General features: G+C 35.4%; 2 protein-coding genes across 5 annotated transcripts in view; both read right to left on the bottom strand.

Annotated features, from left to right (window-relative positions):
* The window catches only part of LOC136029461 (uncharacterized), a 93,240-nt gene extending 60,887 nt beyond the window's left edge, over positions 1-32,353 (bottom strand). Inside the window, exons 1-4 of one of the 3 annotated variants that reach the window (XM_065707877.1) lie at positions 32,268-32,353; positions 27,194-27,301; positions 16,143-16,350; positions 2,948-3,254 (exon numbers count right to left, since the gene is read on the bottom strand). In XM_065707877.1, the coding sequence (XP_065563949.1) occupies positions 2,948-3,254; positions 16,143-16,350; positions 27,194-27,298 (620 nt within the window). In that variant the 5' untranslated portion in view covers positions 27,299-27,301; positions 32,268-32,353. Of the gene's footprint in view, positions 1-2,947; positions 3,255-16,142; positions 16,351-27,193; positions 27,302-32,099 lie in introns of all 3 variants that reach the window. The other 2 variants (XM_065707876.1, XM_065707875.1) reach the window with 2 other exon arrangements.
* Positions 32,354-37,631: 5,278 nt separating this feature from the next.
* On the bottom strand, positions 37,632-65,675 carry LOC136029460 (F-box only protein 28-like). Of its 2 annotated transcripts, none has more exons than XM_065707873.1 (6): positions 65,530-65,675; positions 60,125-60,235; positions 51,384-51,632; positions 46,118-46,301; positions 44,535-44,665; positions 37,632-43,218 (listed from the first exon to the last, which is right to left on the bottom strand). In XM_065707873.1, the coding sequence occupies exons 2-6, from the start codon at positions 60,221-60,223 to the stop codon at positions 42,706-42,708; spliced, it is 1,176 nt and encodes a 391-aa protein (XP_065563945.1). In that variant the 5' UTR covers positions 60,224-60,235; positions 65,530-65,675; the 3' UTR covers positions 37,632-42,705. The 2 variants fall into 2 exon arrangements, with proteins under 2 accessions (XP_065563945.1, XP_065563946.1); XM_065707874.1 differs by having other exon boundaries at positions 60,125-60,276; positions 65,530-65,617.
* Between the last annotated feature and the right edge of the window lie 6,414 nt (positions 65,676-72,089).

Here is a 72,089-nt window from a genome sequence, read left to right as displayed (position 1 = left end):
TCGAATCCCACTCCATCGCACCAAAGTTTTTCATGTATTCTTTTTAATGAATTTAATAGAAAAAATAATACATGTAAAGTTACAAGTAAAATTCGCCCTCTCGCGGGCAAATTTCGAAGTCTTTCCGAATCATATTTTGAAGACAATTTTTCCAGACAAAAAAAAGAAAGAATTTCATATATTTATTCAGAAAAGACATAGAAAATGAAAAACTGTCAATTTTGAAACTTTCCTCATATGTGGACGCTGCCCGTTACGGACGCGGGTGAAAACATTCAGGGCAAACAGGAGTTTGGCACTTTTTATACTCAAAACGCGTTTTAAGTTTACAGGTCTGATCGTGGCACCTCGATGTGTTTTTCTTTTCGGATTTCGAGGCCCATGTCCTGATATTTCATCCAGTCTGACTTCTTTTGAGACTGACTGGGTCACAATCCACTTTGAAAGTGGCAGAACACCTGGACACAAAGGACTTATGCGCATCGTAACCATGCCCTTGTTCCGAAGCAACACTGCAAAACACGCTTTGAATTTTAGATGGGCAGATTTGGTTCCAGGTACAAGTTTACGATGAATAATCTGGGAATTGACAACAGTAACGTCAATAAAATGATGAAATGGTCAATATACCACCTCTTGTTCCTAAAATCAATCTTATAATGTGGTGTGAGAGAGTCCAAGAGGTCAACACTTCCTATGCATTTATTGTATTTCTTGACAGAGAATGGTCTTTCAACGCCTACTTCCTTCTTCTCCGAGCTACTCAATCTCTCTACAATATGAAGTAGATGGTACCCAGTGTACGAGGAGCATAGGTGAACAAGTTTTTCCATCGCAACACAGTGATGCCTTCCACTGACGTTGCATATGAAGTGGACCGTCGGTCTTTCTTTTTCATTTCTTTCTCTTCAACCAATTTGTTCGCAGCGTCGCTAAGTTTGTTCGCACGCGTACCGGCGTTGTAAATATTTTATTTTGCTAACGTTTTTACAAGAGGGATTAAAGCGAAGAAGTTGTTGCAATACACCTTCGCATTCTTCTTTTCAAGACCACAAGAAAGGGAAATAGTAACATCACCACCGAAGCCATGTTTGGAGATCTAAGTTTGACCGCTGCTTCCCTGGTAAGATTCTAAGTGTTAAACGTATCCTGACACACCAGAACGCATCCAAATCTAGAAGCCCCATTTCATTAGTTTTGACACCAAATATTGTTGTAGGTTGCTCCTGCCTTTGAAAGGTAGCATCGTTTCATTAACCGAATTTACCGAAATGCACCACCCTCTTTACTTTAGTTTTCCGGGTAACACTGCTTACTGATGGTGTAGAATTGTCGCTACTAACTGTTACACGGCTATCTGTTGGCTTGGTTGATATACTAGCAGCAGGTTGCTTACCTGAATAATCTCTTATCCTTTTTGAGGAGGGTGTGGGCTCTTCGTCATTTGAATCACTTTTATACACAACCTCAGCAATAGGTTGAATACTTACGCTGTGATCGAAGAAAGTGTACACAACTACAGATGAAACCCAGTCTGGGTCTCGACCATCCTCTTCATCACTTGTAAGATGAAGCTTCGCTTTCTTGTATTCTTCATAATTGATGTCACTTTCCTTGTCAAATATAATTTTAATGACTTCTTCGTCAGTCATGTTACTCCGCAACTGCAAAAGAAAATATAGTTTATCACTATCATTTTTTAATTTTTTACGGAAAACAACAATCTGGCACGATGCTCAAAGGTGTAAATGATAAGCATAATCACCATCTACCAAAATCAGAGTGGTAATGTCAACTGTCACGGTAAGGTACCTCTCTAGATGTATTACTGTTAGCAGGGTACTGTCCTCAGACGTAGACAATGGTGATTCTGCATCAGGAACGAATTTGGGCAATGTCCCCATGAATAGACAAAAAGAAAATGGCCACAAATTCTAACCTAATTGCTTGTAAAACATAAAAGAGTGACGGGCGTATAGGCAATAGGCTAGGTAATTCTGGCGAGAAAATCATTCATCTCAAAAACTTCTATGTTAGATACAAAAAAATTAAGAATTTGAACTCACCGTTTGTGTGTAAGCACAATATATAGTCCTGATACTTTCCGCCACCTTTCAAAGGTTTTGGAACTGCTCGATAGATGACTAGTACAGTACGATAGAAACACCTATTGAGAAGAGATACAACTGAAGCTTTGGTCAAAAAACAGTGAATTTTAAACTGGTGGAGGTTTCAGGCGAAGTGTCCTCAAAAAGCACCAGCGCCCATGAGAGGGTTAAGAGAGTTTATGTATAATTTATTATATCCTAGGATGTCTACAAAAATTTAAGCCGGCAAAACACCAGGAAGTTTCTTGTCAGCTTTTGATGTGCGAGGATATCCTGTCTACTCCTATTTAGAGTTGCCCTTAATATGAATAGGAAAAAGCTGGAAATAAAGAAGATCAAATTGTTCTGAAAAACAGGTAATAATTTATAGTTTTTTTTTTTAACTTTACTCTTTTGAATTATATTTTTTTTCTTTGAAAAAAGTTATTTTAATTATTTCTTTTGGTTGTGTCTCATTCTTCTCAATTGATTCTATGTTTTAACGAGTTTCTTTTTCATCAATAGTTGAATTAACTACCCTCCAATCCTTTTTTCACCTGACATATTTTGTTAACATTGAGTCTTTACTCGTAAGTCAATTTTTTACTAGTTCATTGACCTACTATCCCTTTTAGATTTGCAAGGTTTGATTTCAAGCGTTGAATCAGGTTTGTTCTTATTTTCAAAATGCCATTATATAACACGGAAATATTTAGTTATAAAACTTTTTTTGCTATAGTAGAGTGAATACTGTTCCTATCCTATCAACAACAAATCGTCCGTAATGTTCATATCCATATCTCCTACATGTTCATATCACGTATATTATGTTATACCATATTAGAGATTATTGCACTCACTTAGCTTGAGTTAAAGCTGCAACCAAGTTTCTGTGCGTCAACATAACACCTTTGGGTAATCCAGTTGTTCCACTAGAAAAAGGCATTGTTGCAATATCATCTAGATTAATTTTTGGGGGTAAAAAATCAAGATTAACATTGGCATGCAAAAGCTCATCATAAGTCACGTATTTTTCCCTTGTCTCTTTATTTGTGTCGAAAACAAATATTTTTCTCAATCCATGGGTAACAGAAATACGTGGAATAACAGCTGATGTACAAAACCAATGAGTTGGCTCAGCAACCTCCACAAAATGCTCCAGTTCTCCTGAAACGACAAAGGAAATTTAAAAATACAAACTTTTTTTCTATTGCTTGCTTACTCCATAATAGCAGTACTTCATCACGATTACGCGTTATAATGCTAGGAAAAGCACACTCTTGAAATGGTTCTACATAACAAAATACCCACCTGCACTCCAAGTGACTATACTGAAATAGTTAAACTTAAACAAAAATAATTTTCAGCGTTTTAAGTTGCCGACAGGAATTTTAGTTGGAGTAAAATAATGTTTCTCTCACCCTGCCCATAAAAACATTTCACATTATCATAATATATAATTAATATTCCTTTATTTAATCATACGAAGCGAATTTTGTTCGTAACTAGGCAGTGCCAAGTAAATATGAGCTCTACTTATTTTGTGTATCAATCTGACACCATAGGGGTAGTTTTGGACTATTGTTTCGCTACTATGGGCGTGATTGTCTCTTAATAAGCTGCAGCTACCGCTACAACCACAATTATATTGAACTATAACCATCCTATATGTATTACTTTTCCTTATGGAACTATTGTTGACTTTAACCTTGACAGCTTTCCTTTTGAGTTGCTCGACGAGAAAGTATAACAGTTCAAAATAGGGATGAAACCTTTTAATCGACAGTGAACAGATACAAAATTTTTAACTGGATATTTTGAACACATATACAGTGTTCATCATCAGCAGTAAAACTAAAAGACATCAATAAAAAAAAATTATACCCAATAAACTAATTACATAGAGTTTATTGCTCTTATTTTTTTCAATGCAACAGTGGAAGCAAATCTCCTTGACCTTTTCGGTTCCGGTTCATTAAATTTATCTGGCATATCAGGCGGACAGAGGTCATAGCTCATAGCTCAGGTGAAATGAGATTTACTTTATTTGACCTCAGTAAAGTATAACAAATTGAATTCAATCCTAATTCTCCTGTATCTCTGTTTATGGAATTATTCTTGATTTTTTTTCGATTGTTTCCCTGAAAATTTGCTTTAAGCCTTGGTCCCTAGAAACGAAAGAAAAACATTTTCAAACAAAATAAAATGATTTGGACAAATATAAATATGTTCCGATAGAGCCGACGTGAAATCTTAAGGTTTGGAATTTTGCTTTAAGGACGATGAAATAGAATTATGGTGTTGTAGCAATCTCATTTTTAAATTCTGGTTAGTACGTCCCACATAAGAGCTTCAACAAGTATATGGGATTTTATAACCCCACTTTGTTGCTCTACGAAAGTTCGATCCTTTCCAGAATTAAATATAAAAAAACAAGTTTTTCTAACTAAAAGTAAGGAGCGAAATTGAAGCTTAAAACGAACAGAAATTACACCCTCGTATGAAAGGGGCTGTTCCCTCCTCAACGCCCTACTCTTTATGCTAAAGTTTGACGCTTTCTCTCAACTCTACTTTTTAAAACAGTAAAAACTTTAGCGTAAAGAGCGGGGCACATGAATAATTAAAACGAAATTTGCATGTTAATTTATTTTTTTGGCTAAATGGCTTTCTCATAGTTTTGATCGGACGATTTTAAGAAAAAAAGGAGTATGGGAGTAGGCCTAGTTACCCTCCAATTTTTTGGTTACTTAAAAAGGCAACTAGAAATTTTAATTTTACGAACGTTTTTATTAGTAAAAATATACGTAACTTAAGTAACGAACTTCTAAGTTCTTATGTTTTTATTACGTATATGAAGGGGTTCGCCCCCTCGTCAATACCTCGCTCTTTACACTAAAGCTTAAATGTTGTCCTGATTTCCTAAGGATGACCCCTGAATCACAAAGGCCCGAGAATAAATAGTTGAAATTAATAAAATTCCTTTAGCGTAAAGAGCGTGGTATTAGGAGGAGGTGAACCCCTCATATGCGTAATAATTTCTGTTCGTTTTAAGTTTCAATGCTGCTCCTTACTTTCAGATGAAGAAACTTTTGCATATTTATTTTTTAATTGCTCTTTTAAAAAATGCTAAGAAATCCTGCGCCCCCTTCATGGAAATTCCCTAGACCCTTCCCCCCAACCACAAAAAATCCCCTGAAAGTGTATGTACACTTCCCAATAACCATTACTATGTGTAAACACTGGTCAAAGTTTGTTACTTGCGGCCCCTCCCACAGGAACTGTGGGGGATTAGGTCGTCCCCAAAGACATGGATTTTAGTTTTTTTGACTATGCTGGATTAGGTCGTCCCCAAAGACATGGATTTTAGTTTTTTTTTACTATGCTGAATAAAATGGCTATCTCACAATTTTGATACGGTGACTTTGGGAAAAATGAGCATGGGAGAGGGCCTAGGTGCCCTCCGATTTTTTGTTCATTTGAGAAGGGCACTAGAACTTTTAATTTCCGCTAGAATGAGCCCTCTCACGACTTTCTAGGACCAGTGGGTCGATACGACCACCCCTGGGAAAAAAAAGCCCAAAAAAACAAACAAATAAACACGCACCCGTGATCTGTCTTGTGGCAAAAAATACAAAATTCCACATTTTTATAAATAGGAGCTTGAAACTTCTACTATATACTTCTCTGATACGCTGAATCTGATGGTGTGCTTTCGTTAAGATTCTATGACTTTTAAAGGGGGTTTCCCCCTATTTTCTAAAATAAGGCCAATTTTCTCAGGCTCGTAACTTTTTATGGGTAAGACTAAACTTGATGAGCCTTATATATTTAAAATCAGTATTAAAATGTGATTCTTTTGATGTAACTATTGGTATCAAAGTTTCTTTTTTTAGAGTTTCGGTTACTATTGAGCCGGGTCGCTCCTTACAACAGTTCGTTACCACGAACTGTCCACGAACTGTTTGATTTATAAAACAAGCCAAAGTATTACTACCTCTTAAAGCTACCTTTAAACCGTTATTTTGTAAAATTCTTTTCAGTTTTTCACTCAGTCCTGGAGCATATGGTAAAGAACAAAAAAACGTCTTTCTTTTCTGTTGTTTCCAGAATATCGCTAGAAAATTCTAGAAATTTTTCCTTCTTTTCGAAAAAGTCTGGTCAATTAACCAACCTGGTTAATGGTTACTTATTAAAAATTTCTGTTAACAACAATAATCCCTCCTCAAAATATTTCTCAAAGATAATAACACCCAGGAAAAGCTTATTGCTTTCTGTTTGTTGGGATATTAAAAGACAAACAACAGGGAATTGGTCAGCGAAGTCAGTCAAATATGGCACCATATCCCAGGGAAGCAGTTTATCCAAATATATTTGCATTGCATTATTTTGTCAAAAGACGACTGCTATGACGTCCTTTACCACCTTGTATACGAAAATGAAGCTTTTCTTTAGAATTTGATTATTTAAAAAAAAAATGATGATTATATAAAGCACTATATGCAGCAAATCTCCTTTTAAATGGGTCGTCAAGCATTTCTCAGATTTTTTCAGGTTTTTTAACTTTTAGTTACTATGGGTTGCAGGTCGTATTTTACTAGGTTGCAGCTACAACTGCGACCATGTTTTTCCTTGTTCTGGAAGTCAAGGGACTGCAATTTCTGTTCATAGGATTTGTCAGACAAGGTCAGACCTAGGTTGTGATTTGTCTTTCAATCTGACTTCACTTTTAGGAGATATGGGCTGTTGTTTTTGTTACTATTGGATGTGTTAGTCTCTTAATAAATTGTAGCTACCCCTGCCACCACGATACTGTTTACTAATAAGATGCATGTGTTACATGATAGTTTATATGAAAATTCCTTTTAATATTTCAGTTATTATGGGCTAGAGTTTGTTTTTTACTATAAACTTAAAAAAATATATTTCTCGTGAAATAACAGATTTTGCGAATAAATCACGAGTTTTACTTTTTTCATACGGGATAAAATTGCTTTCACTCTGAAATAACAAAAACAATTTTTGGGCGGTCTAAAATGAATTCAGATGGCTCACAGATGGCATCACCAGCACACTGAAGAAGCACCGAAAATTCAAAATTTTTCTAATGTGATTTTTTCTACCATGCCTAAAAAAGCAAGGAATTTGTTTCTTCTCTTGCCCCCACACAGGTAAATTGGAAACCTTCAATACTGGAACGTGATACTGTTTCACTGTTTTCTTCTGGGTTCTTTGAAGAAGCGTAACTGAGACAGTGAAAGACAGCTTCAGAGATTAAGAAAAAGCTTTCAGCAAGAGTTGCCCATACGCTTCACAAATCTGTCACCTTTAATTGTATAATAGTTCCTTCATTTAAGTACAACTTGTGAACAATTTGTGAAGTTGCTGATGGTGTCCTAGGGAAGAGTGCTAAGACAGCAACTAGGAATATTAGTGAAAAAGCTTTAGGTTTAATAGAGAGTAGAAGGGGTTTGTATAAGAATTATCTGAGCGATAGGTCGTATGAAAACAAAAGGAATGTAAAGAAAGTGGAGAAAGCATTAAAATATGAACTAAGGAGATGTGAAATGGAGACGATGGATAAAATTGCTGAGGATCTGGAAGATTTGTTTAGTGAGGAAGAATTAGCGACAGTACTAGAAGGATTAAAAAATAATAAGACCCCAGGTGCTGATAGTATGATTAATGAGTTCCTTAAATATGGTGGCTCTGAGGTTAGGAATAAGCTACTGAAGATTATGAACGTGATTTTTGAAAAAGGGGAAGTACCCAATGATTTTAGGAAAACCTTAATTAAACCAATGTATAAGAAAGGTGACAAGAGTGAGTGTCGTAATTATCGAGGCATTAGTCTGGTCTCTGTAGGTAGCAAATTACTGAGTAATATGATACTTTTTAGACTGAGACATGCTGTAGACAAAGTTTTAAGGGAAGAACAATGCGGTTTTAGAAAAGGTAGAGGATGTGTCGACCATGTTTTCACTCTTAGGTTAATAATTGAGAAGTCCCTTCGATGTCAAACACCTTTGGTCCTCAGTTTTATCGATTATGAGCAAGCTTTCGATTCTGTTGATAGAACAGCGTTAACAAAGGTCTTATCGTTTTATGGTATACCAGAAAAATACATTAAAGTGATTTGCGCTATGTACGAGAATAATACTGCTGCGGTTAAAGGTAGGAAATGAGGTTAGCAACTGGTTTTGTATTAAATGAGGAGTTAAGCAGGGTTGTGTTCTATCCCCCTTTATATGGATCATTTTGATGGACTTCGTCTTAAGGAGCACAGGAAAGGCAATTGGAGACCATGGAATCAAATGGGGAGGAAGAACGCTCCTGGACTTAGATTATGCTGATGATTTAAGCATATTAGATGAAAGTGTGAGCAAAATGAATGAATTTTTAGAGGTTTTACGAGTTCAGGGTGCTAAAATAGGCTTGAAAATTAATGTTAAGAAGACTAAGTCACTAAGGCTAGGAATAAGTGAAGATGAACAGGTGACCTTAGGTAACGAAAAGATTGATCAGGTTGGGAGCTTCAGTTACCTTGGTAGCATTATTGGTAAAGATGGTGGGAGCAGTGAAGATGTTAAAAGTAGAATAGCTAAAGCTCAGGGTGTTTTTTCACAGTTAAAAAAAGTTTGGAAGAATAGAAAGATAAGCCTACAAACCAAGATTAGAATATTGGAAGCTACAGTGATGACAGTGGTCAAATATGGCTCTGAAGCATGGACACTCCGAAAAGCAGATGAAAATTTACTAGATGTTTTCCAGAGAAATTGCCTACGGATTGTTCTGGGTACCCGGCTGACTGACCGTATTTCAAACAGTAGGTTGTACGAAAAGTGTGGTTCAATCCCGCTTTCTGGGGCTATAATGAAAGAAAGGTTGAGATGGCTAGGCCACGTTCTACGGATGAAGGATGACAGATTACCGAAGATTGTCCTTCTTGGCCAACCGTCTGGGGCTACACGGAAAACAGGTCGTCCTTGTCTGGGTTGGGAGGATGTCATAAATAAGGATTTAAAGGAAACGGGAACTTCCTGGGAGGGTGTAAAGAGGGAGGCTTTAAATAGATTAGGTTGGAGGAGGAGCGTGCGTAGCTGTGTTGGCCTCAGGTGGCATGGTGCTGCAGTGAGTTATTAGTAGTAGTAGTAGTAGTTTAAGTACAACCACCAGCTCCATAAAACCTTATATACCAAGGGGCAAAATTTACAACTCTTACTCCTGGGCTCTGGGAGGTTGTGTCCACCCTGAATACATTATCATATGCTCTTTACAATTTTGTAAACAAAATAGCTATCTCACAATTTAGATCGGATGCGTTTGAGACGAAGAGGGTGTCAGCGAGGGGGGCTAGTTGCCCTCCATCACTTTTGACTCTAAAAAGGGAACTGGAAATTTAACTTTTCAATCAAATGAGCCTCTTCGAAAGCTCATACAACCACTCCTTCCATCCTAACCTTATATGCCCCCGGGGCATAACGTATAACCCCTGCTTCAGACTCGAAAGGTTGTGTCTAACCCAAAAGCCTTGTTATGTGATCTTTGACCTGTTTTTGAACACATGGCTATCTGTCGGACGCATTTAGGAAAAATTGGACGCGAGGGAGTTGCCCTCTGATCACTCTAGCTCTTAAAAGGGCCACTAGAATTTGTGATTTTAATTCCAGCGAGTCCCCTCCGAAGTTAATACGGCCATCCTTTTAATAGAAACCTGATATGCCCCCGGAGCAGAATTCACAAGCCTTGTCAAGAGATTTTTTCGGGCCGGGGGGGAGGGGTCGGGTTGTCATCCTCAGACATAATTAACAAGCCTTTCAACTACTTCGAACAAATTGGCCATCTTCATGTTTATATTGGACGTATCAGGGGAAATGAGGGGGCAGGTGGCTTGTTGCCAACCAATTACTTTCCATTATTAAAAAGAGCACTAGAACTTGAAATTACAAATCCCCTTTTGAAGTTTCTCTGACAACTCCTTTTACACGAAGTGCCCCGGTCTAAAAACATACAAATAAAAACAAAAAGTAAATAATACCTTATGCCCACATCGCTCTTTACTTAAGCAGTGCTACAGTGCCACCGAAGATTCTTAGACTTTTTTGAACAAAATTACCATTTCAAAATTTCTATCAGATGTATTTGGGGGAAAAAGACGTAAGGGGGACTAGTTGCCCTCCTATTACCTTTGAATCTAAAAAAGAATGTGATGACTCCTGATTTCCAATTAAATGAGGCACATCCGAAGTTTGTACGACCACCCATACTATGAAAACCTTAAATGTTAACTATGGCAACTAGTATAGCTTACAGACCTTGTCCTGAGGGTCACGGGGGGGGGGTGTTATTCCCAAAGACATAATTAGCTGACTCCCTGTACAAAAAAGGGATGTTCCTTGTTTTTCAAGCCAAGGACTGTAAGTATTCTGTATAGATTTTCGGCCAAGGCAATTCTAGTAATGTAATTTTTATTTCAATCCGACATCATTTTTAGGGGTTTCAGGCTATTTTGTTTGCTTAGTATAGGCCGATTTTGTTTACTACTAGCAACCACAATGCACCAGTGTTCAAGTTCTATTTCAATATATAAATGGAACAATGTTCAGATCTATGTGCAACTGTGCCAGGGTTCATTTCTTTATCATTTGGAGATACGTAAAAAGCTCTTTAATGATGTTTCAGTGCCTCGCTAGCTCCACAGAGAGAAAAAATGGAAAATCAAAGATGCTCCCCGCACAAAAAAGAGATTTTATTTTTCTTTCACTAAGGGCCCTAACATCCAATTCCAACGGGGGGCCCTAATATCAAATTTCACTTGGCCCATAACGTAACCACTGGGGCCCCCAAGCGAGCAATTTCACCCAGCAGACACTTACTATGTAATCGGTTTTGTTTACTTTTGGCTGTTATGTAATAGGACTTGAGAGATCACTAATCAAGTGGGGAACCCCCGGTCGTAACTGAGGGGGCACACATGTGGGTGTTACATAATGGCCATATAGACATAGGATATTGCATAATACTTTAAGATATTTTCTCCTTCAAGATTTCAATTTCTTTTAAGCCGGAAGTCATTTTTCTCAGCGAACATTTCTTGCCGAAAGATTTTTGTTCACAATAGAATTCGAAAAAGATCCCCCCTTAATGGAACGGAGCTCTAAACATCTGGACCATGAAACCCTTTCTAATACTATGATTCGAGAAATAGATTCTAAGCAGGGAAATAGATTCGATTGCACGCAGGGAGAATCCCCTGTTCGCGCATACTAGAAAGATTAAATGAATTGCATGTTCCTACATGATTATAATAACTGACATGTAGGGTGGAAAATCCATTGCTGAAAATTTTTTATAGTTGAAGTACAACTGATTGTTCAGTAATGCTTTAAAGGATGTTATCAGATAATATTTGGGGTTGCTCTTAAAGCATTTTTTTTTACTAATAAAGTCTTTACCACACATATGGCACTTTTGCGGGCATTTTCATGCAAAGATATTCGTTTACGCTAGAATTGATCAATTATACTTAATGAAAAAATTCCTCATTAGTGTTTCTTCTGATGACTCCTAGCAATTGAGACAACCAAGGCAATATGTGGTTGGCCCTTTAACTACAGAAAAAGCAATTCAAACTCAAAAAATAGAAAAAACAAAACATGAAGAAAGCTTAATATGGATAAAATATAAGCAAAAAACATGAATTAAAGAAAGGCCAATTCTAAGGAGGAGGATTGACAATAGAGGTAAATTTCAACCACATTATGATAATTTTGAGGGCTTTCAATGAAAATCACTCGTGTCTTTGAGCCAAGAATATACACTCCCCGTTGACACGCACCGTTGAATAATACTTTTTCTTAAAATTTCCCATAATCTCGTTAGATGTAAATTTAAGTCACATTAAGATGTTTTTCAGGGCTTTTAATGAAATTACTTCATTTCTTTGACGAGCGTTGGATTTAACTCCCCGTCAGTCGAAAACATTCTTTTAACACCTCCCAGCTTAACTTTAAGCTCTAGAAAATGTTAGTTCAACAATTGACACCACCATAGCAATATGTGGCTGGCCCGTAAAACACAGAAAAAGCAATTGTAACTCAAAAAATGAAAAAAAAACATGAACAAAAGCTTATAAAGGAGAAAATATCAAACAGTTCGTGGTAACGAACTATAAGTAAGGAGCGAGCCGACTCAATAGTAACCGAAACTCTAAAAAACTAAATTTTTATAGCAGCAGATGCATCAGAAGAATCTGATTTTAATGCTGGTTCTAAGTTTCATAAATTTAGCCTTACCCAACAAAAGTTACTTAAGTCCTGAGAAAATTTACCTTATTTCCGAAAAAAGAGGAAAACATCCGGTAAAATTCATAGACATTCTTTCTTTCATTTATGATTCCTTTTGCTTATTGAATGAAAAAATAAGTTTTTTTTAATTGAAAGTAAGGAGCGAAATTAAAATTTAAACGAACAGAAATTATTCCGTATATGAAAGGGACTGTCCCCTCCTCAATGCCCCACTCTTTACACTAAAGTGTTTTATTGTTTTAAAAAGTAGAGTTTTGAGAAAGAGTCAAAATCTAGTGTAAAGAGCAGGGCATTGAGGAGGGGACAGCCCCTTTCATATACGGAATAATTTCTGTTCGTTTTAAGTTTTAATGTCGCTCCTTACTCCAGTTAAAAAAATCATTTAATTTCAGAAATATTTTGAATCAATGCAGTTTTTGATTTTGGCTCAACGTACAAGAATAATTAAAACGAAATTTGCCTTATAATTTTACTTTTTTTTGGCGAAATGGCTTTCTCAAAGTTTCGATTGGGTGGTTTTGAGAAAAAGGGCAGGGGGCCTAGTTGCCCTCCAATATTTTTGGTCACTTAAAAAGGCCACTAGAACTTTTCATTTTATTTATGAACGTTTTATTAGTAATAAATATACGTAACTTACATAATAAACTTAGGTAACGAACTTCTATATTCGTATGTTTTTATTACGGACATGAGAGGGGTTTGCCCCCATGGCAATAACTCGCTTTCTACACCAAAGTTTTATTTTATTCTAATTCTTTAAGAATGATCCCTGAATCACAAAGGCCGTTTAATTAGAATAAATACCTCTTTTGAAATTATTAAAAATACTTTAGCATAAAGAGCGAGGTATTGAGGAGGGGACGAACCTCTTAATATACGAAACAATTTCAGTTCATTTAAAGTTTTAATGTTGCTCCTTACTTTCTGTTGAAAAAACTTGTTTTTTAATTTAATTTCTCATTGTTTTTTTTAAATAATACCGGAAAATCCAGCACCCCCTTCATTGAAATTATCTTCCCAATGATAAATTATTCCATGAAAATATCCTCCCACGCAGGCCCTGACCCTGACCCCCCACCCACCACAGAAATCTCCCCTAAAAACGACAGAGGGAAAAACACACACAATCACACACACAACCATACAAAGTCAGCAAATAATCAATATAAACATCTTTTTCTTTGGTGCCTTTATATTGTGTGAAATATGAAAAAAACTTCGTTTTCTTAAAGAGTTAAAGAGGCTGCGTCCCAAAGTCGAACCTTAAAACGTACAGGAATTAGAAGAGGCAGTTGGGGGGCTGCCGCCCCCCAAACCCCCAGCTTTTAAAGACTCTTTTGTACAGGTTTTTTGTTTTTTTTTGCTAACCCCCCGCTCTTGGCTTGGGAAAGGCCCTCTTTTAATTAACAAAACATTGAAATGAATGAATAATGGAATAACTTCGAAAAATGTTAAACACAAGAGGACAGGAGAACCATTGCGCCGAAACTAGTAATTAGTAACAATGAAGTCCTCCCACAAAAAAAAACCTGTACAAAAGAGTCTTTAAAAGCTGGGGGTTTGGGGGGCGGCAGCCCCCCAACTGCCTCTTCTAATTCCTGTACGTTTTAAGGTTCGACTTTGGGACGCAGCCTCTTTAACTCTTTAAGAAAACGAAGTTTTTTTCATATTATTTCTGTACGTTTTTCTACAATCCATGGTGGATGTAATTTAATAATTCCTGTACTCCTCGTACAGGAATTAGGAGAGGAAATCCCCCCCCGCTTTTAAATCTTGTATAAAATAGAAAAAAAAATAGATAGAATGACCGAAATGTTTCTTTTGCTCATAAGAAGCTAATATTCTGTTATCTCTCAAATGATAAGCTGTCCAGGTGTTATCAAAATTTTTTTGATGTTGTGAAAAAAAACCGCCCGTAAGGGACTTGAACCCTTGACCCGAGGATTAAAAGTCTCACGCTCTACCAACTGAGCTAATAACTTGCATGTGTGTAAATATAACTTCTCAATAGCTTTTAAAAATTTCAAATTAACATGGGCTCTTATGGAGAGAAATCCGTTAATTAAATAGCTAATGGGTGGTTTCTGGAAAACAGGGAAGGAGTTATCGGATCGAGCTGAAATTTCGCGGATAAGCTCCTGGGCCGTAGGTGACCTTAACTTGTGAATTTCAGCCCGATCGGACAACGTTAAAAGGGGTGGGGGGGGGGGGGTTTGGAGGGTCGAAACTTTCGGGGGGTTAAGATTTTCCTACGAAACTTTCATGGGCACTTACTCGGAGAATTCCGCATCGAATGAGTCTTCGTACACCCAGATCCGATGTCGGATGTGACCTGTAGGCGTCTAGGAAAAAAAAAGTAAATGAATTTTAAGTGGCTATGCGTGGTTTCTGGAAAACAGGGAAGGAGTTATCGGATCAAGCTGAAATTTCGCGGATAAGCTCCTGGGCCCTAGGGGACCTTAACTTGTGAATTTCAGGGATGAAATTTTGCAGGTTTCTTAGTTGGAGCTCGGGCTACGAAATGCATCCCTCCCCATCCGTCTGCGACCACTGGAACCGAAGATCGCTTAACATTGTCGTGTGTCGCCTCTTTATAGAGGCACGAGTGTGCCTCCTTGATATAATTGAAATTGTAGTCATTTAGAAGGCTGATGGTTTGCAAAGCAACAGAAAAAAGTATGACATGGTAAAAGACACGTAATTTTCATTGCTATTACCAAATTTTGGTGTGGCATTGTACGGATACACAGCGATACAGATACGCAGCTCAGTGGATGAATTGAGAGTTGGACTTGGACAAGAAGACTAGAAATGGGGGTGGGGGCTATTAGCAATTCAAATTCTGGGGAAGAATTGGGAAGAATAGGAAGAATTCTGGGATCTGGGGAAGGTAAACAGGAAGGGTGTGCGAAAGCACAGGATGGCTGGCCCCCAACCACCCATTGCACTTCCTGGCTGAAGGGCCAAGAAACGGAGATCAGCACCGCCGGTACGGACTGTAAAGTCTAATGCCGTATCCTTTAACTTTTACCTTTACCAATTCCAATTGGATTTCGGAATTTCCTTAAACTTGACATTTTCAAGAATAGTTACCAATTTGTAACTGTCTTGGAAATAATCAGCCTTCAAGAGTCCTCAAAATCTAAGCTGCTTTTGAAAAGCCCAACTTTTAGCAGCAACAATGGCGCCATAATTTGTGGAAGACTGAATTGCAAAATCTTCTGGAACACCTTCGATGAAGGCCGAAAATTTCTTCGATTTTTTTTTGTTGGATGTCCAAGCAAGAATTACCGGCACGCATGCTTAGAAATTCTTCGCCGGCATACTTATCAATATTAATTTACCATTTACCGCGAACTGGTCAAATACTGAAAACAGATTCATGAACACTAATATTAACAATGGTGCCTTTTCCTTTAAAGAAAAACAATAAATAAGATGGTACGTGAGAGACGACAACACGATAAAGTTTTCAACTTGATTGAATCTTAACTAAAAATGTCCTAGAAATTTAATGTCTCAATTTTACACGATGTTGCGTACTACTATATTTTGATTTAATTTTGTCTTTCAATTCTAAGCATTTTGGCTAGGCTGCATAGTTTCTAGAAACTGGTGTTTTTTAATTATCAAGTAATCCAGCGTAATCTATTAAATAGGATAAGAAATGAATACAAAGGATAGTTTACAGGAAATCATGAAAAAGAGCACTTTCTCCTCTTAAAATCATTTGTGGGGAATGTTTACTTACTATGAGTGTACAAAGGGTTAGCCAAGGTGATAGTTGCCCCGCAACGAGACACGGCGAGAAGAGAAATACAAGCTTCAATTGAATTTGGAACACAAAATGCCACACGGTCACCATTTGAAAGTCCTTCCATTTGCAATGAACTTGATACCTTTTCTATGGCGGAAGCAACCTCTTCAAACGTATGAGTCTCATTGGTCAAGGGATTCACCTATTAAGAAGTACTCATAAATTGTATTCTTGAATTAACAGTCAAACTGTAAGTAAATGAAATTGTTTTCGGACACATTTATGTCTTTGGTCAATGAATCATTAGTAATTCTAATACGAGCATTTTCTATGGGATCACTTGCGGCTCATTGATATGTACTGCAGTATTGGCAGGGCCGGGTTTAAAGCTTGGAAGCTTCTAGGCAGAAATGTTTTTGATGCTTCACATTCATACCAAAGGAGGGAGAGTCAGTTTTCCTTAAGAAGACAATCTTTATGATGGTAATTTTTATTTTATCCCAGATTAACATAACGTATGATAGTACTTTGAGAATCAAATATTTGTAGCTTGGAGGTCTTAAGTAAATAAAATAACTCAACGAGGTATTGGAAATAAGTTTAATCCATTAGTAAATAAAAACAGATAAATAAATGTAAGTAGGAGTATTTATCTTCAAAGCCAGTTGATAAAGCCTTCCCCCTTGCTTTGTTTGCGCAGATGTCAATGTCATTTTACGGTATCTCTTGAGTCAGCATTTCCTCAAATTTGAGCAGGAATATTGATATCAATCTATCCTTGCTGATTGAAAATTTTAATTAGTTCTTCGCCCAACGAAGGATTGAGAAGGATCTTTCTCCTCTGCAGTTTGTGGGAGAGACACTATGAACCATTTTTAATGCAATGTCAATGTTTGGATAGATGTCAACTGTACCAGAATGACGCAAAACATTGCTAACACCAGTTAAAGTCATGCTTGTTTTTCTTTCATCAGTACATTGCACCAAGAAGGGTTTCAAATGCAAACATTCATCTACAATCATAGGCTCAAGATCGTCGGGATAAAAACTGATTAGCTCACTTACACTGCATACTTCGTGATTTCTAATTCTTTACTTTTACGGTGCACTCCACGCAGCGGTGGAGTGCACCTGGCACTTCGACGATAAATCACATCAGTCCAGTTTTTGTTAAGAAAAAATCACAAAGTGATAATTTGATAATTTATTGTACCCCTGGCATTGTGCACCCCCTAGGTCAAGGCCTAGTGGGCGTTTTGGTACGTCCAATACCTATGCCAGGATCTGGTAATCCTGGCATAGGTATTGGGCACTGTATTGCGTATTATCTACCTATATGATTATATTTATGACTAAGGAGTACTTACTAAGGAATAACTACTAAGGAATAAAATAACATTAAAACTTAGAGCAGTCTAAACCTTGCATACTTCAACTAGTTTGGTAATACCATAGTATCAACGATCGAGTCCATTTTAAAACAACGCTATCCAAGGAGAGCAAATTTTAGCCCAAAAACTTAATGACCTGTTGTATTGTATAAAACTTAACTCTATTGCATATCTTATTAACATTATATATCATCAGGTGAAAACAATTTGATATCATGCATATTCATTTGAAATAATGTACATTTCTACTGCTTTAATAATATCATATTTTGATTGTTAGAGTCACTTTAAAAATGGCACTATCCAAGAAGGGCTAATTTTAGCCCAAAAACTTAATGGCAAATTGTATCGTACAAATCTTGATGGTGCTGCGTACACTAGTAATATTGCGTTCTTCTACTGAAAATAATTTGAAATCATGCTCATTTCTAGCACTTTAATAATGGTTTATCGGTAATTTGGGTTACTTTAAAATGGCAGGATCCATGGAGAGGAAATTTTAGCCCAAAAACTGAATTTGGTATTTTACTGTATCAAATATAATGGTATTGCATAGATCATTACTATTATATTATACGAACTGAAAATCATTCAAAATCAATGCATATTTTAAATACTTTGATATTGTCATATTATCAATGATAGGGGTCAATGAAATGGTACTGCCCCAGGAGATCAAATTTTAGCCCTAAACTGTAATCACTCATTTTAGCTCTTATTGTAAATGTGACTTTGAGCGGTAATGAACTGTTAATGTTAAGCTTTAATTGACATTTACATAAATGAATATACAATAAAATCCAAAGAAATTGAACTAGCTTGTATTAACTTTATAACTGGTTTTAACCCTTACGAGTGGTAATGTGAATGTGAATTTGAACAACAATAAACTGTTACTTTTGATGTGTAAAAGATTTAAGAGCTATATACATATGCCATATATCGAATAGCATCTCATTTTTGGAAAAGGATCTTAATTTACCCCAATGGATAGTCGGGGGTCAAGCTGAATAAACCCGATATATTTGACGAAAAACCTATTAACAGAAGCGAAAAGGATAGAAAATGAACTTGTATTATTTTCTTACAATATTTCTCTTATAAGAAATGTGAAAATTGTTGCCAACTCTTAAAGAGCTATTGGAAACTTAATCCTTCAACTCCAAATGGACTTCGTAAAGAGCAGCTCAAAGCTAGTATTCAAACTTCTATGCAATATGTTACAAACAAAACAGAGTCTGGGCAATTTTTTAAAATCTTAAAGAAAGAAAGACAAGCATTTTGTCTAAAACAAGAAAGGAATAAATTAGGGAAAGTAAAGCACACAAAAGGCACTTCTGCTAAGCATTAAACAAGATAAAGGGAGAAATGGACAAGGAAACAAAGGTGGGTTCGAGCTTAAAAAAGATAAAAGATGAAATACGAAAGATTAAAGGGGAAAAATTCCCATTTGTTGAAACTGAAAAATGGTTGAAGATGATGTTGTAGAACAAGTTAATCTAGTGATGAAATTAAGTTTAAAAAGTAAAGAGAGAATAAAAGAATTAGGAGATTATGAAATAAACCTGGAAAAATAGTTGAAGATAAAGGAGAGGTAAAACAATTAGTGGAAGATTTTTATAAGCTAATTTACATATTGCACAGACAAGCACTTGATTGCCATATGGATTTCTTGGCAGAGTTTTAACTGACTGGGAAACTATAGTCCGAAGAGAGTGTGTTGATCTTTGGGGAGATAAGCCAATTGGAAGCGGTTGCGGAAGTGGAATTCTTCTCGGAGATTGGTGACCTCTTTACTCTGGTAATAATAAACTACGTTGAACAAGGTTATCCAGAGGACGATGTGAGGATGATCTCTCCTTTTAATGTAGGTGATAGCATGGCTCTGAAAAACTGGAGGCCAATCTCAGTTCCAATTAATGATTACAGAGTAACGTCGAAGCTACTAACTAAGGAAATGGAAAAAGTGGGGCATGGAATCCTAGGAGGATATCAGTGCCAAAGAAAGAAGGCCAAGCATGTAATAAACTTCTTTAATAACTTGTTTGAGTGTAGAGATGAGGACTTTATAAATCAATCAATGAATTATCACTCTATGATAAATAATAAGGTATTGTTCATAATTTATTTTTTATAGTATATGAATGTGGTTAAAGTATATCATTCAGTTACAATAGTGATATTGTAGACTCTAATGAAGAAGATTGTTGGGTTTGACCAACAATCTGTGATATGGTACTAAAATTTATACAAGAATCCATCGGTGGTGGTACACATTAATGTTTACTGAAACTTGAAAAGGCAGTGCGGTAACATGATTCTTTCGCCCCGAATTAGCTTGAACTCTGAAATAGCCCCCTTTACAAATATGTGGAGCATTAAATCCGGGATATATCCTTAGCTCATACATTATATCGCTAAAATCATTGGCCGTTGTAAATCATGGATTGTTTCGACCTGGGAGTGTGTTTGGATGACAGCGTTTGGGTTGAGGGGGCCGAGTCAGTGAAAGTCTTGGGTTTACTTTTGAGAAAATGGTAGATGTGAAAAATTTGTGGAAACAGAATGTGCAAAAACTTGAATGTTTATTGATAGCTCATCAAAGAACACGTTTTGTTTCGATGTTTGAGCGGATAGAGTACTTAAACCCCCATGCTTTTCCACTACAGTTTATTTGCCGCTGGCTTTCAATGTCGACAAAAAAAATTGGAAAGAAGGCGGAAAGAAGCATATTGTGATTTCTTCGGAGGGAAAACCTGGAAAAGATTAGTATGAAAATGTTGTATGTGGTAAGAAAAGAAGGGGGCCTAGGTACGATAAATTTTTGAGAGGTGTGCAAGTCATTATCAGTTAGAAACTTTTGAGAAATGATCCGCAGCGAACGTATCGACCGTGACATAATAAAAGGATTGGCCCTACCGGTGATAAACAGCGAATATGATGAACTTACGAAACGTAAAATGATCAAAGAGGTGCCGGAGAAGTTTCACGAGGTGATATGGTGTATGAAGAACTTAAGGGTGGTGATGGAAAAAATCTGAAAGGAAAAAGGGAGTGGATGGATATTGACAGAAAAAGAAAGAGGAAGTTGACTTTATTGGAAAAAAAGTCCTTTGTATATTTTGTCGTATGATAAAAGGCTTAGTGTACCAGCTAGACATTTTGTGAAAAAAATTCATATTTATGTTTATCCGTGATGCACTGCCGTACCAAGACCAAGTGTGCCGTTTTGCACAAGAAGATGGCTCGAAGTGTAAGCTGTGTGACGAGATAGAGACGACTGGCCTGGAGCATGAATTTTTTCGAATTAATGTATAACGATAAAGCGATTTCTTAAGGTATTTAGCGACCTTGGAGTGGTTTTGAATTCTAAGAAAGATAAAAAACGGTTTATTAAAGCGAATGTAATAATTACAGAAGATGAGACGGAGAGCTATTGCGTCAATATTGATGAAGATGTTCGAGTTTGTTTGGAAAAGAAGAAAATAGAGAGAGAAAATTGAGTTAAGAAGGTTTGGTCTTGACTGTAGGAAAATATAAGTTTCTAGGGGAAACGAAAAGTGAAAGGGGCAAAAGGATGGAAAGTGTTGTAGAAGGTCCGATTGGAATGTGACTCTATAGGAAAGAGTGAATTATGTTTGAGAGAATTGCCAGTTGTTTTTTTCTTCATAAATTTGAAAAAGGTTCTTTTCATTGTTTAAATAGTAGCCAAAGGAGAGTTTATATAGGAAAGTTGATTGGTAAATCTAGACTGTGCTATCGTTATAACTCTATTATTTATTCTTTTTTTGTAAGTGTGTAAATCATTTACTTAAAAAGAAAATTGTAATGATCGAGATGTTTTTTTTATTTTTATTAATCAAGTTGATGACTGTTTCATTATTTTCTTTTTTTTGAGAATAATAGGTTTTTCTTCTTTTTTTGCGTGGGAGGCATGACAGACCACTGTTTGAAAAAAGTCTGAAATTTTAAGAAAAGCCACCGTAAGCCGTATTCTTCTTGTTGATGGGAGGACGTCTTTCTTTAACGTCTTTCTTTAATTTCTTTTTAAATATATGTGTGTTTCCAATTTGACTGCTATCTAATAAAAACAAGAGCTAAGAGTTCATATGGCACTTGTGACGAAAGATCGGATCCGGTCCGCCTATGTCAATCACACATCTAGAGCTTGTGCTTAATCTCGAACTCGCCAAAGCATTAGAAATCCTACCTACTCCCCTAAAGAGATTGGATCTGACCCAATTATGTTAATCACTTATCTAGAACTTGTGCTTATTCTTCCCATCAAGTTTCATCCCAATCTCTCCACTTTGAGCGTTTTCCAAGATTTCCGGTTTCCAAGATCCGGTCCCCCCCCCCGAACCCCCAATGTCCTCGGATCCAATTCAAATTGAAAATGGACCATCTGAGACATGATATATTTCTATATATCAAGTTTCATTAAGATTCTATCACCGATTCGTGAGATAAACATACCTCAATTTTCAAAGTTTCCCCTCCCCCCAGCCCCCGCCACCCCCGAGATGGTTGAATTTGGGGAAAAACTATTTTCAAGCGAATTTTTGCAGGCCCCTGACACGCCTACCGATTTTCATCGTCCGCCAAAGAGAGTGGATCCGGTCCGGTAATGTCAATCACGTATCTAAGACTTGTGCTTACTCTTCCCACCAGGTTTCATTACGATCTCCCCACTTTAAGCGTTTCCAAGATTTCTAGTTTCCCCCTCCAACTCTCTCAATTTCACCAGATCCGGTCGGGATTTGAAATAAGAGCTTTGAGACACAAGGTCCTTCTAAATATCAAATTTCGTCAAGATCCGATAATGCGTTCGTAAGTTGAAAATACCTCATTTTTTCAAATTTTTCCGAATTAACCGTCTTTCCACCAGCAAGCTACTCTTAAGAACAACAATCATTTTTTTCATCAGTAAATAAAATTCTTCTCAACTATCTCGTCTGATCACCCCTCCCCCAGATGGTCGAATCGGAGAAGCGACTATTTCTAATTTAATCTGGTCTGGTCCCTGATACACCTGCCAACTGTCATCGTCCTAGCTTATCTGGAAGTGCCAGAAGTAGCAAAACGGATTCCGTTTGGTATCCGAACAGCATCTTCCAATTACAAGACTATCTGCACAGCTCCATATTCGACATACGCAAACAGTGAGGTCGGATTTTTCGCCTGACATCGTCTGTGCTAAGGCTTACAATACCCTACCGTTTGAACTGAGAGGTAGGAGCTCCCATGGTTCTTTCAAAAAGAGAATAAGAAATTATCTTGTTTTGAATTAGTTTAATTTAAACAAAGATTCTAACGATTTTAGCCATTATTGAGTTTTTTTGCGTGGGGGTTGGAGTGGTTTGCTCCTGGATGAAGAGGTGGGGACTTGTAAGGATGGTTTTGTTGGTAGGGGCCATGATTGTATCGAGGAGTGGAGGGAGAGCCATAGTGTATATTTATTTTTGAGGTAATAAGGGACTCAGCATGCATTTTTTGCATAGAGATGAGAGATTATGTATGTTATGAAGGTTATAATTTTTCTTAATAAACCCGAATGAACTAAAAACTGAACTGACAGACAGACAGACAGACCGACAGACAGAAATTGCAATCGCTATTTGTCAATTGGTAAATACCAAGTGCCATAAAAACAGATGACGTCTTAGGTTTAAAGTGTTATTTTTTAAACCGAGAAGAGTGGAGGTGAGATTTATAAAAAAAAAAATAAATAATAAACATCAAATAGCTTCCGTAACCAAAACCCAATATTCTGTGAGCCTTTAAGCCCCAATGTTAACAGATGTGACCATGATCATAAGAATTTTGCACATTACGAAACTTACACACAGATTGAGTGTACACTGCACACGGTGGGTGAATCTACACTACTGTGTGGATACCCCACTAATGTATGGCCTCTTTCATAGCAATGATAAACCCTTGTACATCTATACATAAGCAAACTTTTGTGAAATCGTACACTTATATAACTACTAGACTTAATTTTATTCTTTCTTTTCAGACGCCTTGCTCTATGTGTTTCCCCTCAATGTAACACAATAGCCTTTTGTTTAGCTTAATGCAAGCAAGCTATTGGATTTTTTGAGCAGAAACGCATTTTTTTTTTTTTTTTGAGCAGAATTTTATTCTTTCTTTTGCAGACGCCTTGATCTATGTGTTTCCCCTCAATGTAATTTTGAGCAGATTTTTCAATGATTTTTTGAGCAGAATTTTATTCTTTCTTTTCAGACGCCTTGATCTATGTGTTTCCCCTCAATGTAACACAATAGCCTTTTGTTTAGCTTAATGCAAGCAAGCTATTGGATTTTTTGAGCAGAAACATGAGTTAAACGTTAGAAAAGGAATTGGGCTTAGCCACAGCTGGGTTCACCCTAATCTAATCGAATCTTCAACTAGGAAGGGGAAGTGAAAGAGTCTGACCTCACTTCAAAGGTTCTCAGAAAGAATCAGTTCACCAAAGGGAAGAGCCATTTTGACCCCCAAAAACATCCAACCGAAGATTTTTCATTGAGAACTATAGAATCTAGGGTTTTCGATTTCTAAATAAAGCTCAGAAAATTAAGATCAACAAGTGCAACTCTATATTATGAGCAAACATGGTGTGTGTAATGACATCACACCACAACTGCTATTCTGAAATATTTTGAATCTCTTAAGAATTCTTAAGTAATCGTAAATTCTAGCTAAAATAATTAACAGTGCAAAAGCAGTTTGCTGCTGGATTTGATGTTTTAAATAAACAACAAACTTAAAGTTCACATTGATAGCTAAAGGTCAAAATTATTTTGTCAACTTTAGAACCAAATTTAGTCTAGAACCATAGCATTCTAGAACCATAGCATTGGAAATTTCAAAGGTAGACTGGTTTTGGCCATTCGCAAAAAAATTTCCATCAACAAAAGTGAGGAATGATTTTGTAAATTCAAAACACTTGAAATAAATAAATTAAATTCAGAGTTACAGTAATAAAGTTATTTTTCACCACCTGTCCGCTAATTTAAATTTACAATAAAGTTTTGATCTTCACAAAAATGTATCTATTGTTTCTCCTTATGACGCATCGAAGAAATTTTTTTTCTTCTTGGAATGCTCCCAAAAAAATAAAAGTAATAACAAAAATAATAAATAAAATTTTTTTACTTGTTTTTAAAAATTCAAAATAATAAATATAATTTTTGTAGCTCGTTTTTATAATCGACTAAAAATTGGAAAAAAACATTCTCAAGAATCTACTAATATAAGTAAAAAGGAGAGGTGCAAAACGGAATGGGTTTTACAAAAAATAGAATTCAATTTAACCTAAAGTATAAATGAAAAAGTCGGTAAGTTGAGGAAAACCAGTTAAGAAGAAGTTATGTAAAGCCCAATCCGTTTTACGTTCATGGATTCTCGACAAAAAAATTAATTTCTATTTTCAGTCGATTTTAAAAACGAATTACAAAATTTTATTTATTGTTTCAACTTTTTAGTCTCCTCTAAGGCTAAAAATCCTGTAGGACTAAGGCTGTATTCAAGGTTACAAACCGTAGTAGCTTTACTTTATCTAAAGAAGTTACTTGCAGTAAAATCCACCGGGAACGGTTGTGAAGTAGCTACCGGCTTATTAAGTTTGTGAGGGTATAATCCAAAGAGTACGGGCAAACTGATATAAGTTACAATACTCTTTGGTATAATCTTCATTACTTTCAATTGTATTCATTGCCCTTTCCGTATAATTTAGTCTCATAATATTTTCAATATATTTCAAACTGATATTAATAGCAATGATGATAATGATGCCCAGTTACTCCGTTAAAGATGCTCGTTAACTTATTTTAGAAAAAGTTAATAATAAAAAAGCGAATTCAAAGCTACTTTTCTGTTATTCCAGCTACCATGAAACGTCAGCTGGAAGAAGAAAAGCTACTTTTTTGTAATTTTTTGGATTTGAACCTAACAGTGCGTTCAAGCATCCCTTATCCAAGTAATACGCATAATGTTAACTTCCCCGGATGTAATCCGTAAAAGATAGCAACTAGTACTTATTCGACAACTTGTCAATAGAAACCCTATATGCAACTAGGTGAATAACAAAATTCGTCACGTGTACTCCACTGTAAACAGAACTTATTTAGAGACCCCTGATGATGTGCCACATTTCATAATTTCTGCCTCGGCATATAATTTCACATGTTTTGTTTTCCATTTTTAAAATGATTAAATTTTTGTTTATATGTGTCTTTGCTTATTGTCAGTTTTCCTGCATTTTTCAGGGTTGGCAGGTGTAACTTATCCAACAACTAATCCATACCGTTTCAAGTTATAATCGTAATAACCTCTACGACATGTAGCCTACGTCTTGTGAAACGCCAAAACGCTAAGGATTGTTAATCAGAACTGTCGCATTAGTAATCTTGGACTGCTCTGCAGATTTCCCACCTTCAGTGCGAAACTCCTTTTTCAGCACTATTTCCTTATATGTAGTACTATATATGTAGTACCTATATGTAGTACTATATATGTAGTACTTATATGTAGTACCTTATATTTAGTATATGTAGTACTGTAGCATGTGCCACACTGAATGTAGAACTTTTTCTTTTAGATGGGCAAATTGAAAATATGGACAAAAATCCAAATACAGAATGCATCTCAAATAAAAATATAAACATTTTTTATGCATGGCAATAATCTAAGAATGTTTAGATATGGGATATGCGTGTGCGCATACATTTTACCATTCAGTGCTCCGATCAGATCAGGATATATTTTTACTCCTTTACATCAAAAAAGATTAAAAGTTGACCTAAAACTAATCTAAGTAAACTTAAACGAATAAAACGAATTTAAGCGCAAAACATTTTTTTACTGTAGCACCAAAAATCGCAGCGTAACACACAAATTTGAGCAATTGCAGCACTTTAGGAACTGACCGTGGAGGCATCCCTGTTGCTCGGACACTCAAGCACACTATAAAAGTAGCTCAACATTCAGAAGTGGTCTAAAAATGGCATGCAAATTTAACAAACCTATGTCACAAAAATACAAATGAAAAGGTGACAGAAAACACAAGTCGGTAAGTTGAGGAAAACAATCGAAAACATGGTAAAATGATAATTGCAGCATTGTCTATACAGTAGGGTTGACTGTATGTAGGGTTGACAGTCCGTCTGTATGTATGACCTAGGAGCTAATCTATTGGTGCATTTTGGGAATTGTTTTATGCTACTCGTATTCCAAACTTTAATGCAATGGAGGTTAAGGCTTTTTACGACATCAAAAGTAGGTCCGAAGAAGATCTGTATTTATTCATAAGGGTATAGAAAAGATTTTAATGATGGTGTTGATGTAAGGATATCACGTCGTGAAAAAAGTTGGGTTATTTTTTAATACCAAAAATAAGCATTAGTACAGGGACACGTGCACGTGAGTCGATTGTCTCACAAGTGGTCTTCCGAAATCTGCAGAGGGAAAGCGTATTGATTCAGGTATAGTTTATTTGTAAGCATTTTGTGGAACAATCTATTTTCCAATTTGGCCTAAAATCTCAGGGGTAATGTGTTGGGTGAACATGGTTACAGTATGAAAAACGAACAGAAATTCAATAAAACAATACATTTTATATTATAGTTCCCAATATAAAAATAATCTTACAAGAGCTATTGCATTTCCATGTTCCACAATGGAATCGAAAACCAATGTTGCAAACGGTACCTCTGGGGGGTCAGAGCAAGTCATTTCAGTTCTTAGAATGTCCATATCTGAAAAAGAGAAACTTGTGTCAAAATACATTCAATTATCAATAATGGACATTTAAACCCCTATAACAAAGCAGAGCTAAAACTTATAGGCTTGATTATTTTTTAATTCTTATATACTAATGATAAAAACTTGTTTTAGAGATAACTACAATTTCCGAATGATTTATAATTACGACGAGTTGACTGGTTTCATAAGTCATTTCTAACTCATTTAAAATTAAAATGATTGATAAAAATTTGCCTGATTTTCAAAAAAGCAAAGAAAGATTGCTAAAAGTAAACCAATCTTAATTAAAATTTCATCATTAGCCTCAGATTATCAGAGAACCCTACTGTAGAGTTTTCAAGCTCATATATACATTAATGTGGAATTCTGCATTTTTTTTTCTCAGAAAAAAGATCACGGACGTGTGTTTATTTGTTTGCTTAATTTTGTTGTTGTTTTTTTTTCTGATGATCCTAGGAGATTGAATAGGGCTCATTCGAGCAGATATAAAAAGTTCTGGTCAAGGCCGTATCCAGTGTTTGAACCCCCTTCCCCAAAATGTTAGTCGGACTCGTAAAAACGTAACAAAAATGAATATAAACGAATTTTGATACGTTTATAAGGTTTTTGTAACCCCCTCCCCTTGAAAAAAATCTTGGATACGATTTTGGTTCTAGTGCCTATTTTAAGCGACCAAAATAATTTGGCCAAGGGAAAATGGCATTTTCTGCCACTTTATGGCACTAACGACGATTTTGCTCCAATGAGGAACTAGTTGCCATCGATTTGCGATTCTCAGATAGTCAATCAGTTTGAAAATATAAAAAAAAATATTTATTGAGCTTCCCTGTTGCAGAAGAAGTAATGCCACAAGGTGGCAAGTTCTTTCCTGAAAAGTCATACAGTTCATAAAGGTAAAATGATTAGTATAGACATTTATCTTGATGATTGATTTAGCTATGTCGTCTCACTTGATTTTTCACGAAATTAAATTAAAAAAAAGTTTTTCTGACTAAAAGTAAGGAGCGACATTAAAACTTAAAACGAACAGAAATTACTCCGTACAGGAAAGGGGCTGTTCCCTCCTCAACGCCCCTTACGTAAGTTGATTAGGGAGTTACGTTTATTTGTACTAATAACAAGAGCTAAGAGGTCATATGGCACTTGTGACGAGGCGAGAAGAGCTAAGAGCCAAGAGATCATATGGTATGAGCTCTAACAAAATTCTATGAATCAATAGATTGATTTAAAAAGGAAAATACGAGGCTTAATGCCGGTCAGGATTTAAAATAAGAGCTCTGAGTCACGATGTCCTTCTAAATATCAAAATTCAAGATCCGATCACCCACTCGTAAGTTATAAATACCTAATTTTTTCTAATTTTTCCTCACCCTTTAGCCCCCCAGAGGGTCGAATCTGGGAAAACGACTTTATTAAGTCAAACTGTGCAGCTCCCTGACACGCCTACCAATTTTCATCGTCCTAGCACGCCCAGAAGCACCAAACTCGCCAAATCACTGAACCCCTCCCCCCAACTCCCCCAAAGAGAGCGAATCCAGTACGATTCTGTCAATCACGTATCAAGGACATTTGTTTATTCTATCCACCAAGCTTCATCCCGATTCCTCCACTCCAAGTGTTTTTCCAAGATTCCCCCCTCCAAATCCCCCAATGTCGAAAGATCTGGACGGGATTTGAAATAAGAGCTCTGAGACATGAATTCCTTCTAAAAATCAAATTTCATTAAGATCCGATCATCTATTTGTAAGATAAAAATACCCCAATTTTCATGTTTTCCAAAAATTCCGGTTTCCCCCTCCAACTCCCCCCAATGTCACAGGATCTGGTCGGAATTTAAAATTAGAACTTTAAAGCACAAGATCCTTCTAAATATCAAATTTCATTAAGATCTGGTCACCCTTTCGTAAGTTACAAATACCTCAATTTTCAAAATTACCCCCCCCCAATTCCACCAAAGAGAGCAGAGCCGGTCCGGTTATGTCAGTCACGTATCTTAGACAGGTTTACATTCTTCCCATCCAGTTTCATCCTGATCTCACCGCTTTAAGTATTTTCTAAGATTTCCGGTCCCCCCAACTCCCCCCCCCCCCCAATTATGCTTGATCCGGTTGAGATTTAAAATAAGAGATCTGAGTTACGAGGTCCTTCTAAATATGAAGTTTCATAAAGATCTGATAACTCCTTCGTAAGTTAAAAATACGTCATTTTTTCTTATTTTTCAGAATTACCCCCCCCCCCCCCCAACTACCCCAAAGAGAGCGGATCCGTTCCGATTATGTCAATCATGTATCTGTGACTTGTTCTTATTTTTCCCATCAAGTTTCATCCCGACCCCTCTACTCTAAGTGTTTTCCAAGATTTTAGGTTTCCCCCCCTCCAACTCCCCCAATGTCATCAGATCCGGTCGGGATTTAAAATAAGAGCTCTGAGACACAATATCATTCCAAAGATCAAATTTCATTAAGATCCCATCACCCGCTCATAAGTTAAAAATACTTCATTTTTTCTATTTTTACGAATTAACCGGCCCCCACTCCTCCCCCCCCAGATTGTCAAAGTGGGAAAACGACTATTTCTAATTTAAGCTTGTCATGTCCCTGATACGCCTGCCAAATTTCATCGTCCTAGCTTACCTGGAAGTGCCTAAAGTAGCAAAACCGGGACCGACAGACCGACAGACGGACAGAATTGGCGATTGCTATATGCCACTTGGTTAATACGAAGTGCCATAAAAACGTTCGTAAAATTAAAAGTTCTATTTGCCTTTTTAAGTAATCAAAAAATTCGAGGGTAACTAGGCCTACTCCCCTCTCCTTTTTTCTCAAAATCGTCCGATTAAAACCATGAGAAAGCCATTTAGCCGAAAAAAATAAATTAATATGCAAATCTCGTTTTAATTATTCATGTACGGAGAGCCAAAATAAAAACATGCATTAATTCAAAAATGTTCAGAAATTAAACAAAAAAAAGTTTTTTCTAACTGAAAGTAAGGAGCGCCATTAAAACTTAAAACAAACAGAAATTACTCTTTATAGGAAAGGGGCTGTTCCCTCCTCAACGCCCCGCTCTTTACGCTAAAGTTTTTTACTGTTTTAAAAAGTAGAGTTGAGAGAAAGAGTCAAACTTTAACGTAAAGAGTGGGATAGTTATAGTGGGATAGATAGTTTGCACCAAAGGCCCGAGAATTTCGATTCTGCCTTGGCCCAACACGTGCACAATAACCCTCACCACTTCATTTTGTTTGAAAACACTTCTATTATTCAGAGGTCCTTGTCGAAACATTTGCTTGATTTTCGTCTTCATATTTTGCTACTGGATGACAAAATTCTCATTTTCTCAACTATTTGATTTTTTTCATTAATTATATATTTTCCTTTCCTGGTTTCTCACAAAACATTGAGCTTTAAATATTATAGGAATGTGTTGAAGCTTGTCTTAAGTTTAATATGGTTCTTTACTTTCCTTTGTAAAACTTCTTTTCTGGATAGTTGTGTTGTAATTAATGTTTATTAAGGGCTTATTTTTGGTTTATTTTGATAATTTTAAATATACATTTATAAAACTATGGTATAAATTAAATAAAAAAAACAAGTGTTTTTAACTGAAAGTAAGGAGCAACATTAAAACTTAAAACGAACAGAAATTACTCCGTATATGAAAGGGCCTCTTCCTCCTCAACACCCCGCTCTTTAAGCTAACGTTTTTTACTGTTTTAAAAAGTAAAGTTAACAGAAAGTGTCAAACTTTAGCGTAAAAAGCGGGGCGTTGAGGAGGAAAAACCCCTTTCATATACAGAGTAATTTCTGTATAAGCATCTATATTAAGCATCTCAGACATAAGATCTTTCTATATATCAAGTTTCATTAAGATCCGACCACCCGTTCCAAGATTTCCGGTTTCCCCATCCAACTCCCCTCAATGTCACTGGATCTGGTTGGGATTTAAAATAAGAGCTCTGAAGCACAAGATCCTTCTAAATATCAAACTTCATTAAGATCTGATCACCCATTCGTAAGTTACAAATACGTCTTTCTAATTTATTCAAATTAACCCCCCCCCCAAACTCCCCCAAAGAGAGCGTATCCGTTACGGTTATGTCAATCACGTATTTAGGACTTGTGCTTATTTTTCCCACTAAATTTCTGTTTCGCCTCTTCACGTTTCTAAGAATCATTATTGGGCCTTCTTGAAGAAATTGACTTTCTCTATGCTGTTATGATTTACAAAATAAATGTAATTGACACACATATAACATAAACCTTACCCAATTGTAGCAACGAATCATTATTTTGAGTGAGAAGTCCCTTAAAAGTTCAAAGTCTTATCTGTATTACCCCTGTGAAAAGCCATTTAAAGATAAGACAGGGGGTGCGTTTAAATGCCTACATTCCATTTTGAACTATACCATAAAAGGCAATAATTGTTTTTCAATGCCAGTAAACTAATTATGGAATATAGTAGCTTAAAAAACAGTGAAAAGTTGAATTTTTCTAAGGTTATAACTGCGTTATAACCTTACTACTAATATACGTTATTACTACTTACTACTATATACTACTATACTACTATATTATATATACTACTATATTACTACTTATTACTTACTACTATATACGTTATTACTACGTATATAACTGCGTTATATACAGGAGGGGGGAAGGGGTATAGTTAGGGATCTCAAAATAACTTCCCGGGATATACTTTAGCCTGTAGACACATCCCTGAAAGTTTCAATTCTCTAGCCCAACAACTTTCCAAGATAGCAAGAAGTCAATGGACTAGAATTTTACCAAAAAAAATTTAAGTGGAATCCACATACGAATCGAGAAGGAGTAATTTATGTGTTAGTATTTTGTTTAAACAATACAGCTCAAACTTTGGCGCTACTATTTCACATTTCCAACAAACACCATGGTTTCTTTGGTGGGTGGTAACACAAATATTTTAAACTGCACTTTCCGGTTTGTTTTCTGCTATAAAGGAATACAGATCAACAACTGAACAACGAACTACACACGATATTATTCTCCACTTATAACACTTGTACTAGAAAACTGGTTGTACAGGAGTTCTCTCCAAAACAAGCATATTACCAGATGTTTACAATTGCGAAGAATTCATTATCGCTAGTCATGGTTTTCTTGGTATTTGTGATAACTGAAACATCTTTGAAGAGCGTAGATACCTCCTACTTCTGTTATATTTTCTCTACCTTTTTTCCTTTTTCAATACATTGCGTGGGTGTTATTGTTTTTCTTCTCTTTGTATTTTGTACGGGTGCTTTTGAGGGAATTCTTTAAAGAGAGAGAGGGAGCGAGAGAGAAAGAAAGAAAGTTTGCTAACTCGCCAAATAGATTAACAACCCCTCCCTATCAAACAGTTCGTGGTAACGAACTGTAGTAAGGAGCGACCCGGCTCAATAGATACCAAAACTCTAAAAAATCTGCTTCCTCATCAACGCCCCGCTCTTTACGCTAAAGTTTTTTACTGTTTTAAAAAGAAGAGTTGAGAGAAAGAGTCAAACTTTAGCGTAAAGAGCGGGGCATTGATGAGGAAGCAGCCCCTTTCATATACGAAGTAATTTCTGTTCGTTTTAAGTTTTTTTTGTTTAATTTCTGGACGTTTTCGAACTAATGCATTTTTTTATCTTGGCTCTCCGCGCATAAATAATTAAAACGAAATTTGCATATTAATTTTTTTCGGGCTAAATGAATTTTTCATAGTTTTAATCAGAAGATTTTGAGAAAAAAGGAGCGAGAAGGGAGGCCTAGTTGCCCTCCAATTTTTTCATTACTTAAAAAGGCAACTATAACTTTTAATTTTTTACGAACGTTTTCATAAGTAAAAAATATACGTAACTTACGAATTAACTTACGTAGCGAACTTCTATATTCGTATGTTTTTATTGCGTATATGAGGGGGCTCACCCCTCGTCGATACCTCGCTCTTTACACTAAAGCTTAAATTTTGTCCCTTAAGAATGATTAATTCCTTAAGAATGACCCCTGAATCACGAAGGCCGTAGAATAAATAGTTGAAATTACTAAAAATACTTTAGCGTAAAGAGCAAGGTATTTAGGGGGTGTTTACCCCTATTTTCTTAAATAAGGCAAATCTTCTCAGGCTCGTAACTTTTGATGGGTAAGACTAAACTTGATGAAACTTATATATTTAAAATCAGCATTAAAATGCGATTCTTTTGATGTAACTATTGATATCAAAATTCAAATTTTTAGAGTTTTGGTTACTATTGAGCCGGGTCGCTCCTTACTACAGTTCGTTACCACGAACTGTTTGATCATTCTGAAAATCGAAGTCTTCTGATTATAAAGTTGAAATTATATCTAAAAGGTAATATCCAAATTCCGTATACGGAACAAAAAAGAGCGATAATATGCGATGTAAAAGGCATACGGTTCATAAGTGGATGGGGGGGGGGGTCTTAATCTTTTTGGGTAGTTAGCGAACTTTCTTCCCTTTTCTCTTTATCTATCTCTCTCTCCATTCTTTGGTAAGTGTTCGGTATTTTATTTGCAAAAAAAAACATTGTTATATGACCAGGCCTCAATCACGTCTGATATTAATGTTTTTATTAATAAACCATTCGGAAATTGATCAACATACTTTTTTATAAGGCCATTACTGAATTACTTTAGATGTATTATGCAGTTTGAAAGAGTAGGAGCAGGGGCAGACTGGCACCACGAAGAAGACGCTAAGTTTGGACTATAGAGGACACCACATAAGGGAGGGGGGTCTAAAACTTATAGAACTGGAGGGATCTCCAGTTCAAAAATATAAAATTTACCATCCTATGCTTTTTAGAAAAATTTTACACTAGCAAAGCTTACTCAAATTTCAGTATTTTTATAACAATTCTTAATAAAATGTTTCTATGAATGGAGTGCAGTGAAAAGTACTCAACTAAGCCTAGTTTAAATTCCACATGTGCGCAAGCCTACTGTCTAGTAGTACAATATTATGCTTTGTCAAGATTCTTTATTGCTACTGCTACTAACAAGAGGGCTCATTTGATCGGAAAGCAAAAGTTCTAGGGCCCTTTTTAAGTGACAAGTTGTGAACTTTACCCATTGCTTACATATTGTGTTGGCTATTGGGAAGTGTAAAGATATTCTCGGGGGGGGATCTAGTAGGGGTTCTACATGGGAGGATCTCTAAAATAGGACTTAGTGATTTTTATAATAGAATTTGTAAAATTACAAGATAGGTTAAATCGATTGTAGTTTGATGATTGAGGTCGGTTGGGAGTCGGGGGAGGGGAAGTATCCACCCTGGGAATTGTCTAATAATTTTAATATTTACTTCTAATATCTAATCAAAACACCAATAATTCTCCAAATTCTCTTATTTGTAATTGAAACACATAATAAGCAAAGATAACGGTCCTATTCTTTGAGTTTTTGGATTCATGTGCTAACATATCAAACAGTTTGTACTGTTATGTACTGCAAGAATGGAGCGACACGGCTCAATAGTTACTAAACTCTAAGAAGCAGAATTTTGATATCAGTCAATATATCATCGGCGTATTATGTTGATTCCAAATATGTACGATTCATTAAGCTTAGTTTTACTCATAAAAGACTACGAAACTACAAAAATTTGCCGGATTTTCAAAGAAGGGAGGAAAAACGCCCTAAAAGTCAGAGAATTTTAATTAAGATCATACAATTAGATTCGGCGCATCAGAGAACCCTATTATAGAGGCTTCAAGCCCCTATCTGCAAAAATGATGAATTTTCTGCCGAAAAACCACGGATGTGTTTTAATTATTTTTCCCAGGGGTGCTCGTATTGAGCCAACGTTCCTAGAAAAGCAGAAGAGGGCTCATTTGAAAGAAAATTAAATTTCTATTGTCCCTTTTATTGGACCAAAAAATGTACGGCTACTAGCCCCCCTCCCACGTCTCTTTTCTCCCCCAAAATTGTTCAATCAGAAGTTTGAGATCCATTTTGTTTAGTATAGTTGAAAGGCTCCTTAACTATATCTTAAGGTTTAACACGACCCCTGTATCCCCTTAGGATAGGTCTGGGGATGAAATTATGATAAGGATAATTTGCTATGGATAATAAGGAGAATGTACGATCTATGAAAACCGGTTTCATAGCCATCTAGACAAATAACAGGTGACAGAATGTATTGAACTTGTTTAATTTAGGCTGTTTATTTTGCAGATTAATGGAGTGGGGTTAAGGTTAGATTACTCTAGCCTGAAAGCCCCCCCCCCCAAATGTGTAAATATATCACCCAAATTATAATATTATATAAATTGAAGTATTGTATTTTTATCATATTTTGGTATATTTCATTAGGACTCATTAGGATGAAAACTTCACTTCTTGGGTGTGTTTCGTATAGTTAACAAGAAATCTCGTTTTTTTGTTAAAGAAGGAATAAGACCGATACTTATCTCAACTTGTGAAGGGTGAGACAATTTTTTTCCATGAAAATATCAAAAGGTCATTTTCAAAATTGTCGATGGCATCCCAGGAATTATACTAGCTCAACTAGAGTAAAAAGAAAATAGTTTCTATATTTTTGGGGGGTTTTGAATCGACAAGGAAAGAAATTACAAATGAAAAGCAAATAGTTCGATTAGATCATCAATAACCGATTTTCAGTGATCAGGGTATAAGCCAATGGTACCAATTCGGGAACATAGGGGGGGGGAAAGCAAGGATTTTGTTCTATTCTCTGCTCAAAGATGCGCAAAGGCATTTTTCAAAATTTCAAGGGTAATTTTTGCTTGGGAAAAACAAAATATAAACCTAAAGGTATTTTTCCACATCTAGGGGGGAGGTTAATTTTAACCCTTCCTATAGGTGTGCCTGTATAGAACATGGTAAAGACACAAAACAATTATCAATCACATTGATTATTATTTAAGAATTAACGACGCTTCTTGACTACTATGGTCCCTGCGTCGGCCCTGCAGTGCATTCCTGCAGCGTGATTCGATCTCTGGGTCCCGTGTTACCAAGCTAAGGTCAAATCCACTGCGCCACCACAGGACAATCACATTGATAAAAAGAACTATAATTCTAGTGGTTTCTAGTCAATAATCTACTGATTTATGTGCTGATTTAGTATTTTACTTCAAGAATCTAGTTATTTTTCACAAGATGGCGACACTGCACCCAACACAAAACACCGTGCATGCTAATGGTATGCTTCCAAGTTCACTGGTTGCAGAAGATGTCCGTATCTTTAAACAGTTTTTGGCTTTTTGCTGGATTAAAAATTAAAATTATTATCATTTGTATTATTTTCTTGTAGTAGCCCATTCAATTTCTAGTAAGAATGTTGGCTACGATCAAGCGAGTACCTAGACCCCTTCCTTCCAATCTTCCTAGGACAGAACCATTATTGAGGTATTTTAAATAACTTTGTCAGTTGTCTAACAACTTTTTTGTTTATTATTCATTGAAAATTTATGGCAGCTCCATGGCAAAGATATTTTACTCCTGTTTAACTTATAGCCCTCGTCCATGGAAATCCAGGCTAGCTGTGGCGATCAAATAAAATTCGAAAGTTTTTTTTATCCTTTTTTGAAACGTATTTACAACATTGTTTTATTTGTTATCTCTTCTGATACATTTCCTTTTCAAAGTATCGAAAAATTTCAGTGATTTCAATACAAGTGTTTTTCGATTTTCCGTTATTGATCCCCCCCCCTCCAGTGAAATTCAAAGCCGACGACATTGATTGGAAAAGGACTTCAGAGATCTTGTATTTTTTTACAATGTTTACATAACATTCTGTTGCTTTTTACTGCTTTTGAACACATTTCTTACATACATTGGTTGCTTTTTTGTGGAAAGAGAATTTGAAATTTAGATGTACTCGCCCTCAACCCAATCAAAACTGGAACGATGAGCTCAAAACTTGTCCTTTGCCTGCGGATTTGATAATAAGTGTCACTAAACATTATCCCCGCTTTTATTACCCCTGAAAACAAAGGTTTTTTTTATGATGTGACCGGGTTGATACTATTGACAGAACGGGTGATTATATTGCAGTGTTTAGACTGTAAGGTTGTCATCTAAGAGGCTTTCCCAATGAAACGGTGACATTAACCTTAAGAGCCATAATTTTCGAAAAACATTTTTAATACGAATGACGTCACATTCATATGCATTTACAGCCCCGCATTTCCTTCCTATAAACATTTAATCTGAACTAACCTTACCGTCTCTCCCCAATACTAATAAATAGATCTAAAGAATAAACATAAAGTAACGTACCAGCTAAAAATAAAATAATTTTTTAGACCACGCTGCTTTTCCATTTACGAAAAATTGAGTAAAGAAAGAACGGGTTTAATTTCTATAAAGCAGTGAACAAAAATAAAATATATAAACTACACTTTAACTAAAAAAATTTAATTAAAATAACTAGCAGGTATACTAATTTCAAATTTAGAGATAATTTTTACCATCAAGTTAGAGGATTAGCAATGGGAGGACCCTTAATTACACTGTTAGCAAATATTTATGTAGAGTATGTAGAAACTTTAGCTATTGATACATATTTTTTAAAACCTAAATTTTGGGGTATATATATGGATGGTGTTTTAGTTATTTGGAATTATGGGGAATCACAAATTGAAGGTTTTCTGGAACATTTAAATAGTTTGGGAGGGGAATTAGTTTTTACAATTGAAAATGAAACAGAATAAGTTACCGTTTCTGGATATTTCGATCCATGGAAAGAATAATGAACTATTTTTTTTCAATTTACCGTAAACCAACTAATAACAACCGCTATTTGTGTTTCGCATCAAATCACCCGATCCAAATAAAAAGAGGGGGGGTAGTTATTTCTTTAGTTGATAGAGTGTTAAAATTAGCTTCACCAGAATACATGAGTAGTAAATTAATTTTTAATAAGGATATTCTAGTAGGAAATGGATATCCCGAAAATATGATTCCTTAAATAATTGAAAAAAGGAAAAAAAAGTTACTGGAACCTATAATATTAGAAGAAAATGGATCAAATCAAAAAACAAATTACATAACTTTGCCTTACATCTCAATGTTGTCACAGAAATTAAGGAGCGAATTAAAAGAAAAACATAATACAAAAACAGCTTTTAAATCAGGACAAAATATAAGATCATGGCTAAATAATGGAAAAGATAAAGTTCCAAGAAATATACAACAGGGGGTATACAAAATTCCATGCTCTTGTGGTAAATTTTACATAGGTAGAACACAGCAGAATTTACAAAATGCTCGCTAAGACAGAATAAAAAACCTGAAACATTTGAATCCGCTATAGCGGAACACATGTATAATTTTTCTCATCACAATATTTTATTTGATCAGACAAAAATCGTTGATAAGTCTGTAGGACTTTAGAGAGACTATAGAAATAAATAAGATTATCTATGGGGGTATTAGTATTAATAGAGATGAAGGGGTTTTAAGATAAATTCAATTTATAATAGTTTAAGTAAAGACCAGTCAAAAACTTCAACGAGTACTGATTTGCATAATTGTCCCGAAACAAGTACAACCTTGCGAACGAAAGTCAAAGCAAGGTCAATGCTGTAACATGTCAACAGACTGCAGCTAAAATAGCAAATGAAAAAAATCCATCCAATTTTTAATTCATAACTTTGTTTCATTAACCTGTAAGATTTTGATTGGATTTGGGGTTGGGTGACCTGTTTTTGTTTTGTTGCAAGCATTTATAATTTTCATTTTTAATAGATTCCCATTTATACACCGAATGTGGCAGAGGAAAGTTTCATTGTATACAGTTGCTTTGTTTTTTTCTAAAGTTAATACCCTCAGTGAAGGAGTTTTCTTTTATAATGTGAGCTTTTCTTATTTATTTTGTTGTTTATATTTTTTTTCGTAGTATTTTATTTGTCGTGGTATATTTTTTTATGATGTCTTAAAAAAGTCTTAAATTGTCGGTTTGTAATTTTCTTTTTTCGTTGAGAAAGGCTCCCGGATGTGGGGCCGAAACATTCGGAGTATTTTAAGTTTTTTAGTTAAAGTGTAGTTTATATGTTTTATTTTTGTCCACTGCTTTATAGAAATTAAACCCGTTTTTTCTTTACTCAATTTTTACTAAAAATAAAAGCACCAAAATATGGCAAATATGGTACCAAGAACCAACAAATACAATTTTTTACTTGAAATAAGGATAGTATATCGTAAAGTCTACTGAAATTCAAACATTATATTCCATCGTAAAGAGCACACGTTGAATGTTTTGAAAATTTACCAAGTCGTATTTTTAATTATTCCAGGTAGATGTCGCTAATGAATCATCTACCGGAGACCCCCCCCCCCACCTAAAACTGCTGAAAACTCAGCGTTCTGGTAGTTGGTGTTACACTAACAAGGTAAAGAGGGTAAAAACGAATTATGCAGGTATCAGATACACACCCTTGTTCTATACTAAAGTAGAAACTTCCCAGAAGAAAAACATTTGGCGGTTTACTTGCTGTCCGTGGATGGTGGTTGGCTTATCCATGTCGAGTCAATTTACTTTGCCGACTTAAAGACTTTGTAATCATGCACCCTCAATTATGAAATATATGTTATTCTTGTCGATAGAACATTTCCTGGACTTTGAGGCTTTATTTCCATGCATCTTTTAAGACATATTTATAAAAAAGAATGCGTTTGTTGGTATATTAGTAACTAATGTCCCACAAATTGCATAAACTGTTGTGCCACAGTATTCTCATGCTCTGCCTGGCAATACGGGGCTTGGGGTTTGATCCCGCTGCCATAAGGTTGGACCAGGGGCTTGTTACCTTTGCATGCAAAGATGACCCAACAACTCAAACATTGATAATAACCTGTCGAAGCCCAACAATGGGCTATCTTTTATGCTTAATGGATTAAATCCGACCCATCAAAAGTTCTCCTAATTGATGAATTTCTACTGAAGAATGATATTAGATGAAGACAAACAACGCTATAAGAATCCGTAAATGTTGGGAAAAATATGCTTCAAAAGTATGTAGAACTGCCACTTAGTGTACTTAATTGACATGTACCTGCATGATTCCGCAATAGATACAGACGCAGCCGAAAACGCTATGAGAACTGCAGTTCCAGCCAGCTCCAGCCGCAGGGTCTTTTCCCCTCCAAAGTAGCAACTCTGAGTTAAATATAGCCAAGAAACTGTTGACTTCGGCAGCTTCGTGCTACGGTAAGTTTCTCTTAGCACAGATTAGGCCTAAGTCTGACTCAATTTATATGATAACATTACCAAAAACCTTAGAAATAAGCAAAATGAACTCGCAAATTATGAAAGAAAAGAAGAAAATAAAAGACGTATTCAAACATACATTTTTCAAGAATACATATTACAATAAATGAAAGAATCAAACTTGAGTTTAGAACCAACTCCATCCCTTATTGTTCCTCTTTTAACACAGGTTCAACCATAATCATCATCAAATTTCTACAACAGTTAAACCAATGAGTATAAGGAACTGACAATAGAAAACTCAGATTTGCCTAAAAAGAAAGAACTACCGCAATCAAGCATTGCCCAGCGAAAACCTGATATTAATTATAAAACGAAACATATATTATTATCTCTTTATTATTTTTCACTTGTATTCAATCGAAGATAAAACAATCAATTTTTTTAGAAGGCAACAATAGATATAGGAGTCTACATTTCTTTAATTAGTCAATTATCAGCATATTTATGCAGTCTTGACCATTGTAAAATCAATAAGAAAAAATACTTAAAATAAAAGAAACTGCTTTAAGTTATTTTAAAATAAAACAGGAGAAAAATTCAAAAACTTTCAAATTGGATCCATATGAACTTTGATACAGAATTCCGTAAATTAGTAAATACTTTCAAATATTAATGCATATAAAGTTTATTTAAATGTTTTACGAACGGACCAACCACACCTATAAATCTCATGCCCCCCCCCCCATATGGAAATTTCTTCGTAAGAACTTCGTTGAACAAAGACGAGATATGGGTTTCCCTATTTTATAAGACTCATTACGTAATAAAATCCATATATTTCTGTGGCAGAAACAAATATTCTACAAATTCTCTAGAATCCCCACCTTATGTAACATGTATTTGAATGTAAAGTAAATTGAATATAATAAACAAATTAACAAAAGAACTATATTATTCATTTCAAGGATTTGCTTAACTTATATTAATTTATTGGTCTTCATTTGAAGATTGACTCAGAATCAGTTTTTACGCCCCAAAATTAGGTTAATAAAGCAACACAAGATCTTCATATCTCGTCTTCATAGTTTACCGGGAAAAAAAAATTACACACCTAAAAAGACCCCAAGGAAACATTGAAATAGAATTATTAACGGAATATGAGAGTCTATCATTACTAAGGGTCGTATCTGAATTTTCACGTTACTGTGGTAATCGCCAAGATCGTTTGCTAAGTTGTTCTCAGAGAGAGGGTCGCTCGTGTGTTATGTGTAGAATCAAACTTCAATCCCCTACGTTTGTTAGGCCCTGCTGATCATCCTTTTGAGAACAGTTTAGCAAATGAAATTCAGCCATTACTTTAAAAGTTTTGAAATATCAATTACAACCTTTAGGCATGACAGCTAGGAAATAGGATGAAAACATAGAGTAAGAAATACGAGTAAACGAATATAGGTTGAAAAATATGGTAAACAATCGCTTTCTCAGCACGGTTTCTTTGATATTTTAAAGAAAGTAATAAGGTTTGGTGATTAGAACTTTCATTGGTCAGTTGAAATGATATATCTCTGGAAATTTTATTTATCTTCCTAAACTACATATCCTCCAAATGTCAAAGATATTCTTTTCTGAAAACAAAAATTTATTATATTAATCATTAATTAGATGAGGAGGGGGAGGGTTCAGTTTTAAAAGAAGTCCTATGCCACCTTTGGCTTATCAAGACCACTGTTTCAACCTCTATATCTTGGGAATATATTACATTACTTTCTAAAATTGAGAACATTCCCGCCCCCTCACGTTTATGCTATTAAATTTTTGCTAAACAGAATGATGACACTGGGATCCCCGAAATAACCCGAGTTGGTGTCAATTCTGACCAAAGGTTCACATAGAAGCAATATTCACTTACCCAGCAGTTTAGTGTAACAATTTTAGTTGCTTCGGAAAGCAATTTATGTACTTGAAAACCTTTTATTTTTACCACGCATCTAAATAATAATTGGCATCAAAATAATAATAATAATTCAACCAAATAATTGAAAACGTAATCATGACTGAGGAATATAAAAAAACGTAAAACCTTCTGGGAACTACAATAAGGACAAAATTACTCATAAATACCATCGGCGAATATTAACCACCACAGCAAATTTTTCTGTGCGAACCATGGGCAAACTAACAGAACAATAATGGTGCCATCAATGGGCTTTCGATTGTGACCTTGTAAATCGCTTTGGAATTTGAAGAGGTTTTGTACCACCTCTCTTGTTTTTCCCTTTTAAGTTGTGTGAATCTCCTTTCTTTGAGGGGTTCATCCTCAATAGTTCATCCTCAATAGTTTTTGCACCACAGCAAATGTCATTACTTCTTGGCACTTCGACTGAAACAGAGTAGCTAGTAGATGGACCGTCAAAACTCAATTCATCACCTTTTATCTCAACACGTTTCAAATCTGTGAAGCACGAAATCTTTCCGAATTTTAACATTTTTGACGCGCCAGAGTGACTATCTTCTGCTTTTCTTTTGGTTCCAGTTGGCTCAGCCAAATCCATAAGGCTTGCCACTTGACGACTTAATTCAAATAATAGCTTTTCTTGTTCAATAGACTTTTTTGCTTGTTCCAAAATCTTTTTCTCTTGTATCAAAAACTTTTTCTCTTGCTCCAAAGCCCTTTTCTCTAGTTCCAAAAACTTTTTTTGATGCTCCCCAATCTGCAAAGAAAAAGGATTTCAAATTAGTGGCAGTAGGTTGCTTTATTAATCAAGAACAGACAATATTTACAAGACAAGAATGGCCGTATTTAATGTTTGTAAGCATTACCGCCTGCTTGTGCATGCAAATTGGTTTATTCGCTCATACTGAACTATGTACAAAGTCATTTATTGAATGGCGTTGACAATGACATGATTATACGGAATAGACTCTTTCGATTATATAAATGAAGTGAGGATGTAAAGCAAAACTTTGGAAAATATGTGCCCACCATAAGGAATACCCTCTGAGAAAGAGTACTAGTGCTGTTCCAAACCACTTTATTGACATTATTTCACATTTTATAGCTAGAGATATAGCTGACTCTGTACCAACTATGTGATTAAGCTTTCCACCAAAGCGCCGTGCCTTCCGGCAACTGCTTAGTCTTCGCTATTTGTCAATATCAACCAGCTGCATCAGGCTGTCGTTGGTATGTCTCAAGCCCTCGTTGATTTTCCGAAACACACCCCCCCCCCCCTGCACCACTTGACCTAAATAATGACGAAGACCACACTGCCTTTCGATAATACAACTACAGAAGAGAGAATAATGAAGACTTTTTTCCCAAGAGAGTGAACCAGCAAAACCTGTTTGAATATTTCGGCCCTATATCTAAGGGCCGACTGTTGATACCCATGCAACCATATTCGTAGTCGAACATACCCACTCAATTGACTTATCCTCTGAAACAAAAAACAGTTATGGGTAAGGTCAATGGTCATGAATTAGTACGCAGTGTCAAGCGCTTAAACGACAAATGGTACACAAACAATGACAAATCAGCTACTAAAAATTTGTATGTTTCTCTGCAGGAAGGTATGACTGGTATTGCTACTAAAGTGCTTTTTAAGCGTTTTTTTAATAATACGAGGTGTACCAACCAGAGTGGACACTCATATACCCTCTACTCAATCTCTGACTTAGCTCATCTCTCTCTAATAAAATCGAGTTTTAAGGAATGAGTGAAGCTTGGCAGCGAATTCTTTCAGTTGCGCCAAAACTAAAGAATTTCTTTCACATAGAAAAAGGGTCTCGTCACAATTGTACAATAGCAGCATAATGGTAATTACAATTATACATTCGGTGATGATTATGACGAAAAATTCGACAGGTAAAATTTTTCTTTATTCATAGATTAGTAATTAAAAATAGGAGCCTAGTGATGATTATGATGAAAAAAAGGTTAGTATTAGGCATTAATCTGAGTTGTGAGGACTAGACACAAATTTCATAGGTATTTAACCAGATCAAATAGATTAGCACCATTATTTACCTGATTTCTGAGGAGATGTACGCCATACTTATATTTTTGAAGAGACAACATCATTTCCATCATTCCCAATCTGTTCCTGCCTTCAACTACATCAGAATAGAGTTCGATAAACTCATTTGTAGTTCCACTATCTAAAATAAAATAAAAAACATAAGAGAATGTACTCTGACATTGTAGCCTATAAATGTTCTACCTTCATTCTTTTGAAAGACGTGAAAATAACAGTTTGAGATATAAATATATATACATGTAAATACTTCTTTCTTCATGTGTTACTTTTAAGTCGTGTTTATGCAGCAAAAATAAATTTTATACCTTTTTTTTGCACAGAAAAAAGGAAAGTGTATGTAACAAGAGCTAAAAATTACTCAATCAACAAGAACAACAGGTCTTGGCAATTGGTAACAACTGAAAAGAGAAAATAATTGAAAATAACCAGGAGAAGTTACAAGCAAAGCTTCTTGGGCCTAGTAACCGCTTTACTTTTGTGATAGTTTTTCTTTTAGTATTAATAAATTGATTGATTGATTGATTGATTGAGAAACAGCTCTGATTTGTTAATTGTAAAATATTTTTTGTAATGCTTTTGTAGCAAAGTTTGCTTTGACAACATAAACACTGAAAAACTGCCATTCTTAGCAAGTCTTAGCAAGTAAAATAATTCAATAGTTACCGATTAACTTCGCACACAACAAACGCGAAATTTCTCAGAAACAATGATATACATAAGACATGAAATAATCAATGACCAACTCATCATCAATTAGAGTGATGGTCTACCCTCGAGATAGCCTGGAGTTCGCAAGGTGCAACACCTACTACACTCAAACTCTACAGGCAGATTCACAATTCCTTGTTCGTTAAAGGGGAGGGGAGGCAAGATTATATAAAACTTGATTATTAAATTTTTTCCAACTCCGGAACATCTTGGTCTTTTCCTCCCCATAAGAGTCCTATTTGATAGCCTTAAAAACAAGAAAATAATTATAAATCAGCAATGCACTGAAATTGCTAAGGGATAGAATTAAAAGTCGTTAATTCGCAAATCGATTTTCAATTCCTAAAATTTTGTTATCCGTGAACAAGGTTTAGCACAGGGAATCAAACTTGAATAGCCTTGTTTGCCGTCAATTCGAGGATCCAAAAATACTAATCGATGATCAAGTATCCCTTGGCTTTTTATCTGACTAAAACATTCAGAAAACTATTTTTAATCTTACTGTTTAATTTTCACTTAGAGCCAGTCAACAGAAGGAACTATAAAGAAAAATTCCCTATCAACAAAAACATTATAGTTTCTTTTTTACCTTGTTGTTTATCCCTTGCTTTATATTTTGCTCAGTTCTTTTGTTTGTCTTTTTTCTATCCTTGGTGTCGTCATGCTGCTTGATACGAAGGTTCTAACCTTGTTTTATTTTATTTTGCATATTTACAAGTTATTTGTTTCCGTTTTTGTCCATTTGCTTTTATTTTAATTGTCATTTCTTGCTAGGCTAGCTCAAATTACGAATTCCGACGAATTCCAACAATTTATCTTCTCTTTCCCAATAGATTAAGAGTAGGAAAGAAAAACATGAGCTTACCTCCACCTCCCAACTGAAATGTGGAAGTTTCACGTTTTTTTAAAAAAGGTGCGACCTTTTCATCAAAATGTTCCATTGCCATTGATGAGATGTCTCGAAGTTCCTGTAATACCTCACCAGTGTTTTTTGGCGCTGTTCCACAGAGCATCACATAGCGAATCACAGAATAAAGCTCGTCTAGTACCTAAAAAAAAATTAAATTAAATTATTCTATCACATGTTAGTACGTCTCAAAAACGTATCAATTCATAAATATTGTTATCATATCAAATATTGATATGCATCAAATATTTAGAGACAATGTTTGATAAGTTAACCAGAGAAGTGCCATGGGTCCTGGGCAAGCCTTTACGCACTGGCGTATATTCCGTATATTAGTTTGTTTGCTTAAAATACATATTGATTTTTACACAATTTACAGCATTGCATAAATTATTTGTATAATAATACTCGTTCTGATAATATGAATTTTTTTCTAGTGTTGTAAATGGTAAAATTTGATATTTTACCGTGATTTTATAGGCCCCATAAAATTAGTATTTTACCTATTGTACTATTTTACGTAATTTATGTATTTTACCATTTTTTTTGTATTTTACCGGTATTTTACATCTTTTATTGATATATTTTATGGCGCACTGTAGTTTTTATCGTGCTAAACTGCCCAAAAGGCTGGGAGAAACATGGTTGGATATAATATTGTTATTATGATTTTTACTGGATACACAGCAGAGCGAAGGAAAGCAATATAATTGTTAATTACACAAGTCAAGTTCGTTGTGAAGTGTTTAAGATTGAGTGATAAATTGGTATTTGACTAGGCCTTCACTCGTAGTACATCTCCTTATTCAGACATGCTTATTCTCTTTTAATGAACAGTTTTTGGAATCTTTCCACAAAACAATTTCAGAAAACAATACCATTTGGTCCGTGGGTTTGTAGCATTGTTAACCTGTCTAGAGCCCGAGACAAACCTGGCGCTTTTCCGCCATTTCTACTCTAGTGCCGAACAGTGGGTGGTAAACATTATACAATCAGTCAGTCATAACAAGTCTCATTGATCATAGTAGATCATAAATAGATTATAGGCCTTTTAGTATTTTCACTGAAAATAATTGAAAAAACGACACATTTGCCCACCCCCCCCCATCCACACACACATTGGAAAATACATTGTATCCTCCCTTATATTTATTAGAGTAAATTAAACGTACAGGCATTGAGGAGAGGGAGCAGTTAAACTAGAAGCTATTCTGAAATCCAATGGGTAACAATTTTCTTAACGTTTATGAATTCAAGATTTGTAAAAATACTATTTAGCTTAGGGCGTATAAACTGGATTAACGCTTATTTTACTTATTTATGATAAATAGGCTTTGTTTTGCTAAGGGTCGAAGGCAGGGACCAATTTGGGCCCAATCCCCTGACACTTCAAACTTCTTTGAATTTCCGGACACTCTATAATCAAATTATCTAACTTTTATTTTACAACCGTCCTCTCCATTCCCAGAAAGAAGTTTATTTAGATCTTCCAATTTAGTTTTTTTTTTATGATGTACCCCCCAAACACACTCGTTCGTCAGCGGTCGTCAGCGGTAAAAAAAAAAAAGAAAAAAAAAAAAAAAAAAAAAAAAACGTAAGCTTCAAAATAAACGATCGTTTATTTTGCCCTTCGTTTACTGTAGTGAAGATAGACGGCTGCATTGCTGCCATCGACGTTTGTTTTACCCAGCGTTGTTTTTTCCGCCAAATGTGTCCGTCACAATACTATCCTATACACCTCTAAGAGACGCTCGATAAAAAAAAACCAAGTGTGTCTCGGGTCTAAAAGGCCGTCTGACTTAACATAGTGTATTAGAGCGATAAAGTTTATTAAAATCGAAATAATCATAATTTTTTATGGTGAAATATTACCTGAAATAAAACTGTGTGCGATTAAAGAGAATCTTCAGTCTTATCGTGGTAACGAACTGTAAGAAAGGAGCAACGCGGCTCAATAAGAACTAAAAAAGTAAAAAACAGAATTTTTATACCAATAGATTTATCTAAAGAATCAGCTTATTAAGCTGATCCAAATATATAAGACACATTAAGCTATGTGTTACCAATCAAAGGCTATTAGCCTGAGGAAATTTGCCTGATTTTTGAAAAGGGGGGAAAACACCCCCTAAAAGTCAAAGCACCTTAATGAAAATCACACCAGATTTAGTATATCAGAGAACCCTGGTTTAGAGGTTTCAAGCTCCTATCTGCAAAAATAGGGAATTTTGTATTTGTTGCCAGAAGAAATATCACGGATGCGTGTTTATTTGTTGTTGTGTTTTGTTGGGTTTTTTCCAGGGGTGATCGTATCGAACCAATAGTCCATATCAAGAGAAGGCTCATTCTAACTGAAATTAAAAGTTCTAGTGCCCTGTTTAAGCACCCATAAAATTGGAGAGCAAGTAGCCCTCCCATGCGCCTTCTCTCCAAAAATCAAATCGAATTCCAAGAAGGCCATTTGGTTCAGCATAGTTAAAAAGTCGAATAGCTATCCCTTTGGAGATAACATGCTCCCCCACAGCCTCCGAGGAAAGGTCATTAAAGTTATAAAAGTTGCTCATTGTGTACGCATGGCTTCTCCAAAAATAGAGGATTACTTGCTAAACGAAAATTAGAACGCGTATGAGGGGGGCGGTCCCTCCTCAATACCTCACTCTTTACACTATAGTTTGAATATTGTCCAAATTGTTTTAGAGCAACTCCTGAAACACAACGGGCGTTTAATTAGAACAAAAAGAACAATAAAGAATTAATAATAAAAATGATTAATTATCTCCCTTATTATGCTTGCTCACCGATATAACACTCCTTATTAGGCATTAATGCTTCTCGCAAATAGAAAAGTATAATTTTATCAACCCTATCTCGATGAAATTTGATTAACCTATTTTCAATTAGGCTAAGTAAGGTTTCTGAGTCATAACAGAAGTTTTGAAAGCCAGGGTTTCCGTCGCTTTTGGTAAAATTTATGCTACAAAGCTCCTTTTGCTTTCAATAATTATTTTCCTAGATAATTTATTCGTGTGAACTCATGTGCTAAATCATATAAGTTACTACAAAGCTCCTTTTACTTTTAATTCTTAAAAAAGAAAAAGAAGGTAGTAAAATGATTTAAAAGATCCTTTAGAATTTACTTACTACTAACATTTACTTTACTTGAAACTTTACTTACTTGAATTTACTTCAGAATTAGAGGTTCAATTTATTTTCTAAGCTAGGAATATAGCCTACAGACAATGTAGGCTATTTTGTTCTCAGACAATGCTAATTCTACTGCTGCTCAGTAGATGCCCCTCCAGGCACTCAGCGTGTCCCCAGGTGGCAGATAGGGCAACTTCATATGGATATTTAGGTTAGGCCTAACTCCCTAGGAGGCACAAACAAACCAAGGGGGGACCTAGTCCTTAGGGCTCCATAATAGAAAGGGGTATTCTTGGCTGTATATATGGGTGGAGGACAAGGAAGACCCCCAAGTGAACTCTTGGCAGGTCCCACCAGCAGGTGGATATTTCCCTTGAGTTACAAACCTTTCTTCAACAATGGGTTGAACTGCATGGTCAAGCAAAAAACCATTGCAGGTGGATCTGCTATAGGAAAGCAAGTGCAAGCAGGTGTAACATCTAGATCTATAGAGAACAGCCTCTCCAAAGGGCTGCCTTGACCCTGTTGAGGGTACCTGCATGAGTCTTACCCCTTTGAGCTCATGCTGATATTACTCTGCTGGACTACCTCTTTGTCCTTTCCTACCTAAGTAAAAAAAGGGGATGCATAATGAGTCAGTCAGTCTGAATAAATAAAATGTTCATAGGAGAGGTCAATTTAATTTGGTGAGTTTTTGACTTTTAACTGGTTATCTTTAACTATACCTTAAATTGCAACTTGGAGCAATTGAAGAATTTTCCATCCTGTAGCATTGCTCAGCATTTCTTCAAAAATTGCCTTGTGGATTGATTTGGAATTGTCTTGAATATTAAGTTGGTTTGACTAACTAGGGTTTATGCTCTGGTCTGGGACTCCAAGGTGTCCCATTCCAGCCTCCATTCCTTATTGCTCCACTCCTTGTCAAGTAAGACTTTGAAAATTTTTGAACTGTGTACACATGTAGAGTTATATTTTCGATTACTCGTTTAATGATTTATGAACATTGATAGCTACAGTGGTTCGCAACCCTAACTGGAGAGCTTCAGCAATGCAGGTCCATTAAGGTATGGGCTCTACAACCATTTACGGATCATTATTACCTTCACTGAGGATAAATATAGAATCAATTACCTGTTCCTCACTTTATGAGGCTTACTGTCTAAGAAGAACTGCGTCTAAGTAACCCCCCCCCCTTAAACTACTAAAAAATATATACTTATCACGGCAAGTGGTATATCACGAGATAACAGATAGAGAATTAAGAATTGAAGTATTTTTCTTCAAAAAAAATCCAAATAATTTCTAAAATAATAAAATAACTGATAACTGAATAATTTATCTTAAAATAACTGAGTAATAATAATTTGAAAAAAAAATAATAAGATTTTCCCTCCCAAAATAGATCGATAGGACCTATCACACAAAGTTGAAAATTCAATTTTGTTAAGGAAAACGAAAATGAGGGCGCAAATACGTTTAGGAATGGAAATTTAATTATTAAACAGACTTATTTGGCGGATATTTTATAAAAATCAAGCATCTTGAACAAATTGATGTCAGGGCCAAAAACGCATCTATTGATTCAAGAATATGACGTGAAAGTATTCATAGAAAAAATGGAGCTAGGGAAAACGAATTTGGAAAAAATAAATATGGCATGTTTCCACTCTTAAATATATGTGCCTAAGATAACATTGAAGCGAACAAAAATCCATTTGTTAAATACTTGTTAATTAATTTCTCGAATTATTTTATTGATCTCAATTTTACAAAGTATGCGTGGATATAGAAATCTTTTGTTTACAGAGAAGATTAGAAACTTGAATCACAAGTAATGAGAAATAAAAATTGATTAAATTTGTTTGTGATAATTCTATAAAACAGAATCTTCAGAATACATTTCAAATTCAACTTTGACAAGGTATTAAGAGTGAATATAATATTTGATCTAATAAAGTATTATTTTTTAATTTTGTCTAGCTTTTTTTCTGAATGAACAATAAAAATAGTATCTAAAAATCGAAAATACAAAAACAGTATTTAAGACATTGGTAATCTCGGCTCGAAAATAAGAAGGAAATACCTTTCCGGGTATAAAACAGGATACGCCTATTTCAATGTATTTGACGTAAGTCATGCTAAGCAAAGAAATCCTTGTTTCCAGTGAGCTTAAAATATCCATGTGTTTTGCTAGGTGGTGACTACGTCTTTGTGAGTCACGTTTAGGAAGCTGAGATTTTATAACCTTGATGCATCTAGTCACACATTTTTGTACGTTTGAGAATCCCCGGTTCAAAATACCTTGAGATACTTCATTGAAATGATGACATACCTAAATAAAACAAATTTTATTATCAAAAATTATCAACTGAATAAAGTTTTGCAAGGAATTTTTTTGTGACACAAATATAAAACAATGCTTTCCCTAAAGTAACTTTTTAAGATTGACAAAAAGATTGTAAAAGAGGGAAAAAAGAGAAAAAAATTCTAGAACTGAAAGAGACATTAAAACTGCTTTAGTACAAGAAAAATCGAAAAAGGGAAAGGAAAGCGTTTATTGGTGCAAGTAAGAAGATCCCTTTGAATCGGGGCATTTCCTTAAATGATCGCCTAGCACCAAAGGAAAACAGCCACAAGTAGTAAGTGATGATGCTAAGGAAAATGAGGACGTTGACAATTATTCGGCATGATGGTGATGAGCTGAGTGAAAGAATGATGCTTTATAAACGAAAACAGATACATCATTATTCAATAATATGAATAATGAATAATCTTAAGAGTGGCCGCTAATGGTAAATTGTTTGTTTAATTTATATGTTTTGGATGAAAATAAAAATGTCTATGTCTATGTCTATGTCATTATTCAATGGTGATAAATAAATAAATCCATAAAATAAATTACGAAAGTAAAACAGTTCAAAATAGGAATGATACCTTTTTATTGACAGTGAAATATAAAATTATTTAACTGGATATTTCGAACACATATACAGTGTTCATCATCAGCAGTAAAACTAAAAGTTTTCCTTTTAGTTTTACTGCTGATGATGAACACTGTATATGTGTTCGAAATATCCAGTTAAATAATTTTATATTTCACTGTCAATAAAAAGGTATCATCCCTATTTTGAACTGTTTTACTTTCGTCATGGAAAGGCAGTGTGGTCTTCGAAGTTATCTACATAAAATAAATTATATCATACATTGAATGTATTTTCCGACAGCAAAATATGGTCGATGAAAAATTAGAATTTTGTGGAAGAAAATTAACGAAGAATGCAAGCACGCTTAAAATTTTAATTTTTGTGATTTTATAGCACGGATATTTTGATCGGGTTCGCGTATATAATTATTTTCGTTCTAATAGAGTGGATAGTGATTTGTAGAATTCTTGACCCTTCTCCGTATTTTGGAGCAACTCACTCCCAGGGTAATTACAAGAACATTTCTGGATAATTTATAAGAAAATTTCCAAAATACTAAATAGCATACTTGTTGACTTAAAAAAAAAATTGTTATGATTATTATGATTTTTTTTTACAGAAGTACTAATATTCTGATTTCTGACAGTAACAATGTTAAAATAAGTAAAATTTTCTAATCCAAAATATTCATTTGTGGAATTTATGAGACTGTTTCTTTTATCCTCAAAAAAATCCGATCAAATGTAAGCTGAAAAAAACAGCAATTAGACACCCGTTTACCTCTCCAAACAAAATTAGGGCACCTCTCCTTTTTGACTGTATTTCTGGGTGGGCTATTGAGTAAATCTAAAGATTTAACAGCGTCAAACGGAGAAGGTAGATGGCCAAAAAATAGAAGTTTAAGTGGCAAAAGCTTTGGATCTTAACTATGGAATAAATGTTTATTAAATAATAAATGTTAAAAATAATCCAGCGATGATGAAATACGAAAAAACATATACATTAACCCTGATTTGACACGCATGCAGATTCAGAAACGAGCGGAATTCAGGAGAAACAAAGACGAAAGAGCAGTACAGTCTTCTGGTGGGAGCCATTGCTCCCAAACCGCGTAATGCGAATGTGAGACAATAGCCGAGCAGCCAAAAGAGATAAACTTACTAATTTTTAACGCACACAGTATGGTTGGAAAGTTCGGCGAGCTTCAAGCATTCCTCTACGAAAACTCTCGACACGATGTAATCTGCATTTCTGAAACTTGGTTACATGAAAAAATACTATCGACTAGATTTGGAATACCAGAATATGAAGTTTTTAGGAAGGATAACAGGGCAAAACCACAGGGAAGTGGAGCTGCGATACTTTCAAGGGAAAACTTACACATATACGAGCACAGTAGTTTCTCTAATAAGACAATAGACGCCATAACTTGTGTTATGCCAACTTCTAACGATGATTCTCGCCTGGCAATTGTAGCCATGTACCGGTCAACAGCAACTTATAAGAAGCCGAGAGAGGGACTGACAGCAGATCGTGAATTTTCTGCCTACCTGGAGAAGATCTGTAACAAATTTAAATCCGTAGTGATATGCGGAGACCTAAACATACCTGAAATGGATTGGAAAAATCATTCCTTCAGGATGAGAAACCAGAACTCAAAAGATCAACTAATACACTATCTTGACCTCACTAGCGAGTTGAACCTAGCGCAGAGTGTCCTCGAGCCAACGCGTCAAAACCAACACTTTGGAAATTGTATTAACACGCCCATGGTAGACCTGCTCGTTACAAAAACAGTCGTTAACCCCATTACAAGCGACCACGAACATGCTGTCCACTGCCAAGTCCGTGCTGAACAACTCAAAATTCATACACAGGATGATGGACCCACTTTTAAATTAAACTTCCATTAAACAGACATAACAAAACTCAAAATATTACTAGAGCATACCGATCGGGACAACCTTGTGTATAACCTACCAATCGCCGAAGCCTGGGAAGTTTTCTATGGCATACTTCACCGAGCCGTCACTTAAACCACACCATTCAAGAACAACAAACACATTGGCAAAAGGATATTCCTTCCCAAGCACATAAGAAAGCTCATCAGGGACCGGAAGAAGTCATACAGGGATTACAAAGCCTCTGGAAGCATAAGTAGACTCGCCAAGCTTCAAAAGCTCAGCTCAAAATGTAGAAAAGCTATCAGAAACTACAACAAAGATTGCGAACGAGAAGAATTCCAGAAAATAAGAACAAAAAGCGATTTCTACAACCTGTGCAAACGCAAGCTAGGTGAGCAACAGAAACTACCAACACTAATAGATCGAAGGGATGTGGTCGATAGCACTAGCCTAGATAAGGCGAATGCTCTTGTAAAATTCTTCACCAGCACGTTCACTATTGACGATGGCTATTTACCTCAACTCGAAGACTCACACCCAGGAAGCCAGCTCCACAGCATTGGCTTCACGCCAGGAAGTGTTCTAAGAGCAATGAAGGGCATGAAAGCGTCTAAAGCACTCAATCCTGATGGCATCCCGTCCTTCATCCTGAAAGAATGAGAGACGAGCTATGTGAACCTCTGGCAATACTTTCCAAATCTCATTCGAGCAATGCAAGTTTCCTACTTCCTGGAAGCTATCCCATGTAACACCTATTTTCAAAGGAAAAGGGAAACGGATTGACCCGGAGAATTATCGCCCGAATCAGCCTTACATCACCTTTCCTGAAAATCATGGAAAGGGTCATAGTGGAAAAGTTAAACTCGCACCTCGAATTGAACAACCTCATCTCAGATCATCAGCATGGCTTCCGTAAAAATCGTTCTACTGTTTCCCAACTAGTAGTGATACACGACTACATCCAGTCTACCCTTGACCGTGGGATTCCAATAGATATTATCCTAATCGATCTACTTAAGGTCTTCGACCGAATATCCTTGCGAAAACTCATCCACTGCCTAGAAATCTATGGAATCAAGGGACAGCTAAAAAATTGGCTCTCAGCGTACCTGAATGATAGAAAGATAGCAGTCAAGGTTGCAGACACACTATCCACATGGACAGATGCAACCAGTGGCGTCCCACAAGGTAGTGTTCTCGGCCCAGTCTTGTTCGTCATGTACATAGACATTTGCATAAATGTCATTTCCCAAACCGACTTCGATCTGTTTGCAGACGATACGAAGCTCCTGGGAGAAGCTAGTGCATCATCACAAATCCAAAGCGACTTGGATGCCCTGACAGAGAAGCTCGAAGAATGGCAACTTTCACCAAATTTAGCAAAATGCTCTGTCATCCAGCTTGGCCGCCAAAATCCGATGTACTCATACAAAATGAAAGGTATCGACCTGACAGAATCTACCTGTGAAAAGGACCTAGGTGTAATTCTGAGCTTGGACCTCAAACCAGTAAAGCATATTGGCCTGGTTGTGCGTAAAGCGTCGAATACTCTCTGGCTACTCAGTCAATCCCTATGATACCTTGACAATCACTCAAAGATATCAGCATACACAAGCTACGTCAGGCCACAGCTTGAATACGCCACTGTCATCTGGTCGCCATATCTCAAAAAGGATATTGACAGAATAGAACGGGTCCAGAAACGCTTTGTAAAAGGACTTCAAGGATTCAGAAACCTTCCGTATGACGAAGCTCTAAGAAGGCTCACTCTCCATAAACTTGAGACAAGAAGAACGATCTTAGACTTAAAAACCCTCTTCAAGATAGTTCATGAGAATTTTGGGAACGTAAAAGACAAGCTTGTTCAAAAAATTCCCCAAAGCAACACAAGATCGCAGAGTCTGCAATTGGAGCCCGTGAAGATGAAGATTGCAAGATCTAATTCTTACCATCATTCGTTCATACCCCGGGTCATCAGGATATGGAACAAACTACCATTCCCAGTAGAAAAGATGAAATCACTGGAAGCCTACTCCAACAGCCTAAACATAAACATACCATATCTCGAGACTTTTAACGTAGGAGACTTTAAATGGAAATCGTGCCGCAGTCGATCCGCTCTTCGCCCTGCCATAACATTTTTCTTTTAAAAAGGTGTCAGTTGTATAGAAATTTTGTATTGAGAGGCGTGAGGAATAAAGTTATTTATTTATTTATTTAATTAACCTTTTATTTCTACATTATGTAGAAATACAATAATGTACCTTCTAATTCTACATTATAATTCGGATCAGACTCCAGACACGATACATTTCAGAGCTTCGCCTTGAAGTTCCTTACATGGGAGGATCGTTCCATGGAGGAATTTATCATGAGGGAAGAAAATTTCCATGAAGCGGCCGCAGGATTTCTAGCATTATTTAAAAAAAACAATGAGAAAATAAATAAATAAAAAAGTTTTTTCTGGTGGAAGTAAGGAGCAACATTGGATCCTAAAACAAACAGAAATTATTACGTATATAAGGGGGTTCGTCTTCTTCACAATACCTCACTCTTTACGCTAAAGTATTTTTAGTAATTTCAACTATTTATTCTACGGTGTTTGTAATTCAGGGGTCATTCTTAAAGAGTTGGGACTAAGTTGAAGCTTTAACGTAAAAAGCGAGTTATTGACGAGAGGGAGAACCCCCTCATATGCGTAATAAAAATATACAAATACAGAATTTCGTTACGTAAGTTAATTCGTAAGTTACGTATATTTATTACTAATAAAAACGTTCATAAAAAATAAAAAGCCCTAGTTGCCTTTTAAAGTAGCCAAAAATTGGAGTGCAACTAGGCCTCATCCCCAACCCCTTTTTTTTATCAATACCATCCGATCAAATCTATGAGAAAGCCATTTAGCAAAAAAAAAATGCAAATTTAGTTTTAATTATTTATGTGCGGTGAGCCAAAATCAAAACATGCATTAATTCAAAAACGTTCAGAAATTAAATAAAAAAACAAGTTTTTTAACTGCAAGTAAGGAGCGACATTAAAACTTAAAACGAACAGAAATAATTCCGTTTATGAAAGGGGTTGTCTTCTCTTCAACACCTCGTTCTTTACGCTAAAGATTTTTTAAATTTTTTTAAAAGTAGAGTTGTGAGAAAGAGTCAAACTTTAGCGCAAAGAGTCAGGCGTTGAGGAGGGGACAACCCCTTTCATAAACGGAATAATTTCTGTTCGTTTGAAGTTTTAATGACGCTCCTTACTTGCAGTTACAAAAATTGTTTGTTTTTTTTATTTAATCGGAGACTAGACACAGTACATATCAGAGCTTTGCCATTTACTTCCTCATATGAAGTTGCTACTTCCTTTAAACATGTTTGAAACATGTCTTCCAGCTCAATTTTTGAGGACATTCTTGGAAGCACATGCACGAGGTAACAGAAACAACACAGAGCAAAACGAATAAACAAATGAAAACTAAAGCAAAAATTAATCAGGAAATAGAACAACGAAGTGATTGTGCATTACAATTCAGATTAAAATCCAGACACTGTGCCGATCAGATCTAGTCCAAGGCTTATTCTCCCCACGGAAAATCTTTACCCATACACATAAGATTGAGCAGCCACTGAGAAAATATGACAAATAAAAATAATGAAGACAAAAAGGTATTTTAGACTATTCTAGCTATATTCTAAAATATAGGGAGAATATGTGGTATAGAAAAGAAACCGGCAACCAATTACCCACGTGTCTCCACGGGGTGACCTGCAGAAATCTTTTTAATTTTTAAATAAATAATTGAAGTTTGAATGTGCATTTAATTTTTTTTTTTTTTTTTCCTATTATTCATTAAGAGACTTTCACGAAGCCGCGGATTTGCCAAAATGCCCACACCAAATTTAAAACACAGTTCATCACAGCATGTAGAAAGACTTGTAAGGGAAAGTTTTTTTAAGAGAGCAATAAGGGTTTTTGGGATATTTAGACACTACCAGAAGAGCATGGTATTGGCAGTGTTGTGACAAGTACTTCAAATTTGTACTTAAGTATCAAGTATTAAGTACTTTCAATTTTTGTACTTAAGCATCAAGTATTAAGTAGCAGACCACAATTGTACTTAAGTGGTACTAGAGTTTGAAGTACAGAACTTGTACTTAAGTAGTACTTCAAGTTCTACTTAAGTACAACTCTACTAGCACCATTTCTAGCTCAGTTATATCTAGTCGTATACTGGAAATAAAATAGTCATATAATATAGGCATTATGCAGTTTAAACAAATAATTAAACACCACGGAAGACATTAGAGCTCCGCTTCTTTGAACGTTAGTTGGTTTTAAACAGTAATAGTGCCACATGTAACCACTTGACGAAAGCCATCCAACAGTCTACCAAAGTAACTAATTACGGGATTCTAGGTAATTCGTCTTCAATGAGTGTTTTCTTCTTTTTCCATTCTAGTCCGAACAGCACTTTTGGGTCAAGAAACATTGAAAGTGTAGCCTCCCTTGTTCAAGGTTAATGATTTTTCTTCTGGTGGAGATTCTGGTACTGGAAATTTGCTTTTAGCACTGCTAAGCACTCAAATCTAAAGTCTCCTAGCAAATTCCTTCGTGGAGACAAAATGGAACCTCCAGTTGAAAAAAGTCTTTCAACAAGAGCTGAAGATGGAAATACACAGTTGTACTATCGAAAAACTTGCCGTACATGAGGGTAATCCTTAAGAACGCATTGTACTATCGAAAAACTTGCCGTACATGAGGGTAATCCTTAAGAACGCATTGTACTATCGAAAAACTTGCCGTACATGAGGGTAATCCTTAAGAACGCAACGATCCCTCCGTTTGTCTCCTAGAAACTGCAAAACCTCTATCTTCACTTTGTTAGCTGCAGAGTTAGACTGTGATGAATCGCTCTCATCTTCTGAGAATCCGCAGAAACCATCACTTGACAAGTGGCTGGACCTACCATCATCAGGATCACTTGTTCTCATCCTTTTAGCCTCCTCAACCAACATTGTTGCAGCTGCTTCTTTCCAGCTGCTGGGGAGTATTTTGTTCTTGAACATGGGCGTGCTGCATGTTGCGAGGACATAAAGCGATCCGCATCATTTGCCTACTCATTTACCATAATCAAAAAAAGTAGAGTGCCTAAAATTGTTCCCTGAGGAACTCCACAGTAGATTAGCCAGGGATCAGAATAGGCTGATTTATACTTAGTTTATTTTTACTTCTAGCTGTAAGAAAATTTTCAACTATTCTTATCAAATTTGCATCAACATTAAAATTTGGAGGAATGCCTCGAGAAGTGAAAATACTATTGGATTTTATGTGTTTATCCAGCAAGGAAGTAATTTGAAGACATCCATGCCAATAGATCGCAAGTACTGCCATTTTAAAATCACAATTCCGGTTTTAAAACTTTCCAATCATAATCTGAATAAACATAACGTATAACCATTACTGTTTTTAAAAGTCCCTTATTTTCACTATTTTTTCCTTTAAAGTCCATTCCCTTTACATGCATAGAAAAATCAATTGGCAAAACGTAAACTTTCAAATTCTAGTAATCTATTTAGTTTTCAGTAAAGAACAAGTAATAACAGTCTTTGGGGTCTTTGAGAAGAGCAGAGGCACCCAATCATGAGGTAATTTTTGCCCTTTTCAAGTTTTGTCATTTCTGCTTGTTTTAGGATTCATTTCTTCATTAATTAACAATTCTTATTTCTTATAAAAATTTAGCCTTTTACATAAGCTAATTAATGGTTATTCTACGTTTTAAATTAATTTTCAAATTCATGTGGGAAAATATGCCTTTGGTTTAATATTTTTATTTACATGTGTATAAACATAGCATTTACTGTACTGTAACAAATAACCATAAATATTACTAGTATATGCACACTTTTTTGTTCTTGTATGGCCAGAGCCAAGTACTAACACTTCCAACTTCTAATAACTTCTTGCATAACGAAATAAACAGAAATATATGACATTCTACTTACAAGTCTGACTTTTGAAATTTCTTCATAATTCAGGTATCCAAGAATCACTTCAATGCAGACATCAGGGAGGTCACATATGTTGGGTGGAATAGTGGCCATATTTTCTTACTTCTGAAATGGTAATTTTTTTGATCAGGACCTTGTAGATAGAACTGGGAAAAAAATCAAGTGAGTGTTGTGGAATTATTATTAGAGTCTAGAAAATCAGATCATTTACCCTCTTAGGAAAATTATGCCCTAACAAATTATTTTCTCAGATTTTTGATGCCTCTCCACTAGAGGAAAGTCATCTGAAATGAATCATAGCCCAATCCACTTGTGAAACATTGCAAATTACCTTAGTTGGTCAGTTTTGCTTGTCTATAACTATAAAGTGCCCAAATGATGGAGAGTTGTACTGGTCCTGGGATTTTGAAAACTTGATCAGTTTTTAAACTAAAGCAATGTTTACCTTGGGACACTATTTCATTACCTAATAAAATTCTGAATTAACTAACTATATCTTGATATTCAAGAGCCCAAAATGGCAAAAATAGTAGTAGGCAATTACACAGTAGCCTAAGTTATGCAATAACTGCTCAAGTGCGCATATTTTAATATTCCAAAGGAATTTTGTTTAGCTATGTAAATGAAGCTTTCATGAAATAACTCAAATGTGAATTCCACAAACTCTCTGACAGATTATCTGGAATATTTCTGTCAACCATTTGTAGGTTTTTTTTGAAATGTGACTGTTTACCCTACCATGAAATTACAAACTAAAATTCTAAATTAATTTAGACTCCCTTTTTTTAACACAAGGTAATGAAGATAAAAATAAAAATGATTTGAATAGAAATTTCAATCCATGCAGGATTTTTTTTCTATATTGATGCATTTTTCTAGTTTTTTTATTTTTTTTTAACCACGTAAACAAGGATTTAACCAGCCTATGAGGCTGAAAACTTTTTCTTGTTTTTTCTCTTTTTTACATTTATTCTTGAGGTTTCATACCTTTAATGCAAAGTTACCCATGTTCATGAAAGTTCAGTACCCTTTGGAGAGTAAAAGGGGATGTGAATTCTTCAGAAGACTTTCCTGGGTACAGTTTTGCTTTGCAAATATTTATGATATTTTGATTCACCAAAATCAACTGCTTTCCAATATAGTAAAACTGTCCTCATCTAAAATTTTACCTCAATTAGAGTAATCTTGGTTCATGATTTGCTTTTTGAACTAGTAGCAATAAAAAAAGAGAGTAATAGTATTGGCTTTCCCATTTGAAGTTTCCAAAAAAAATATATAAAAAACAAGTTTTTTCAACCAAAAGTGAGGAGCAGCATTAAAACTTAAAACGAACAGAAATTATTCTGTATATGAAGGGGTTGACTCCCTCCTCAAACCTTGCTCTTCATGCACTTTAGCATAATGAGCAAGGTATTGAGGAGGGGGCAACCTCTTTATATACAGAATAATTCCTGTTTGTTTTGAGTTTTAAAGTTGCTCCTTACTTTTCTTAGGAAAAACTTGTTTTTTATTTAGTTTTTTAATTCTCTCACATCACAAGAAACTTTTCCATGGAAAGTTCTTTCCATGCAAAAAAAATTCTCCCCTCCCATAAAATTTCCTTCACGTTATGCAACCATTGCTGAAAAGAAAATTCTACATAAACAATAGCCAAATTTTGTAACTTACAGCCCTTTCCCTGGGGGCTGTTGGGGGCCATATTATCCCCAAAGCAATAGTTTTGAATCTTTCAACTATGCTAAACAAAATGGTTATCTCAAAATTTTGATTAGATGATCTTGAATAAAAAGGGGCATAGGAGAGGGGCTAGCTGCCCTCCAATTTTTGTTCACTTAAAAAAGGGCACCAGAACTTTGGATTTCTGATCAAATGAATCCTCTCCCAATCTTCTAGGATCATTGGTTTAATACAATCATCCCTAGAAAAAAATATAAATAAAATAAACACACATTCATGATCTCCTCAGGCAAAAAATGTAAAATTTCATATTTTTGTTTATAGGTACTTGAAACATCTAGAGTATGGTTCTCTCATATGCTGAATCTGATGGTGTGATTTTCATTAAGATTCCTTAACTTTTAAAAAGTGTTTCTCTCCTTTTTCAAAAATCAGGCAAATTTTCTCAGGCTTTTATCTTTTTGGTGGGTAACATTAAGCTTAATTAATCTTATACATGTGGAATCAGCATAATAAGCCATTTCTTTTGATATATCTGTTGATATTAAAATCCTGCTTTTAGAGTTTCAGTTGCTATTGAGCTACATTGTCCCTTACTGACAGTTCATTACCATGAATTATTTGACAATATTTGCATGGAAATAGCCACACAGGCTACCAGCCACTAATGTCTGAATAAAGCCTGGTTATACACAAAATTTAGCTGATTTTGTGGGTTTCCATTATTTTTTTGGTACCAGTTCACAATACCAATTGGAAAAAAACAACAACAATAAAATCAGCAAACTTTTGTATATAGCTTAGAGCTACATCCAGGCATCAGAGGGGGAGGGGGATGTACCAGGAGACATGTACCACTGCATCATATATCAAGAGACAACACACCCTACCTTACATGACAAGGTCCATAAAACAGGAAATGAACAGAAACAACTGATACTGGGCAAAATACAGGCAAGCCAATTCTCAAGAACAATACAATAAATTCAAAAAAGCAAGGAATAGACTGTGAAAGATTACACAAAATTCTATAAAAAAAAAAAACATGAAGATATCATTGCTAAAGAAACTAAAACTAATCCAAAGAAGTTCTGGAACTATGTATCATCAACAAAGCTGAGACAACACTCCATTCCCTTCCTAACCACACCATCTGGCAAAATCACTGATCACACAGAGATAGTAGAAACCTTAAACAAACAATATTCCTCAGTCTACACTGTGGAAAACTCTAGAAAACATCCCAGATATCCAACATCCAATGGTTGCCATTTCTGAGTCAGATGTCCAAAAACAACTGAAAAGGCTGGACACATCAAAGTCAAAAGGACCAGACAGTATACACCCAAGACTCAAAGATATTGCTGAACTCATATCCTTACCTTTAGCAAAAATCTTCAAGAAATCACTAAAGGAAAAAGCTGTCCCCTCTGACTAGAAAAAAGCTACTGTTATACTATTACACAAGAAAGGCTCCAAAGGCAGAGCTGAAAACTATAGGCCAATAAGTCTAACATCAGTAACTTCAAAGATTCTCAAGGGAATCATAAACAATGCTGTAACTAAGCACTTGACATACAAAAACATCATGTCTCCAAATCAGGATGGTTTCCAAAATAGGCATTCCATGGACACAACCTAATACAGTCATACAATGAAGTCACCAAACTACAGGAAAAAGGGACACCCATGGACATGATGTTGTTGGATCAAGCAAAAGCATTCAACAAAGTTGCACACCTAAGGCTGAAAAGAAAGCTTCAAGCTTGTTGCATCCACTTGAACATCATTGAATGGATTGTAGACTTCCTAGGAGAACAAACCCAAAGAGTTGCTATTACTAATGATAAAGGAGTATGTGTGCTATCATCACCTATACCTGTTCTTAGCAGAGTTCCTCCAGGAACCATGCTTAGGCCATCACTTTTCAACATATATATCAATTATGTTCCTGAAATACCCCAAAACCTTCTCATACTCTATGCAGATGATTATAAGCTCATCAGGGCAGCATTATGTTGGGTGGAGGCTGCCTCAATCCAAGCCAATCTTGACAAGCTGAATGACTGGGCTAGACAATGGCTGCTTGAATTTAATTCAAGCAAATGTAAAGTTTTACATTTTGGCAATAAAAATCAGGAACATATTTACACCATGCAAAACCAAATAACTGGCCAAAGAGAACCCCTAGTTGAAGTTACAGAGGAAAGAAACTTGGGTGTCATAGTTAACTACCAGTTAAAGTTTTGAGGTTATACTGAAAAGATTGTAGTTAGTACAAACCATGCTTTAGGGACAATTAAACAAACATTCATGACTAGATCTCCACAAACAATCACCAAGCTCTACAAGAGTATTTTCAGACCAAGGCTAGAAACTGGCATGTCAATTGCATCTCCCTTTTACAAAGTTTAGAAGGATATGATAGAGAAAGTACAGAGGAGAGCAACAAAGATAGTAGACAGGTGCCAACATCTTCCTTACCCAATGAGACTATAAACTCTGAACTTATGCAGCATGACTTGCCAAAGAAAAAGGGGAGACATGATTAACACTTACAAATTGATTCACAACACTCCAATTCATGGTCTCTTCTTCATTGATTCACCACAGCAAACAAGGGGTTATTCTAAGAAGCTTATAAAGTTCAATGCTCAGAGGAGGGGACACCATCACTTCCTAACCAACCAGGTTGTAGACCTGTGGAACTCCCCAAGCAATCATACTGTATCCAGTAAGACTGTCAAAGAATTCAAAGTCTCACTTGACAAGCAGTAGAGCAATAAAGAATGGAGGCTAGAATGGGACACCTTGGAATCCCAGACTAGAGCATAAACCCTAGTCAATCAAACCAACTTAATATTCAAGACAATTCCAAATCAATCCACATGGCAATTTTTGAAGAAATGCTGAGCAATGCTACAGGATGGAAAATTCTTCAATTGCTCCAAGTTGCAATTTAAGGTATCATTAAAGATAGCCAGTTAAAAGTCAAAAACTCACCAAATTAAATTGACCTCTCCTATGAACATCTTGTTTATTCAGACTGACTGACTCATTGTGTATCCCCTTTTTTTTACTCAGGCAGGAAATGGCAAAGAGGTAGCCCAACAGAGTAATATCAGCATAAGCTCAAAGGGGTAAGACTCATGCAGGTACCCTCAACAGGGTCAAGGCAGCCCTTTGGAGAGGCTGTTCTCTATAGATCTGGAGGTTACACCTGCTTGCACTTGCTCTCCTATAGAGGATCCTCCTGCAATGGTGTTTTGCTTGACCATGCAGTTTAACCCATTGTTGAAAAAAGGTTTGTAACTCAAGGGAAATGTCCACTTGCTGGTGGGACCTGCCAAGAGTTCACTTGAGGATCTTTCTTGTCCTCCACCTATATATACAGCCTAAATACCCCAGTTTCTATTGTGGACCCCTAGGGACTAGGTCCCCCTTGGTTTGTTGGTGCCTCCTATGGAGTTAGGCCTAATCTAAATATCCATATGAAGTTACCCTATCCGCCACCTAGGGACATGCTGAGTGCCTGGGGAGGCCTCTACTGAGCAGTAGATTTAGCATTGTCTGAGAAAAAAAATACATTGTCTATAGGCTAGCCTATATTCCTAGCTTAGAAAATAAATTGAACCTGTAATTCTAAAGTAGTAGCCTAAAGTAAGTAAAGTAAATATTAGTAGTAAGGAAATTCTAAAGGGTCTTTTAAATCATTTTACTACCTTCTTTTTCCCTTTTAAGAACTAACTCCACAAGCAAGAAGCAAAGAACAAATACAGTAAACAAGGTTGCCAGCTGTAAGTTTTTTTGTCACTGTTTGCTGTGATTTTTTGTGTTACCAAGTGATTTCTCGGCTAGTGATTTTTGGCTTTTTTCGAAAACTAGTAATTTTTATGATTTAGCACATGAGTTTACACAAATAAATTATCTAGGAAAATAATTATTGAAAGCAAAAGGAGCTTTGTAGCAAAAATTTTACCAAAAGCCACAGAAACCTTGGCTTTCAAAACTTCTGTTATGACCTTACTTAGCCTAATTGAATTAAATTTTATCGAGATAGGGTTGATAAAATTATACTTTTCTGTTTGCAAGAAGCATTAATACCTAATAAGAAGTGTAATATCGGTGAGCAAGCATAATAAGGGAGATAATTAACCATTTTGTTGTGGATAATTTTAATTGTATTGCTATTAATTGATCTGTTTTGATTGTTTTTTTTTCTGTTTGATCTGTTTGATTGAGCATTGTGACGTCATGTATGTATTTTGTATGTTTGTATATGACGTCAAAGGCTTTGTATATGACGTTATTATAAGTATATAAGAAGGCATTTCAAAGAGAAATTTTGTCAACGCAACTTTCACCCTTCTTAAGACTGCAACTTTCTTCCCTTAAAACTTTGTCTACAGCATATTTTAGTCTAAAAAGTGTCATCATACTAAGTAATTTGCAACCTAAGTAATTAGAAACCAAGCTAATACCTCTATAATTGCCACGCTCAAGGATTTAATCCATACATTTTTTTTACAAGGATTTAATTATGTTTTTTTTTAAAATCGCACGGTACTTCCCATTTTTCAAAATTCATATTTATAATCTTCAGTGACTTATTTCCAACCTCATAAAGCCATATTTAATAAACCAATTTGCTAGACTGTCTGCACCTGGTGCCTGATTTTAATCCTTTTAGTACTGTTACTAATTCTTCCTTACAAATTAAATCTTCCTTCACATCCAAGGTGTCTCAACTTTTTCATTTTACTCTATATCTTTTCTTATAACTCTATCCCGGTTTAGCACGCTCTCAAAATGTATTGCCCATCTCTCTTTATCTCTTTCCTTATCGCTAATTGTGACCCCTTTCCTATCTTTAACTGGGAAAAGTCCAAATTGACTGCTCCCTCTCGATTTAATAATTAATAATTTATTTGTTACCCGCTTGTTTTGACAAATTAAGCGGAGTAAAAACATTAAGGAAAGAAAAACGAAATAACACAAACAATACAATTAATACAGTCTAATCAAAGGGTGGTAAGGGCCCAAGCGTTGACAGGCCTCAGCACCTAATCTAGCATAGAGTTTTTTTTATAAACGAAAATAATATCAGTGGCACAAAACTTTCTGATAATCTTCTGATTTCTATAAGAACGCGGCAGATACAATAAATATTTACAATAATGAAAATACATAACTCTTATGCCCTGCAAATCTTGATTATTAAACAACGGGCGCAAACCGGAAAGAAACAATATAGAATGATCGCAATATGTAGAATAAAGTCTGGATAAAGCCTTTCGTGAAAATCTGCCTCGGTTCGGGACAATTTTCGCGTACCCTTTTTTAAGTTTACTTTTAATATCATTTAGCCCACAGGATCGAAAAGCCGATAAAGATGAACAAATATTAATAGCAAGCCACCGAATCGAAGAAACGAGCTGAACTGAAAAATAACCACAATCAAGATCACTACTTTGATGCTTAGCATTAAAAACTAAATATTCACATTTTTCAGTATTAAGTTTGAGGCCGATTTCCTCAAAAGACTTAGAAACAAGCTGGGTCGACTTAATTAGGCTAGATTTAGTGCGGCTGATCAAAAGTAAATCATCTGCATATGCAATGTACGAAAGATTAGTTAGGCCTAAAAAACATGATGGATTAATACGTGGCAAAACAGAATAAAGACAAGCATTAAAAAGATAAGGGGATAAGACTCCTCCTTGCCTAAGACCAGAACGGATGGGGATATTACCAACGTAGGTGTCACCTGACTTGAGTCGAACATATGAATTAGCATACCAAAAACGAAGAGTTGATATAATAGACACATTTGCACCAAGTTGGATTAAAGAATACCAAAGTTGGCTATGACAAATTGAATCAAAAGCTTTTGAAACATCGAGTGCACAAAAATGAACCTCAAAACCATTTTTATGCGCTTCAAGTAATAGCGAAACTATAGCACGATGAGCATGTTGGCATCCTATATACGGCTTAAAGCCAAACTGATTAGACATATAATCTACATTAGACAGGAGATCAGGGAGCAAAACATATTCAAATACTTTACTTAAAGTACAAGCAACCGTAATAGGCCTATACGAAGCGCAACTAGTTGGGTCCTTACCGCGTTTCAAAATTGACGTAATGTTACCAACTAAAAAAGAATCAGGGACTAAAGAAGAGCATAAACACATCTGAAAAAGTAACTGCAAGTGATAAACTAATTCCTCCGAATCGGTGTTGAGGTGAAAAGCACTGATCCCGTCTATATCATAAGATTTCGATTTAAGTCTCTCTACACTTCTTTTGACACGGTCAACACTAATGGGAGGTACATGACCTTGAATGATTTTGTTAGGCAACAGATTAGAACAGAGCTTGGCAAAACGAAAATGAACCGCATATATCACTGTATCGAAAATGTTACTATAATGATTGATCCATGATACATTAGGGATTCGGTCAGCCGTAGGCGATCTATCAAACTTCGCGACATTGATCACTTTTTTCCACTGGCTAGGAGACTTAGGAAATTCAGCACCATTGTACCTAATTTTTCGAAGATAGCGTTTAAAATCAAGCTTTGTTCTTTGTTTAATATCGAAAACATTACCCCTTAAGGGGCGGCCGCAAGCTATCCAAATTTTTAGCCACAACTTAGCCCGGTTTTTTATTGTTTTGAGCTCTGGGTCATTCTTCCAAATTGAACTTCTTGTTTTTGCTCTAAAGCGACATAGGGGGACAGCTACTTCTTCAGACCTCTTTAAGCACGATACAATGTGGCTATAATAAATATTAAGCTGAATTCTGGCTTGTGGGGACCCAACGCTTGTACACAACAGATTAAAAGGGACTTTAATCGTTGATAGAAGGCTAACAAGCGTAGAAAAATAAAGAGGCCAGTCAGCTTTGTTCCATTCTCTTTTAGAAATCCATTTTCTAGAATTGGGACGAAGGTTCTCCTCCGCAGTAGCATTAAGGGTAACAGTGAGGGATAGGGGGAGATGGTCGTAATCACGCTCATCCTGATCAACATGGACTTCGCCACAGATGAGACCAGAAGAAACGATACAATGGTCAATGTCTGAAAGTGAGCCACTATTATGGATATAGGAATGGGAGGCATCTTTCTTCAAAATTTTGTAACTATTCGGTAAGGAATCTAACAGAAGCTCAGTCCGCACTGATGAAGAGTGAATGTTACAGTTCAGATCACCGATTAATAACCAATCCAGTCCACTACTCTCAATGCCATTCAAAAGACTTTTTATTAATGCGCAAAATTTTGTAAATTTAGTTAAACTTCGGAGGGATTTCTGGTCGCAGGGGAGATAAACATTAATGAGGACAAGGTTGGCAAGACGAATAGCAATATAACAATCACTCTCGTGATAGCATAAAGGGGGTGGTGAAAACAGCGTCTTTTTTATTAAACATGCTAGGCCACCTGATGGTCTGCCAGAGGTTTTGCGTGCACTTTTAGAAAAAACTGAGTGTTCGTTACTTCTCTGTAGGGAGTTTAAGCTCACTAAAGGTAGGAGATGCTCCTGGAGGAATAAAACATCAAAATTTTCTAATTTCTGATCTAAAGAAACGTCTTTATCCTTAGTACCGTTAATATTGAACGAACATATAGTGAAATTAGTCTTAGCACTCATTTTCTAGTATAGGACGATCGTTTCGACAGAAGTTCACGAAGAATTCGGCATTTCATTGAAAATGACACATGATTGCCTTGACAGTTCGCACATTTTGGTGTAGCCTGGCACGGAGCTATTTATGCATACCAGTGCAATATTTTTCCACTATGCCGTCTAGGTGCATCTTCCAGATCCTTGGCAATTTTATCCATGGTCTCCACTTCACAGCTTCTTAGTTTATATTTTAGTGTTTTCTCCACTTTCTTTATATTCCTCTTGTTTTCATATGCCGTATGAAACCAAGAAAGGAAAGGATATAATAAATGAAAAAAAATCAAATAGGTGAAAAAACGAAAATTTTGTCAGCCAGTAGCAATATGAAGACGAAAATCAAGCTAAAATTTCGACAGGGATCTCCACCAAGTCATCCTCAGTGCTAAAAAAAAAAAAAAAAAAAAAAAGGAAAAAACAGAATACAACAACAAAATCTAACCTTCTGAAGTGAAATATGCAAGAGGAGAAAAGACGGAAAAGAAGGAGATCTTTTCTCCTCTTGCACAGTTCACTTCGGAAGGTTAGATTTTGTTATCGTCTTCTTTTTTTTAGCACTGAAGACGACTTGGCGGAGGTCATTGTCAAAGTATTCGCTTTATATTCGTCTTCATATTTTGCTACTGACAGACGAAATCCTCGTTTTTTCACCAAATTGATTTTTTTCTCATTTATTATATCCTTTCCTAGTTTCATACGTCATGTATAACCAGTGTGATCTTAGAACGTATTTATTTCTATACTAGCTGTTGGGGTGGCGCTTCGCGCCACCCCAACACCTAGTTGGTGGGGCGCTTCGCGCCCCCCCAAGCCCCCCCGCGCGCGTAAGTCGTTACGCGCCATATTAGTTACGCGCCATTGTAGTTGTGTCCCTATGTCCCACCTGTGAATATAGATATATATATATATATATATATATATATATATATATATATATATATATATATATATATATATATATATATATATATATATATATATATATATATATATATATATATATATATATATATATATATATATATATATATATATATATATATATATATATATATATATATATATATATATATATATATATATATATGTTTTTAACTACGTAAAACTTGCGAATATACAACATTCTTTGCTGTCCCATTGTCTGTGCATATAAATAGATTGTCAGGTTTACCGACTCTTGAACATGCAACATATAATGGTCCATGGGAAAACAATCCGTATTCAGATCTATACCTCATGATTCTAATGATTGCCCTTGAGCTTTGTTGATGGTGATTGCTAATCGACCATTCCCTGAGTCGCCATCGTCATTTATATATCCCCCTGTGCACCCCGGCGTCCCCTTTGTAGTTATGTCCCTGTGTCCCGGTCGTCATTTATATTCCCTGTGTCCCGGTCGTCATTTGTGTCCCGGTGTTCCAGTCTGTGATTTCTCTTTGAGTGTCCCGGTCGTCATTTATATTCCCTGTGTCCCGGTCGTCATTTGTATCCCGGTGTCCCGGTCTGTATATACATTCGTTTTTTAGTTTTGTTTTTCTCCTTTATTTTTTTCCTTTTTTCTTTTTTTTCTTTTTTAGTTTATTTAGATTTTTAGATTTTTTAGTTTTTTTATTAGTTTTTAGTTTTTTTGTAGTTTTTACCATTTTTTTAGTTTTTTTAGTTTTTTTTTTACTTATGTCCTGGTCGTCATTTATACTCCCTGTGTCCCGGTCGTCATTTGTGTCTCGGTGCTTTGTTGATTGCTAATTTATATTATATTTATATTTATATTTTTTATATTTATTAATATTTTTTTAGTTTTCTTTTTCTCTTATTTTTCAGTTTTTTCCTTTTTTTAGTTTTTCTTTTTTAGTTTTTAGTTTTTTTTTGTTTTTTACCTTTTTTTTAGTTTTTTTTAGTTTTTTAGCTTTTTTAGTTTTTTTATTAGTTTTTGTTTTTTTTTTAGTTTTTGCCTTTTTTTTAGTTTTTTCAGTTTTTTTTAGTTTTTAGTTTTTTACCTTTTTTTAGTTTTTTTTTAGTTTTTTAGCTTTTTTAGCTTTTTTTCTTTTTAGTTTTTTTTGTAGTTTTTACCTTTTTTAGTTTTTTTTCTTCTTTTGTATTAGTGTGAAATAATTCAGACGTCATATGCGGACAAACACGACGTCACTCGACAGACAGACAGACAGACATAACCCACAAACAACTTATTTTTATATATATTTATTCATATTTTTTTAGTTTTCTTTTTCTCTTTTATTTTTCAGTTTTTTCCTTTTTTTTAGTTTTTTTCTTTTTTAGTTTTTAGTTTTTTTTAGTTTTTTACCTTTTTTTAGTTTTTTTTTAGTTTTTTTAGTTTTTTAGCTTTTTTAGTTTTTTTATTAGTTTTTATTTTTTTTTGTAGTTTTTGCCTTTTTTTATTTTTTTCAGTTTTTTTTTAGTTATTAGATTTTTACCTTTTTTTAGTTTTTTTTTAGTTTTTTAGCTCTTTTAGTTTTTTTTTCTTTTTAGTTTTTTTTGTAGTTTTTACCTTTTTTAGTTTTTTTCTTCTTTTGTATTAGTGTGAAATAATTCAGACGTCATATGCGAACAAACATGACGTCACCTGATCC

This window comes from Artemia franciscana, chromosome 7, assembly GCF_032884065.1.
Source record: "Artemia franciscana chromosome 7, ASM3288406v1, whole genome shotgun sequence".
In the NCBI taxonomy this organism is placed as follows: domain Eukaryota; kingdom Metazoa; phylum Arthropoda; class Branchiopoda; order Anostraca; family Artemiidae; genus Artemia; species Artemia franciscana.
The sequence above is the reverse complement of the archived record's forward strand: the minus strand, read 5'-3'. Positions and strand labels throughout refer to the sequence as shown.

Bases quoted from the DNA above. Each gene is read 5' to 3' on its own strand.
- LOC136029460 (XM_065707873.1), bottom strand. From the start codon at position 60,223: ATGGCCACTATTCCACCCAACATATGTGACCTCCCTGATGTCTGCATT. The intron at 51,633-60,124 runs GTAAGTAGAATG...TGTTTTATTTAG, and splicing joins AAATTTCAAAAGTCAGACTT to GTATGTCATCATTTCAATGA. The intron at 43,219-44,534 runs GTAAATAATGGT...TTTTCTTTGCAG, and splicing joins TACATCTCCTCAGAAATCAG to ATTGGGGAGCATCAAAAAAA.